Source organism: Malania oleifera, chromosome 2 (genome assembly GCF_029873635.1).
Source record: "Malania oleifera isolate guangnan ecotype guangnan chromosome 2, ASM2987363v1, whole genome shotgun sequence".
Classification (NCBI taxonomy): domain Eukaryota; kingdom Viridiplantae; phylum Streptophyta; class Magnoliopsida; order Santalales; family Ximeniaceae; genus Malania; species Malania oleifera.
Window position 1 is genome coordinate 53,287,618 of NC_080418.1, and position 72,089 is coordinate 53,359,706.

Genomic DNA, 72,089 nt, shown 5'->3' on the forward strand with positions numbered 1-72,089 from the left:
TATGCATATATATATGATACATATATATATATATATATATATATATATATATATATATATTCCCCTTTGATATATGCAAAAGGTGTTGGGGGAAGTTGCTTGAAGAGAAGAGAACTCTACTTTTAAGAAAATCAAGCAACATTTTTCTAGGCAGTTAATTAAGCGCATACTAAATTATAACCAAAAAAATCATAACCATGATGATTCCAAAAACAAATTTAAGATTCACATGCAAGATCATATGGCAAATCAAGTAACGGTGGCAACAGGAACATATTTCAAATTTACGATTAAAGCATTCCATTTAAGCACAAGCCACACTTGATCTAAAGGTAGATATAATCCATACATATTTTGTGAGCAAGACAAGATAGATATTTGTTTTTAGATGCTCCCCCTAACTGTATGCAGATTATGAAACAATTACTTCACATGTATATATACATTTTGCACACACAAGTAATGTTTCAATTTATTTGGGCAAATATCTACAGAGAATTCAGCAGCATGCCGGCTGTAAACAAGACATTTCCCAAATTTTACTTGCACAAAAACGTTCTCAAACAAACAGTATTAAAGAAGTAAGGCACACGAGAACATATCATCTACCAGCAGGCAATTCTCAACAACTGCATCCGCCATGCAGTAGGCATTCTATACTACTCATGCATTTTAATACCCTACACAATTAACCATAAGAACATGCACGTCAAGAAACTGTAGATGTATATATATATATATATCATAAATAACCAAGGTAGTATGTCAATAATATCATGAGTACAAGAGAAAGCAAAAGAGTTGTTTTATTTAATACAGACCAGATGATATAAAATAACAACAAAAAGAATCAAGGCCATGCTATCTGAACTGTGGACAACTCTAGAGTCTAGATCTCCCCTCCATCATCTCCTTCATCCTCTCCTCCGTTACCACCATCGGCAGCATCAAAATCAAAGTCCATCGTCATCCGATCTCTCTCATCCTGCATCTCCTGAATGCGGTCACTCAGCTCACTGAAGCCAGCTGTCATGGTCTGCTCCAAATCTGTAAGGCGGCTATCAGTAGAGATGGAGTGCTGCTGGAACTCCTGCCTAAGTGCAGCAGATGACGATGCCAAGTCCTGCAAGTTTGACTGGACTGATCCTTGAAACTGTATGAACATGTCAAACAAGCTGGAGATAGCAGCCACAAGATCCACATTCGATGGCTATGGAGGCTGTGGTGGCTCCTGTGGGGCCTCAACATGTGCTGCAGCTGCTCCAGAGGGCACCCAAATGTTCCCTACGAGCTCATACCCCATCAGTCTAAGGGTCACTCCAGAGAAGGTGTCCGCCGGTCGTCTCCTCTTCAGTGAAGCCACATTCGTCCTCGTCACTCCAATAATCCTGAACAACTTGTTCAGGATTCCTCCATATGGCATGATCACTCGGTGGCCTATCGTCTTGGCCATCATCTAACGGATAATCAAACTTGGCAGGTCCAACTTCTTCCGAGCAAAGAGCACCACATGATGAAGTAATCTAAAAAGGAGACGTGCACTCTAGATCCCGCCTTGGGCAGGACATTGTATGTGATCAGATGGTGCACGATCTTAGCCTTTAAGCTGAACTGTCTGTACTGGGGAGGATGGATCTGGCTAGCAGTGCTAGGGTCAGACATGGTCAGGTTGGCGAATGTGGCTACGGTAAATCCCTGATCAAGGATCCAGGAGTTACCCACCTCAGGGCACTCAAAATCGCCACGGCCAATGTCTAGGACGTCAGATATATATTGTACGTTAAAGCGCACATCTGTCCTCAACACACGGGAGAAGTACCCGTTCTCATCATTGCCAAGGTTGGCATAAAACATCCTAACGAATGTCGGGTAATGTCCCCCAGGCTAGTAGGAGATAAAGGATCTCTACCCCTGATACTCAAACATGTCTAAAATATTATGAAAATACTGGCCCATAAATACTAGGTCGAGTATCTTACCTAGTATAGCCTCCTTGGGACGGAACTCCCGTATGTACCGCATCTTGCACCTATCTAGGAGAAAATACTCGTCCTCTGCGTGAGCAAGGTCATGGGTTTCAATGTGAGCCATGGGAATAATGGTGTGAGGCTAGGATAGTAGGAAATGCAAGAAGGGAATGGAAAGTCTCTCAAGAATCTCGCGCAAATGAGCTGAAAATGAAGAGATCCAACATATATATCGCAGCTCGGTCGACCAGGAGTAGATACGATCGACCGACGCTTAAGATTTCCCGGGCACCGACACAGGTCGGTCGACCGAGGCAGAAATGAACTATGATGGCCGGTCAACCGAGAGGGTGTAATGTGCCATGTTTCGGTCGACCAGGGGGAAACCGAGACTGTCGGTCGATCGAGATAATTTGTTCATGAGGGTTCGGTCAACCGTGAGGGGTCAAGGTCAAGCTGTCCCGGTCGACCGGGGCATTTTATAACTACAGTGCTCGGTCGACCGAGCACAATGGATTTTCCCGGTTTTTCTTGATTTTTGATCCAAGGTTCTCCCTAAGGTTCATATTTGATGTGTAACAGTATAGCCATGATTCTTAGGGGTTCTTGGTGAAGAGATATCGCTCAAACGAGGTGCGTACCGAGAACCGACTTATAGACCTATTTTAGGTACCGGGCACTACGGAGTATGCGGCTTTTCTAAACTTGTGCTCTATGGTGATCAGAGAGTATCCTGCAGAGATGATGCGATAAAGGAGCAAGGATATGAACCAATGAACGAATGAAAACTCACCGAGTATGATCGTGGTTTGGTGATAATTCCCTATGGATGAGATACAAGATGAAGCCCTAAGATTCAACTTTGTGCAATGGACAACTGCTGCTTAACTTTATGTTTTTCCTGACGGTAGGGGTTAAGCAATCAAACCTAAATATCGGGCGTACATGTCATGTCCATTTGGAAGAGGATAAAGGTTCTTAGTATAACAAGATAGTGCGTATACTAAGATTTTCATTTTAAGTAACACCACTTCCCAAACCTACAGTCATCACAACCTCCTAAATTTAGGCCTAGGAACTAAGGAAATATATCAAGAATGTATTTTCGATTTGAATTTGTCTTTCCTTAAGTCCTAAGGGGTTTGCTTCGCTGATTATCCATCTCATTTCCTTTTCTAGACCTCTCACACTTCTTAGTAGGCAATTAAACCACGTATGCCACATAGATTTGCAAAATAAGCAAGTGTAGAATATACGTGAATGATTGTGCTTATTTAGTCCATCTTTCTTTAGTAAGACTGGATCATCAGTTTTATGTGAGCAACCCGAACCCTTTTTTAGAAGAGTTTTCTCTTGAGGTCCGAAGGGTTGATTATGATTATTTGTATCATTTTTAATCTCAAGAGCCATTTTCGAATAATCATTTCTTCTTCATCCAAGCATGCAATATTCAATATTTTCTTAACCTTTTTCTTTTCAAGAATCGCATGAAAATTTTTCAGCCCCTTTAATTATTTTGCTATTCTTTTGTTCTCATTCTTTAGGCGTATTTCATGCTTAGAGATTATAACTAGAAACTTGTGGATTTTCAACAAAGTCTTTTCTAGTTCTTCATATGATAGCATGCTTTTAATATTCAAATCAGCACATGATTCATCAAGAGAATTATCACAATAGTTTTCATACGAATCATTGCATGCATGCTCAATAGGGCTATCATGAAGTACAAGGGATGATTCATTCCATAGTATACTGCAACATTCAATAAATGAATCATCACAAGCATCATCATTAAAACTATTATGATATTCAATAGATGGTCCAGCATTTGATATGTCACAACAACACACATATGATTCATCACAAGATTTTTCATGGTAAACATCGCATGAACCATTTATAGCATTATCAGCAGATGATTCAGTATATGACCTAATACAGCATTCATCACAGAAACCATCAAATGGACTAGAGTGAGAATCATAAACCTCGCCGTTGATGTCTAGCTCATGAATTACCTCCTCTTGATCATCTGGAGGAGTTACGATCTCTATTTTCTGGGATTTTTCATATTGCTTTTCTAATTCATCCCAGATTTCCTGTGCAGTCTGATATACCACAAACTCAACAAAGATATCAGAATCTAACTCAAGATATAACATGTTCATGGCATTAGAAAAATCATATTAAAATCAATCTCATTTATTTGTGCACATCTTCCTTTGGTAGTCACAAGCCACATCCTCCAGACCATGGATTTCAAAAATATGGTCATTCTAACTTTCCATATGGTGTAGTCGACACCACAAAATACTAGAGGGCTAGAAAGTGACTGTCCCTCAACGAATGGGGATACACCAATGTGAGCCATTGCGATCTTTTTACAAAAACGTTTAAGTCAAGTGCAACGAGGCTCTGATACCAATTGTTAGAATTTGTGTATTCCCAAGAGGGGGGGTGAATTGGAATTTTAAACTTTTTCTCCTAGGTTAATGTATTCAACAACAGTATATGCACAACCTAGGGCCTGTCTATGCAATTTCCAAATGCGTAGATAAATATAATATGAAAATTAAGTCATACGCATCATTCACCCATAACATACATGTGCGGTAAATGTAAAGTGCGGAAATGTAAGCAAACACACGACATGTTATCGGGGTTCGGCCAACTGTGCCTACGTCCCCGCCTCAAGCTCGCAAGCTTGAGGATTCCACTAGTAGCTCACTTAAGGGTAGAGCGACACCGTTTACAACCAGGTCAAATTAACACAGGGCTGACCTCAACCTTAACCAAGTCAATTAGCGGGGCTGACTTCAACCTACACGCCTTAACAAGACGACGCACCTAACTTTCCTAACCGGGTCTAAGCCAATCCGGGACTATTCCAGGGCTAGTCTCCCTCTTCAGGTCCGTGCCTGGAAATACAACCAAAGTGTATTTCAATGAAATGGTACAGTGATTGTGCTTTTAAGTAAAGCAGATATGTACCCAAATTCGCGCAATAATATACACCACAAATATGAAATAATTTGTAAGCTCAATGTGGTCTAGATGATTCAACTCTCAAAGGTATTTTCTATCGGTGTAAAGAGTACGTCAGAGTGTCAAACAAACAATCTTTGTATCACAAGTTATTCAACAAATAGGTTCACACAAAGATGTCAAGTCTTATGTATTTCAATCATTAAGATATCTCAAGCATGTAAGTATTAAACAATGTATATGCTTGGTTTGCAAAAGACATGTAATCTTTGTATTCAGCAAATAATATATGAGTGAAAGAATATTGCAACAAAGATCACAATCACACAAGCAAATATCTGTTCAAAGTATTTTGCAATATAAAAGTACAATAGATATTTGGAAGTGTTTGAAAAGTTTTTGCAAAGAAAAACAAATACACTCTTCTCAAGATCTTGCAATGAAAGTGCAAGCTTAGAAGATCTAACAAGGTTTTCTTAGGAAATGCTTATTAGCAAAAGCCTCCTAAGAATCCTTAAGTTTGGCTCTCAATAAAATCGTGTCAAACAAGTAGCATAAGGAGAGCAAACCTTTTAAACAAAACACTCAATCAACTTACAAAATATGTAGGCAATAATAAAAGGCAAGTATGAGTGGTTTGAGTAATAAAATGAGTATTATAGGGTTTTGGTTTTTCAAAGAATTTTCCCTAATCAAAGTGGTTAATCTCTGCTTAATTTTCTCAAATGAACTCATATATATAGGCAAGGGAGAAAATATGACCGTTGGGGACCTATTGGGTATTATTAGAAAAGTTTAATGACGTTTAAGGCATTTTAACCCTATTTAGAAAAATATTAACCACGATAAAAATGGGAGCAACCCGAGAGGTCCGGTCGACCAGAAGTGGTTCGGTCAACCAGGACTCAAATGGCTCGGTCGACTAGGGCTATTTTGAACTGAGTGGTCGACCGAGGAAGGCGATTTTCCAAAATTCCGAGGTTCGGTCGATCGGGGCTATTTTGAACTGAAGGGATCGATCGACCAGACCGTTGGGAGTTCTCCCAAGACCCTTCGGTCGACCAGGTAGTTGGAGTACAAAAGTGCTCAGTCGACCGGGAGGTCAAAAAGTTGACTTCCAGGTGGTTCGGTCAATCGGGGTCAAATGAACTACATGGTCTCGGTTGACCAGGCCTTCGTCAAATTGTTGACCCATGGCCAGTTCAGTCGACCGGGCCAAATTGAACTGAATTGGCCGGTCGACCGAAAGTGCACCAAGTGTGCATTACGGTCCCGTATCGACCTAAATAAGTCTTATTCAAGTGCCTAATAAACATATGTGAAATATGTGCGTGTCCTAAGGTCACTTGGGGTCCAATTTGAGATCACCGAAAATGTCCGGTGTCAGTCTATTGGTCGACCTTAGGTCGACCGAAGGTGCACCCTAAGGTCCTATCTCATTCTTGGTTCGATTTGAGCTTACGTAGTAAATCATACATGTGATGTGTGTGAGCTTATTACAAACCAAATGCCCTAATTACTATTACAGACCAATATAGATATATTACAAAGAATATGATTTGGCCTTCAAGCTTTTCTTGTTTTGTGCACATCTTGATCTTATCATTCTTGATTCCTGCACAAAAACTCAAACACTCATTAGATACAATGAGTATTTGTCATAATCAAAACTGGGGGTGACCAATAAGGTCAACATGATTGCTTGGTGATTTGATTTCTTAGGTTTAAATGAGTATTCATAGACTTTTTAGGATGAGTTTCCTTGTTTCCCAAGTTATTCGGAGTGTCCACCAAGTTTTTATAACGTTTTTATTTGAAAAACTAACTTTTCGAATTTTCTCGTTAAAGTTCAAAATTTAAAAATCTCGTAGACTCAGTCGGCTAAACAGGCGACTAAGTAGGTATTTTTATAGGGTCAGTCGGTTGGACAAGAAGCTGAGACCCTTTTGTCTGCCAAAAATAAATTACAGAAAATTGTTAGTCAGCTGACTGAACACAGTTCAAAAAGAGTCAGTCGACTGGGCTTGTCAGTCGGCTGACTGATCTCAATTCAAAATGGTCAGTTGGCTGGGCAATTATTCAACAGGTATGTTTGTCAATCAACTAGGAAAATTTAGTGTATTTTGGTCAGTTGACTGACCAGTCAGTTTTTCAAAATTTATGATTTTTGAAGATTTTAAACCCTTTTTTTATTTGAAAGACTCAAATGTAATTTTTCAAAAATCATTTTCCAGGGTTTTTAAAAATTGGTCTCTAAGTCTATGATGCATCATAATGAGCTTCATAATTCTAAATTATATTTGAACGAAAGTACTTACAAACGACTTTCTAAATATAAACTCTTTAAGCACTAAGTCTTCAAGCTTTTTGTCCATCTCTTGAGGTTCAGCTTGACTTCGATTCCCAATTGCCATTAAGCTTTAAGTTTGACATGCGTTGCTTCTATACTCCGATAAGCTTTCATTTGATTGGATTTAATTGCTAAGCTTCCTTCCATGATAACTTTATTTAATCCTAAAACATTATCACTTAACAACACATGTTAATATATCCTTCATTTGTTATCATCAAAAAAAGATTGAAAAACCTAGTTAGGCCAACAATCTCCCCCTTTTTTTATGATGACAAACGAGGAGCAAAGATGAGAGTTCCTTTGAAAAAGCTCCCCCTTACTACAAGCATTCTTTCAATATTTTAAGTATGTAAAGTCAAATATATATGTCAAGCATATGAAAACATATGAACACACATAATTCAATACAATTCACCATTCACCATTATAGCTTAATATAGCATGTGGATATCTTCAATATGGTGAATATACTTCAACAATAGTCAATATGTAATATTCAATATACAAATATTCAAAATACTCATCATATCTTTGCAAATACTCAACATCATCATATCATATTTGCAAATACTCAACATATCATCTTTGCTTTTCACAATCTCTCCCCCTTTGGACATCATTCAAAACAAGGGGAAAAGTACAAGGTCATAAGAGAAACAACCAAACTAAGTGTTTAACATACAAAATAAGGAATATATTCAAAAAGGTTCCATAGTTTAGATTTGTGAGTACAAAATAAGTCTCTTCTTCATCTTCTTCATCTTCCGAACCATCCTCTTCTTCCATGTTTTCCTCGTATTCAGCATCACACTTTTCCTTAGAGTCCTCATCATCACTCCCATCATTACTTGCAAGAGCTGAACTGATGTCCATGGGATCGGTAGAACGTGAGGAGCTTGCTAAGTGTTTTTCAATCCGACTTAAGCGGTCATCAAGTGAAGAGTAATTTTCTTGGAGGGAAGAAAAGTTGGTTTGAAGGGATTGGAGTCCTGTTTGCATGGTGGTACTAAAGGTGGTAAACTGTTGATAAAAAGGATTAAACCATGCAGGAGGAGTTGTAATAGGAGGTTGATGCACTTGGTCTCCACTTCCCTTTAGTATCCATACATCCTCATATTTTTCATACCCCATTAGTTTTAGGGTAGTGGAATTGAAAATATCATAATGGGTTTTTTCACAAAGAAATCAAAAGGAGAGGATACTTTCATCTTAGCAAAGAGTTGATTTAGCATTCCTCCATAGGGAAAAGTGACTCGTCGTGCTTTCACACGAGATATCATCCATTTGAGCATTAGACTTGGTAAGTCAAGTTTCTTGCCCTTGAGCAAGCACCAAAGTATGAAGCAGTCTAAATAAGAGATATATGCGTGTGAATCGACTTGAGAGAGAATATTATAAGTGATGATTTTCTAAAGAATTTGAGCTTGAAGGTTCATATGTTTGCATAGTGGAGGATTGTCAAATGAAATAGGCTCGGTGTCCAATATCAAGGGAAGAAATTCTTCTGGAGTAAAGCCTTGTTCTAAGATCCATAATGTACCAAAAGGAGGGCATTCGAAATCTCCTTTGGTGATTTTGAAAATTTTGGCTAGCGAATCGGGAGTGAGAGAAAAAGTTTTTCCTATAACCTTGGTAGTAAGCCCGGTTTCTTCCTTAACCAAATTTGCATGGAAAATTTTCACAAGTTTTGGGAAGTGTCCCTTGGCTTGATACAAAACAAAATTTTCCATCCTAGGGCCTCAAACAATGAAAGAATGTGAGGGAAATCGGATGTGAAAAATAAAGTGTCAAGAATTTTACCGAGTATTGGATCCGTAGTGCTTAGGTGATTTCGGTAAAAACTCTTGGTGTGTGGAGCTATGAGCCATTGTTCGATTGAAGAATCCTCAATATTTTGAGAGGAGGTGGAAGGTTTCTTACTTCCAACTGAGTTTGTTCTCGGCATTTTTGAATTTCCTTTGGAAATCGAAGGTGAAAAACCTAAGGATTATGTGTGGAATGGAAGATGGATGATTAGGTTTCAGTAGATTTGGTGGAGGAAGGACTAAGAAATAGAAGAGAATGAGAGCATGAGTGGATTACAAACCCTAGGTCAGTTGATTAACCACTCGAAGGACTAAGGTTTTATAAATGAGTTTTGGAGATTTCCATTAGTTAGTCGACTGACTCCATGGTCAATTGGCTGACTACTTGCTATTTCAGAGGAAATGGTTCAATCATATGGCTGGGCCTTTGGTCAGTCAGCTGGCTGCAACCCTCTTAACACACATTTGTTCAGTCAGATGGCTAGGCCTTTGGTCAATCGGCTAACTCTTGATTTTTTTAAATTTTAATTCTTTACACAATTTCTCTACCATGTAATAGACCAAGTTCTCTTCTAATGGTTATGAATCTTTCTTTTGAGAGAGGTTTAGTAAAGATATCAGCCCATTGATCACTTGTATTGATAAATTCAAGAGTTATATCTTCTTGTTGAACATGATCTCTCAAAAAGTGATGTCTGATATCTATATGTTTTGTTCTAGAGTGTGATATAGGATTTTTAGATATATTTATTGCAATGGTATTATCCCACTTGATTGGTTGTTTGATATTCTAGATTAAAATATTTTAACTATTGTTTCATATATAGATTTTGTGCACAACAGCTCTTGTCTGCAATATACTCAGCTTCAGCAGTTGATAAGGCTACTGAGTTTTGTTTCTTTGAAAACCATGATACTAAGGAATGTCCTAGGAAGTGACATGTTCCGCTTGTGCATTTTCTATCAATCTTGCATCCGGCATAGTTGGCATCCAAATAACTAGCTATTTCAAATTCGGTGACTTTTGAATACCATAGTCCTAGATCGATGGTTCCTAATAAGTATCTTAGAATTCTTTTTACAACTATTCAATAGGATTCTTTAGGAGCTGATTGAAATGAGCACACAAGTATACACAAAGCATTATATCTGGTCTACTAGCTGTTAAGTATAATATACTTCCTATCATACCTCGATGGTATTTTATATCTACTGGTTTTCCATTTTCATCTTTGTCAAGACTTGTTGAGGTACTCATTGGGTTTCCTATTTGTTTACATCCCTCCATATCAAATTTCTTGAGCATATCTTTTATGCATTTTGATTGATTAATGAATGTTCCATTCTTAGCTTGTTTTATTTGTAAACCTATGAAGTAATTCAATTCTCTCATCATACTCATTTCAAACTCATTTTGTATGCATTTTGCAAATTTTTTGCATAATTCTTCATTTGCAGAGCCAAATATTATATCATCAACGTAGATTTGAATTATAAGCATATCTTTGTTTTTAGATTTTATGAATAAGGTACTATCTACCTTTCCTCTTGTGAAACCATTATCAAGTAAGAATTTACTCAACCTTTCATACCAAACTCTAGAAGCTTGTTTTAAACCATACAAAACTTTAGTTAATCTAAATACATGATCGGGATTTATTGTGTCTTCAAAACCCAAAGGTTGTTCTATGTAAACTTCTTCATTTATATATCCATTAAAGAAAGCACTTTTAACATCCATTTGGTATCATTTAAACTCTTTGTTGGATGCGTAAGCTAAGAGCATTCTAATTGCTTCCATTCTAGCTATGGTGGCAAAAGTTTCGTCGTAGTCTCTTCCTTCTTCTTGGTTGTACCCCTTAGCTACTAGTATAGCTTTGTTTCTAACAACTATACTATTTTCATCTTTTTTATTTCTACATATCCATTTAGTTCCTATGATTGAATGATTTTTAGGTTTAGGTACTAATTGCCATACTTTACTTCTCTCAAATTGATTTAATTCCTCTTGCATCGCAATTATCCATGAGTCATCTTTTAAAGCTTCTTCAATATTTTTAGGTTCCTCTTGAGATAAAAATCCGCAGTGATTACATAAATTTTTCGAGGATGACCTCGTGGTTATTCCTCTTGATGGTTCTCCAATTATTTGATCTTTTGGGTGATTTCTAACGTATCTCCATTCTTTTGGTAATTCACTAGTTCTTTTAGTGTCATTTTCTAGAGTTACCTAGTGGTTATTCCTCTTGATGGTTCTCCAATTATTTGATCTTTTGGGTGATTTCTAACGTATCTCCTTTCTTTTGGTAATTCACTAGTTCTTTTAGTGTCATTTTCTAGAGTTAATTCTTTTTCTTCTTCTTTTGCTTGAACTATATCTAAGTCTTCTGATTTTTGAGTGGGTTGTCCTTCTTCTGCTTTTGATGTTTTGTTGAAAAGATTTTCTTCATCGAAATTTGCATGTATTGATTTAACAATAGTAAGAGTCCTTTTATTGTATATCCTAAAAGCTTTACTTTTCAATGAATACCCTAAAAATATTCCTTCATCAGCTTTTGCATCGAATTTTTCTAACTCATCTTTATCGTTTAATACGAAGCATTTACATCTGAACACATGAAAGTATGAAATATTTGGCCTTCTACCTTTCCAAAGTTCATATGGTGTCTTATTTAACTTTGATCTTATAGATACTCTATTGATTACAGCATGCGGTATTTACCGCTTCAGCCCAAAAATATTTTAGTAGATTATGTTCGTTTATCATAGTTCTAGCCATTTCTTGTAGTATTTGGTTCTTTCTTTCTACAACTCCATTTTGTTGTGGAGTTCTAGGTGCTGAAAAAATTATGATTAACACCATGTTCATTACAAAATTTTTCAACATCCTTATTGTTGAATTCTCTACCTTGATCACTCCTTATGTTTGACACATTATATCCTTTTTCATTTTGGAGTTTCTTACATAAATTTATTAGTAAGTTACAAGCTTCATCTTTTGAGGCTAAAAATAATACCCAAGTGAACCTAGAATAGTCATCTACTATTACAAAGGCATATTGCTTACCTCCTAAGCTTTGGGTTCTAGCAGGACCAAACAAGTCTAGATGAATTAGTTATAAGGGTCTACTAGAAGAGATATGTTTCTTCTTTTTAAAACTTGTTTTAATTTGTTTTCCTAATTGACACGCATCACAAATTTTATCCTTCATAAATTTTGAATTCAGTAATCCCTTGACGAAATTCTTTTTAGATAATTTTGATAGCCAGTCCATGCTTGTATGACCTAGTCTTCTATGCCAAAGCTAACTAGCTTCATTTATGGCAGTCAAACATGTTACACTTTGATCAATTAGATTGTTAAGGTTTATGCAATATACATTATGAACCCTATAAGCTGTAAATGGGATTTCTTATTTATTAGGATTTTGAACTAAACATTTATCTTGCTTAAATATTATATCAAAACCTTTGTCACTAAGTTGACTTATACTTAAAATATTATGTTTTAGTCCATCTACTAACAACACATCATCAATAGTGAGTGAGGGCTCTTTGCCTATTTTACTGATTCCAATAATTTTACCTTTAACATTATCACCGAAGGTTGCATATCCCCCATCTTTTTGTGCTAATGTAGTGAACTTGGATCTATCTCCAGACATATGTCTTGAACATCCACTATGCAAGTACCATTTTTTCCTTTGATGGTGTTATCCTAAAGCATACCTACAATGAAGGATTCATGGTGTTACTTTTGGAATCCAAACTTTCTTAATTTTCTTTAAATCATATCTAGTTCTATTGTTTACTTTCCATTCATTTTTAACTCTGACATGCTTCTTTTTGAGAGGACAATTAAACATAATATGTCCTTTGTTTTTACACAAGTAGCATGTGGTATGTTCGTGTATGTTAGTTAAGGATGTACTAGCATAGTGTCTTGCCTCTTTTATAAAATACCCCATGAACAATTTCTTTTTTCTTTTTATTTGTGATTCCATTAAAACCAATTCCTTCTTTATTACCATTCATTCTTTGTTGTCCAACCATCTTCTCAAAATTTTCTTTACCTTTAGTGAAGTTGTAAATAATCTTCTCTTTATCTTCAATTGTCTTTTTAAGATCAATTACTTCTAAATCTTTCTTGCTTTGATTATTTACTTGTGACTTGACTAATTCTTGTGACATATCATTTATTTTCTCCATTGGATTATCAATATGTGATTCTTTTTCTTTTTCAATGGATTAAGAAGGTTCTAGTTGGCTTTTAAGATTTTCATTTTGTTCCTTCAAGGCTATATTCCTTTTAGTAACTTTTATAAATCTATTGTGAAGAGCAAATAACTCAACTTGAAGTACTTTGTATGATGGCATGCTATCACTAGAGTCACTACATGAACTATCACTAGATTCATTAGATGAATACTAGGAGTTTACCTTATCTTCATGCGCCATGAAGCATATGTTGGCCACTTCTTGATCACTTGATTCGTTTTCTAATTCACTCGAGCTTGTGTCATCCCATGTGGCTTTCATCGCAGTTTTCTTCTTCTTCTTTTCCTTCTTGAGCTAAGGACAATCCGGCTTGATGTGTCCTACCTTTCTGCAGTGATAACAAGTCGGTGGATCATTCCCGTTTTTGTTCTCCTTCTTACTTGTTTCACCTTTTTCAGTTTTTGATCCTCTGAATTTTCTAGAGAACTTCTTGTTTCTTTTATAGAACGTTCCAAATCTTTTAGTAATAAAGGCCAAATCATCTTGATCTAAGTCACTTAATTCACTATCTTCATCATTTGAGCTTTCTTTTGATGCTTTAAGAGCTATGAATTTCTTATTCTTATTTTCAGGATTTCTTTCTTTTATAGTCATTTCATAAGTGAGTAGTGATCCTATGAGTTTGTCTAGAGATGTGGTTTTAAGGTTTCTTCCTTCAGTAATGGTCGTAGCCTTTGGTTCCCATATGGATGGAAGACCCCTAAGTATTTTTTGGATCATCTCATAGGTGGAATAAGTTTTTCCTAAAGCATTTAGGGAGTTTATTATGTGGGTGAATCTAGTATACATATTAGTGATGGATTCATCGGGATTCATCTTGAAGGCCTCATATTCACTAGTTAGCATATCTATTTGATTATCTCTTACATCTTTGGTTCCTTCATAGGTTACTTTAAGTTTGTCCCATATTTCCTCAGCTATCTTGCAAGTCACGACTCTATTAAATTCAGTGATATCTAGTGTATAATATAGGGCATTAATTGCACTTGCATTTACTTGAAGCATTTTATGATCAAGTTCAGTTATGTCTTTTTCTTCTTTTGGGACTTGTTTTCCATCTACCAACTTGGTAGGAATTAAGTCACCATCCGTGACAACCTTCCAAGCCTTCCAATCCATAGTTTGAAGGTCGATTCTCATACGTTGTTTCCAAAAGGTATAATTCAGTCCACAAAAGATAGGTGGTCGTGTTGAGGATTGACCTTCTTCGAAGGGTGCTTCTCCTATATTTGCCATGTAGATCTTTGTGTAACTACTATTTAGGATTTGTTACAACCTAACAATGAAAGCCTAATGATCACCAGACACTAACTCCACGCCAAGGCTTTCTAGATCTCGTTTGACATGATGCTGAGCTACAACTGCAGTTACTGTTGCATGCTCTGACTTCCGACTTAACACATCTTCTACCACATTAGCCTTCCCCGAGTGATAACTGATCGTGCAATCATAGTCCTGAATAAACTCTAACCACCACCTTTGTCTCATATTCAGCTCCTTCTGCGTGAAAAAGTACCTGAGGCTTTTGTGGTCAGTGAAAATCTCACACTGAACACTATACAAGTAGTGTCGCCAGATCTTCAAGGCATAAACTACAACAGCTAACTCTAGGTCATGCGTATGGTAATTCTTCTTATACTCCTTAAGTTTCTGAGAAGCATGAACTACTACCATACCCTATTGCATAAGCACACATCCCAAACCCTTCAGGGACGCGTCACTATAGATCACAAAACCGTCATTCCCCGAAAGAATGATCAATACTGGAGTAGTAACCAGTCGGTGCTTCAACTCGAGAAAGCACTGCTCACAATCACTAGTCCAGTCAAACTTCACCCCCTTCCTGGTCAATCGTGTCAGAGATCTAGATAGTTAGAGAAACCCTCTACGAACCGACGATAGTAACCTGCCAATCCCAGAAAACTCTAAACCTCCTACACACTCTTCGATCTCACCTAATCGACTACAGCTTCAACCTTTCTAGGATCAACTGAGTACCACCCTTAAACACCACATGGCCTAAGAACGCGACTTGATTCAACTAGAACTCACACTTCTTCAGCTTGACATACAACTTCCTTTCCCGCAGAATTTGTAGCACCAACCTCAGATGATTTTCATGCTCTTTCGAACTCCTCGAGTACACCAGAATGTCATCGATGAACACCACTACGAACTGATCCAGGTACTCATGGAAAACCCTATTCATTAGATCTATGAACACTGTTGGCGCATTGATCAAACCAAATGGCATAACCAAGAACTCATAGTGGCCGTATCTGGTTCGGAAAGCAGTCTTCGCTACATCCTTAGATCTAACCCTCACCTGATGATACCCTGATTGTAGGTTGATCTTCGAAAAGACCTGCGTTCCCTGCAGCTAGTTAAAGAGATCATATATACGAGGCAATGGATAACGGTTCTTTACCGTCACCTTGTTAATCTCACAATAATCAATGCACATACGCATTGACCCGTCCTTCTTCTTCACAAAAAAAATTGTAGCTCCTCAGGGCGAAAAACTCTGTTGAATAAAACCCTGGTCCAGTAGTTTTTGCAACTGCTCCTTTAACTCTCAAAGTTCTGTTGGAGCCATCCGGTATGGAGCTTTAGAGATCGGCTCCTTGTCAGACAGCAACTCTATCGAAAACTCCACCTCACGATCCACAGGTAAACTAGGTAAATCATCAGGAAACACATCCAAAAACTCGTTGATCACTTAAATATCCTCGAGCCTCAACTCCTCCCACGACTGTTCCTTCACGCAATCTAAGTACCCCTGATATCCGTCCAAGAGTAGCCTCCTTGCCTGTAATGCTGATAGAATCTGTGGCGTCGAATGCACACACGATCCTGCAAAGTTGTACTCCTGCTCCCTAGGAGGTCTGAACACTACTACCTTCTTACGACAATCAATCACTGCAAAACTGGAGAATAGCCAATCCATCCCCAATATGACATCAAAACCATACATGTCATATACCACAAGATCCGCTGATAGCAGTCTCTCCTGAATTACAACTAGGAAGTTCCCTAACATCTTACTACAAATCATTACACTCCCAGTTGGCATAGCCACAGACAATCTCTCATCTATAGCTCGGATTTCAACCCCTCATAACTTCACAAAACTAGCAGATATAAACGAATGGGTTGCCCCGAATCAAATAAAACAATAGCTAAATTCAAAAGCAAAGACATGGTACCTATCACCACGTTCCTAGCATGTTCCGCATCTGCTGGAGTCAATGAATATACCCTCGTCAGAGCCATGGTTGCCTGGTAGTTCCCCCGAGGCACCTGATTACTTCCACGGTTCTGGCTCTGTGCAGGCGTATCTCTCCTTGGTGCCTGACAGCTTCGTGACATATGGCTCGACTTGCCAAAGTTGTAGCAGTTACCCCAGAACGGCTGACACTCCCCATCATGCCTTTTACGGCACTTGGCACACGAGGCAGAGGATAGATCCCCCTGATAACTCTGCTGCTCGATATTTTGTCGATAACCCAAACTGTAGTTCTTCTTCTTCTTCCACTGTCCCTGCCGAGGACCAGAAGATACTGACCTCTTCCCCTGATCCTGCACCACCTTATCTCCTCGAAGGTCAATCTCAACTATGGTGGCTTTATCCACCAAGACAGAGAATTCACGGATCTGCAACATCCCCATAAGACGGCGGATCTCTTTTCTCAAACCGCTCTCGAACCTCCGAGTCTTCTCATGCTTATTCAGAACCAAGTACGGTACAAATCGAGATAACTCGATGAATCTGGTGGCATACCTCTACACCGTCAAAGTTCCCTATGTTAGGCCTGAGAACTCATCGGCCTTAGCATCCCGAGTAGAGACCGAAAAGTATCTTTCGAAAAATACCTCCTTAAAGTGGCCCCACGTCATACTAGATGGACCTGCTCTCTGCCTCTCAAGCAGACTCACTGCAATCCACCAACGCCCTGCCTCCCCAGTCAGCTGGAAGGTAGCGTACAAGACCTTCTGCCTCTCAGTGCAGTGGAGGACTTCCAAAATCCTCTCGGTCTTCTCAACCTAGTCCTCCGCCACTATCGGATTAGGTCCTCCCATAAATGTCATAGGGTGCATGCGTGTGAACCTCTTGATGGTACACCCCACATCAGTAGAAGAGTATTCATGTCTCCTAACACTCTGTCCGATCTCTCGGATCACCTGTCTCGCCAAACCACGAGACACAGAAGGAGATTCATCGCTTGCCGTCTCCTCGGATCCACTCTCCAAGTTATTATCCTTGGGCTCCATTCTGAAAACAATAGGAATCAGTTAGAATTCCTACCCCATACACAGCTAACACAATCAAACACCTAATCATGTTAACTACCAATCTCACGAGTCTAGGTTTGTCCCATCACACTGACATGAATCCCTCAATGGTTTGCCGTGATCTTTCTAAAATCGTCATTCCAGGAAGGACACAAAACACCACCAATGAGTCGCCGTCTAGCAACAACACAAACCTCAACCTACACTACCCATTTTCTACATCCTATACCTTGGTATGTGCACATCAATACACCTAACCAAGCCTACAAGACCTAACAACCTAGTTAGCTCTGATACCAAGTTGTCACTCCCTGAACCCGTAGATGGGTCCCAGGTGTGAATATAGTAACCTAACCTGTCTCTGTATCAATTCAAACATACATGATACAATACAATAAGAGGGTTCAACCCGGTACACGATACCCTATACGCATACACATATACATCCATACTCATCAATTACGCAGCGAAAAATGTTTCATCTATCTATATAGCATACCATACCAGAGTCTATACAAAGCTAGGATACACGAACCCATACAATACTAAGGTGTACAATCCCATAATTATTGTACATATTCCGGGTGTCTACAAAAACCATCACTACAACCCGGTTACAAAATCTCGTACCTAATCAGGTACTAACAGCAACTAGTGACACCCTCACTTCTGATTGCTAGGATGCTAATTATGGCTACCTGATGGACCTGAAAACATTGTACGTACATTCGGGGTAAGACACCTTTCAGTAAGGAAGACAGCAGGTTATATTAGTGTGTGGTATACCAGTGTTATTTACGCAAAACATAACATTATACAATACGATACAGTTTGAAAACATTTCCATACAATTCCAGTATTTTCATAAATGCATTCCAGTACATACGATACCCAAAACATACAGTCAGTGTTGTCACACTAATACGCAACTACGCTATGAAACCCGAAGCTTCACAGCGATTACATTGCTAATACGATGTAGCTCACACTAGTATGCAACTACTCCATCAATCCGAAGCCTCACAGCGATTACATTGCCAATACGCAACTACTCCATGAAACCTGAAACTTCACAGTGATTACATTGCCAATACAGTGTAGCTCACACCCCTTGGTGACCAGCCGGGATACATAGTGATATTTCACACCCTCAGATATAAAGTTGGACACTCTCGCCCACGATTTTCACACCTGTACATGGCGCAGCGTATGGTAATTAGCTGCCACATAGCTATTTCATCGTACGGTAATTAGCCGCCACTAGCTGTTTTACAAATATCTGGAACAATTACATACAACCATACATACCACACTTATTTGGTTTATGACAAATCATATCATTTTCCAATTCATGTATATAGTTTATACAAATATGGATAACAGTCATCTCAATAATACAATTTAAACAAAACTAACGGTTTCCCAAACAAAGCAAAGATGATACCCAAAATCCCCCAAATTTTCTCAAAAACTGTAACCCAAAAATCCCATATTTTTACCTGATAGATTTCCCCAAATAATATACCAAAACATACATACGATCGTAGCCTACAAGCTTGCCGATCCCGATTTCAAAAAGTAATTGATATAAACTGAATCTCTTTACCTTAACCCGAATTCCAACTACAAACTCTACGGTCCCCAAAACTACGAACTAAGACTCCAAAACCTACAAACCACAATACAATACACGCTTACAATTCATACTACTACACATATTCTGAATCAGAAACAAAAATCGAGCCTCACCTCGATTTTAGCCCGAAACCCAAAATCGCTCAAAATGAAATTCTGATCCGTTAGAAACATAGAGAATCCTTCCCTAATCCTCACAGTAATGTCCAATTTTTGAATCAGGCGACGAACGGCGAAGCAATCAAGAGAGAGAGAGAGAGAGAGCTTTGAGTTCTAGAGAGAGAGAGAGAGAAAATCAAGCTACTTAACTTGGAAGCAACCTCTTTGGACATTTATAGCCCTTTGACTTGGGTGAATTCGTCGACGAATTGGCGTCCTCGTTGACGAGTATGCCATTACCTTCGCCGACGAGACAATGGCCTCATTAACGAGTCGAGGTTCTAGATTTTTTCCAAAATCCCTCGGGATCTCTTCATCGATGAGACAATGAATTTCGTCACCGAGAACAGAAGAGACTTCGTCGACGAACTCTGGCTTCATCGGCGAAGCTTGTACAAATTACCACTTTACCCTTCTTTCAAATATTAAATCCACATACCACAGTTCGGGTTCTTACAGTATGTATGTATTTGATATGGGGCTACTATGTGGGTGGCCGCCGACTCTTTCTAGAGTCGAATATGCGTTTGGGTATGTAGTTGAGTTGGTAAATAAGAGATTACAAATTTCAAGGATGAAATTTTTGCAAGGAGGGGAGGTTGTAAGAACCCGACCTGAGATGAGTGTATTAAATAAATGAGGAAAAGAGAAGGAAAGTTTAAAGGGAAAAATTTGTAGGGCTCATCGACGAGGCTTCCTTGCTCGTCGATGAGGCTTCCTTGCTCGTCAATGAAGCCTCTTGTTTAGCTCGGTGACAAGATTTCGTAGCTCGTCGACGAGGAGATGCTGAGAGATTTTGAGAAATCCTAAAATCTTAGGCTTGTCGACAAGGCCACCTTGGCATTGATGAACTTCCTTTTGTGTCCCGTCGACGAGCACGTCGTCTCGTCGACAAGTCTGGCCGGGTCAACTTGTTTATAAATATCTTTGGTTTTGCTTAATGGTTAAGAAACCAAAAAACTCTCTCTCTCTTTCTCTCTCTCTAGAACTCGAATCTTCTCTCTCTCTCTCTCTCTAGGATTTTAGGCCGTTAGTTGTAGGAATCTATGATTTGACATTACCACGTGGATCTGGAGGGGAATCTTTACGTTTATAGAGAATCATAAATTCGTTTCGAAGATTTTCGGGTTTTGACCCAAAACAGAGGTAAGGGTCTGATTTCAAATTCCTTTCGGTATATATGTAGTAGTAGGAACTATAGTGAAGTATAGTTCTTGGATGTTTAGGTTTTGGGAACTCGGTTCGTAGTTTTGGAGTCGTAGAGTTCGTATTTTGGTATTCGGGAAAAGGTAAGGGGATTCTGTTTATATCAGTTATTTTTGAAATCAGGATCAGTAAACCTGTAGTTTACGATCGTATATATGTTTTGGCTACTTATTTAGGAAAATCTATAGGGTCAAAATGTGGGATTTTCGGATTACAATTTTTGGGAAAATTGGGAGTTTCGGGTATCATCCCTATTTTGGTTGGAAAATCATATGTTGTATAAAACTATAGTATTGAGATGACCGTACCTGTATTTATATTAAACTGTACTTCTCGAGCTGAAAACAATATGATTTGTGTATGCTCATATAAGTGTGGAATGAACTGTTATATGTAAAATGTTCTGGGTTTTGTAAAACAGCTAGGGGCAACTAATTATCGTACGCTAATGAGTATAAGAACATGAGTTCTAAAATTGTTCCAGGTTTTGCAAAGTAGCTAGGGGCGGCTAATTACCGTACGTTGTCGCCATATCCTGGCTAATTACCGTGAGCGAGAGTGTCTGGCTCCATATCCGAGGGTGTAAAATATCACCAGTTTGTAATGGCTGGTCACCGATGGGTATGAGCGGACACCGTACTAGAAACGGTATAGCTATGAGGCTTCATTTATTACAGGGTATCGTGTGCTTGAGTGTGACAACACTGACCATATATTTGGTATCGTATGTACTGAAACGGAATTGTCAAAATACTGGAACTGTATCGTGTTATGTTTTATGTTGAAATAACACTTGTACGACACATACTAATATAACCTGCTTTCTTCCTTACTGAGAGGTGTCTCACCCCGAATATACAAATATTTTTCAGGTCCTTCGGGTAACCAAAACTAGAATCCTAGCGTCTGGAAGCGTGGATGTCGGTTAGCTACGTTTAGTACCTATGTAAGTACAGGTTTTGTAACCGGGTTGTCAATGTTGGGTTTTGTAGACACCTGAAGGATGTACTGTATTTTGGGAACATTTATTCCAGTTATGTAAAGACTCTGGTATCGTATGATGTATGTATAGAAAGAACAATTCCGCTGCGTATTTGATGAGTATAGATATGTATATGAATGTGTATAGGGTGTATGTGTACCCCACGGGGTCGGACCCTCATTCAATGCAGTATCATGTATGTTTTAATTGATACAAAGACAGGTTATGTTACTATATTCAAACCTAGGACCCATCCACGGGTTCGGGACGTGACAGGAACTGTAACCTATTACGTATAAGTGATTGAATCCCTAGCTATGCTATCCTATCCCCTAGGGTTTCATCACAATCAGAGAAGTAAAAGTGCATGGAAATTAAAGACATGGTATTTAAAGTGCAAAATTAAAATCAAAGCAGAGTAAAGAACATTTATTGAAAACGACTTCAATTGCAGCTCGAAGGCCTGTCACTAGTAATCGAGAATACAATCGAGAACCAACTATCTGCATGGCAGCACTCAGGACTCGAAGGTTGTCACAAGCCTTCGAAGAATCCAAGCACGAACCAAACAAAAAATTGAATGGAAAGCTGTAAATCTAATATAAGTGGCACCCAACGACTCTCTAGGTCTCACTAACCAAAGAGGGGCCAAAGGGGAACCCTAATCACATTTGAAGCTAAGTTTTATACCCAAAAGGGTTTACAAGAATTTGAATTCAAATCAGGAAAATTTTGCAGAAAATATAGCGAAGAATATTGCTGGGCTCGCGCCTGGCAACCTGGCCGCACCATATTCTTCCCCTAGTCACGCCCTGGTCGAGACTCACGAGATCTCAACTTCAATCAGTCTTTGTTCTGCCGACCTGGTCGCCCCTTAGGGTCACTTGGTCACACCAATGGTCGAACCTCTTAGCATCTCAATTTTAGTCTGAACCTTAGAGTCTTCCTTCTATGACATGGTCACCCCTTGTGCTTGCTGGTCACGCCACATGGTCGAGCAAGGTCTTGTTTGTTTTGATGAACTAAGGCTTTGGGGGCTTGGTTGAGCATATGATTGAACCTTGTGCTTCCCAATTACTCCCTTGGCTTCTTGTATTACTTAACTCCTTGGTTTTAACTTCATTTTCCTGAAACATGAACAAACCATGCATAACTCCAAACTATGATAAAGGGTAAATACAAGATAAATGAGGACAAAACATAAGTAAATGGGGGCCTAAAATAGTGCATTTTAGGGACACATCACAGCCCCCAACTTACACTTTGTTAGTCCTTGAGCAAAGAAAAACTAGGAAACATAAGCTTATACTCTCACACATCCATATTATTTAGAAAATCATTCATGAGAGTTGGCTTTGTGATTTTCCCATATTGTTTTTATTTTAATAAATCTTGTTTGGGAAAAGCTAATCTTTGCTTGTGAATCTTTGCATCCATATTGTAAGATCCAAAAGCTTACATATTGTTCTTTTGATAAAACCTTTTCAAGCTTAAACCCTAATATCCATTGTGCTTGATTTTTGATAAAATATTTTTGTTGGATATCTGCTTAAGGTTTTAAAGTCTCTTTGAAAATACTATCTTGAATTAAGGGTCTCACTCTCACATATATACATACACACATTATTGAGAGTTGACATATAGATTTACAAGGTCTCACTCTAGCATAAATCTTCATAATTTGTGAGTGCATATTTTGGGCTGTAATTGTTGTACACATCTGCTTGTATTAGAAGCATTTATTTGTATACAATATTTGATTATTTGTTGTTTCCCAAAGTATGGTCGGAAGAGGGAGACTTGCCCTATGAAAAGTCCCGGACTAGTTCAGACCTGGTTAGGAGAACTAAGTGCACTATCCTGTTAATGTATTGTATTAGGTGTCGCTCCACCCGTTAAGCGAGCCATAGTGGAATCCTCTTGCTTGTGAGCTTGAGGCGAGGACATAGGCAGTATTGGTCGAACCCCGATAACATATCTGGTACAACTTTTATTTTTTCGCACTTTCAATTTCAACACATGTATGTTTTATGTTTGATTTAATATAGGCAATACATGTATTTGATTGGTTGAATATTTTATTAAGTTTATGATTATATAGAAAGACCCTAGGCTTGTGTAATACTGTTTGTGAAATTTTAATTGACCTAGGAGAAAAGTTTTAAATATACAATTCACCCCCCCCCCCCCCTCTTTTTGGAATACACCAATTCCAACAAATTGTCTCCCCATCCTATCTTCAAGAAAACTAAATCTCCAAAAGTAACTTAAGTTGCAAAAGTAATTCAATAGTCAACATTTTGTTTGAGATATATTCATCTCTAATTTAAAATTTCAAATATAGCAAAAGATTAATAATGCTTAAACTGTAAAATGTTTAATTTATGAGAAATAACCTCAATTAATTATGATTATAGCTTTAATAAGTCATGTGTTAATGTATCAATTAAAAGATTATGAAGCTTTTTGTTAAGCTTCTTTCATTGTTCCTCACGAAGTTTATATCATTGCTTCTTATGAAACTTCTTGCAATGCTTCTTATAAAACTTTCCATACTGCTTATGAAGCTTCTTAGCTTGCTTAAGGTATTTCAATAATGCACATAGTATACGTTCTAACTATCTTAAAAATCACATATAAACACCCACTTCATTTTTATCAATCATTAGAATATAAGTTCAACATGTTTCAAAATTTTCCTTGTTTTTATATTTTTGCCATGTTTTAAAGCCAAAATTTTATTTTTGTCTTCATGATTTTTTGGACACCTTGATCCCACCACCAACTTTCTTTATTAGCCAACTATTTCTTCTAAACTCACCTAAAATCTCTTTTGTTGTCTTTTAAATAGAGCTAGCTAATCCTATTAGAAATAGTGTTTGCAACTACACTATCCTTGATTTTCCAATCAGCCTCCTTGATCATTTTATCTTTCAACATTTTTCTTATAATAAACATCTAACCAAGGATGGAAACTATTCATAGCATGAATGACCTAAAGTGCCTTACACCTTCCTTGTGCGTAATTAGGCTCCTGAACCCACTTCTCTGTTTGAATACTATTAAAGTTTTCTTCATTTCTCCCTCTCTATAAGATGAAATGGTAGCTCTACTCTTATATTATTTTCATTCCTTTATCCCAATTTCTCACAATGTGACCCCAAATGGAAATCGAGGTTGACACTAGTTTTACCAATGAAGAAATAATCTACCTCTTTAACCATATACTCAAGAGCTATAAGCTCAACCTCCATAATGGATATAAGTCTATCTTCCAAAAATAACTATATTGATAAATTTATACATCCAATAGTTTTCTTCATATCTAATTCCAAGTAGCATCAGAAAACACTTCATCAACATTGACACATTTTTTTTTTTTTTTTTGGAATTGTTGATCTTTTGAACAAACCAACCTACATTCAATTAGGCTTTCATGAATCAAACTAATGCAATTTACTTTTTTTAATTGAACTATGTGACCCAAATTAGTTCAATTGGATCCATTTATTATCTTAAACCAATATTTGCACTAGGACAATTCATTGATAAGGAACCAAATTCAAAGTTGAAAATTATATTTGATGCTATTTGAATTGGTTTGGTACTCAAGTGGGTTGGGTTAGGCTTGACGTATTAGTTTGAATGGAGAATAAACAATATCTACAACCAAGAAGACAAATAAGCACCTTGACAGAAAAGGTGTAACTTAAGGCTATTAATTAAGGAAAATGAAGGGATTGCAACTCCTAAATAAAGAAGCATGACTCTTTAAGACCTTATAAATGAATGAAACTTGACTTTGAATACCAAAATGTGTGTCTTAACTATAAAAAGGGATTATTGGGAGAGATAGGAGATGAAAATTGATCATTTTGAATATTGTTGTTACTTTGTCTTTGCTTATTCTATCCTAACTTAAGTTTCAAACACCTAGACTTCTTTTTTCTTTTAATTGCATGAGTTGTGGATGTATAGGTTGGGATTCAATTTTTGGCATCAAAAGTTTGGCGCACTAGGTAGGGCGCACTAGGCAGGAGAAGTTCGTTTCCACGTGACAATCCTTGTAACTGTGTGTGTGTGTGTGTGTGTGTGTGTGTGAGAGAGAGAGAGAGAGAGAGAGAGAGAGAGAGGAAATGGAGGGCAACTTGATCTACGCCAAAGCAAGGAGCACATAACCTCCAAGGCCCAAGGAGACTAGCAAAAATAAATAAATAAAAGGGAAAGGGAGGGATTCAATGGTCGACTTCAATTCTTAAACAAGAACGAAAATCAACATTAGTAGATGACTACCTCTACCTAGGACGTAACTTTGGTGACAAAAAGCAAAAAAAAAAAAAAAAAATCTATTGTAGTCACCCCATAGGTAGGACCAAGATCTCCATGGTAGTTAAGTTCAACCTCTTAATCCCTAGACCATCGGAGGTGCTTCTCTATCTTGGCCAATTTCAACAACCACGTAACCACTAGTTTCTCAGGAGATCCATATAGGATCTGGTCATTCCTAGCTTATAAAAAGTCATGACTGCATTTTTTTTTATTTTTTTTTTTCAATCCTCTAGGTGTACAAAAGAGTATATGGAGAAGCATTGGACTCATTTGTTGGGCAATCTTGCTATTTTGCTTACAATCTCCATTGAAATAGCACACAAATATTCATATGATTTTCTATTCTTCAGATCCTAGGCAAGAGGGATTGATTAAAGCAAGCATGGTAGATGGTTGCTATCATTTCATAAGCCTTTTGAGTATTTCGAATCTATGGGCTTGAATTATTTCTCTAATATAGTATCACAAATTCGACAGGCGTGATAATATAGTTAAATCTGCACGAAAATAAATTATTGATAAATGCACATCAAACAACATGATTATAATCCAAGAAATTCTCTTTTTAGTTAGATTTGTATGCAAGAAAATATATATTTTAAAGAATAACCCAAAAAGCTACAAGACTAGCCTAATAAATCAAATAATCTCACCTAAAGAACATAGATAGAATGCCCAAGATTGAAAGGCTAATTAGACCCACTTTGTAAAATGGGTAAGTACATAAATCTAAATAGACAGCGTTTTAATTTTAACTAAATTTTTTGTATGACAATTAAAAACCAAATGTAATTGGTTTCAATAATAATATTTTGAGCCGAATTGAAGTATTGTGGAACCCAACCGAGTAGCCCGAATCAATTCAAAACAATTCCGTTCGGTTGGTTTTTAGGTTTGGGCCGAAATTTGTACAGCCCAAACTGCTAGGACAATGCTCGGTTAGGGCTTACAATTTGTTCACAGAGCTCTATATAACGTAGTGTGCCCCCTCTGCCTCAGCTACGCCTTCTATCCGAACCCCGCGCTTCCTCTTCCTCTTCCTCTTCCTCATTCAGCCCCTCAACAGTTCAACCCTCACCCGCTCCTTCCCAATGGCTTTTTCATTCTGCTCGAGGATTTCCTCTGTTTTATTTGATTTTTCGTTCGTATGTCTCTCTGTGTATGTGGAATATGATTTGTTAAATGGTGAGATAAAGGTGAATATGATGAAAGCAATGTATATCGTAGATGATGATCAATTTCAAGTGATCAAGATTTTGCTGCGTTCTTTCTGATCCACACTCTGCATTCTATTTTTTTGTCTCTCATTTTATTAACTGGTTTACAAGATCTGGTTGTGTTATCTTTTTAGCATAATCTAGGGTTAGGGTTTCTGAAGAAGAGCCGATTGCCTGTTGCAATGTATGTCTCTATCCTAGTCGTGTTTCTGTTTAGGTATTGCAATCATCCGTGGTGCGGCACGACGCACCCCGGGCTTCTCTGAAGATCCCATTGAAGAAGAGCGCCCCATTGCTCGTGCCATACTTTTGCCGTTCAGTGTTGCAGTTTAGCCCCAATTCCTCCAGGGCTGATCTGTGTCGAGTAAACGGCTACATCTCTCCCTCTCTCTAATGTTATTTCTTTCAACTACCTCTCACTTCTTGTAGTTTTAGCCTTGTTTTATTCTACCGCTGCTGCAAAAAAAGAATAAAAAAAAAATCTAGTCATGGAGGCATAAATTGAATCCAGGCGGTGCAATCGTTGTGCCTTTGCCCTTTCTTGGTTTTGCCTCTAAAAACACCGGCCATAGCTGCTGCTGCTCTTTTTCTCCGTCTCTCGAAAACAATTTTTTGTGTTGTTTTATTAATTTTGCGATCATTCTATTTTCTGTCCGTTTGATCTTGTGATTTTTTGTGTTCGTTGGTAAGAACATTTGGCAGTGAGGATGAACAGACAGCTTTAGAATGCCAGTTCTGCTTCTGAAAATTCTTGATTGATACAGCTGTTTTGTATTCTGAGCCCTCTTATGAGAAATTCTTAAGCATTGTTATCATTTTTTGTTACTTTAAATTGCCAGCTCTTTGCTGTTTTCAGTTTGTGTGCGCGCGTTAATAAAAGCTCTAGTTGTCAATGATGACTAAATCCATGTATTTTGAGGTGTAGTGAAGCCAAGTCCCTGTTTTTACAGGGAGAACCTACCTGGTTAAGCTGCATTCCATATGAAATTAATAAAAATTTGTCTTGAGGCCATTCTCAAATTTGAAACTTTGTAATTTTCTTGCTCTGTTGAATGCTAAGAGTAACTTATAGAATCACAATACCAATGCTTCTAATCATGTGTTAGCTTTGCAGTTAGTATATTTGACATTAAATTGTTTCGATTGTGTTTAGGAGTGAATTTCAAGACATGGATTTGATAATTTTGTATTACCTTATAGTGTGGCATAGCTTGATGTTTTGGTGTCTTGCGTTTTATAGACTATCCTCTGTGCTTGATTGGGTGTATGCAATTGAGTTTTAACTATGCTCTGCACTTGGCTATAGACTGTTGGTGTAGAGCCTGAAAAACTCATAAATTGTGTGCTGTCATCAGCTTCTTCTCATGCATTTACCACGAGATTGGGGTCAAATCACAGCACCATATTTATACATCAACAATTCTATGCTATTGCTTAATATTTAGATCAATAGCGGATGGAAAGTAATGTGTTGATGTGTTATTTTCGATCCCATGTGTACATGAACTTTGAAATGCTGAGTTTAAATTGGGGCTTGTGAAACAAATTAGTTTCTTAAATCAATTTATTGAAGTTATTGTAATTGCAGGTTGAGCAAAGCGAGGGAAGCACAAAAAGAATTACGTATTAAATCATTTTTATTAGAGAATATCTCATTTTTTACAGCATATTTGGGATTAAGAAAACATTAAGGAAAAGAAAGGAAAGTATTTCATGGTTATAAAGGAAAATAAGAAAGATAATAAAAAAATATTTCATATATAAACAAAAATTTATTTTATATATTATTAATATTTTAATTTTTAAAATTTTTACTCATTAAAATGAATTTTTATTTTTTTAATATTTAATTAAATAATAATATTAGAGAAAATGAGTTTTTTCTTTAATTTTTTTACTGAATAAAACTCAGTAGATTATGTCAATTGGCTAGGAGGTAAATTTGGAATTTGTGGTTCCTCCAAAGGAGAAAAATTACCATCTCCCATAGAAATTTCTCCACTTAGATCCGTAATGTAGAACTTGGCCATTTTGCCTTCCAAATAGAAGATTTTGGAAAAGAAAGTGCCTTATGTGTTTTTGGAGGGAGAGAGAGAGAGGGGTTTCTCTAGGATCCTCTAAACTTGTTCAAGGAGTAAAGCCTTTTAAATTTATTAAAATATCTATGGCAGGTTGCGATGATGCTTGAAGCCAAACTCCCTTAGTGACTACACTTGCTACTTCCCTTTGTCACCTCCCTTTGCTATTAACAATAGAGGGTCTTTGCTTGTGCTTCAGCTTGATTTGGAGATCCCTTTCAATCTCAATTTCCCTAACGTACAACTTGAACTCCTTTCTTGCTTGATTTGAACTCTCCTCTTGCTCACTTCTTGCTCGACCTTGACTCCTTTCTTGCTCTACCTCACTTTCTTACTTGATTTGGACTCCCTCACTCTTCTTGCTTGACCTTAACTTCTTGCTTGATCTCGACCCTCTTTTCACTCAAGCACTCTACCTTTCCTCTTGCCGCAAGCCTTTGCCCTCTTCTTATATTGATTTTGGCATGACTCTCTTCGTGCTCAACAAGCTTCTCCTTCCCACAACCCTTAGTCAAGTAGTCCTCTATTCGTCTAATCTTGGGCCCTCCTTTTTGACCTTTCTCTCTGTTTTCTTCAATCTTACAAGCCCTCTCCAAGTCCGCTAGCTTCTTTGTATTGGTTTCTTTTTGCTGCTTATATTTATTGTGATACTAAGAGATGGGAAGTGCACTATGGTGGTCCAAAGGGAGTCTTCCAATGTAGGCTTGGAAGGGGAAGTTTTGATTTGCTTAGAATCATAGGATATTGCAAAGGAAGAATGATCGTCATCTTTTTAGAGTTGGCTGACTTCAAAAGGTCTCTTAAATCTTGTGAAGAATTATGGGCCAAGGAAAATTTTTTATCCAGGTGAGTTATTATTGGTTTCATTGAACAAGGAACAAGGATAGAACCTCACTTTAAAGTTGAACTCAAACAAGTATGGGAACTACCTTGTCTTTATGGAGACCAACATCAATGTGATGCCATATTTTTACCCTCTCAAAGAAAGGCTCCACATCTTCAATCTTTCAGCAAGAGAAGAAGTCAATGGCCTCCATAATGGATTTGAACCCAATTCTCAATAGTTTTGCTCTCGTGTGCCCTTGCCCTCATTGTGACAAGCCTTTGGTATTCTACTAAGTGGTGGCTTGACACCCATCCCACAAGTAGTGGGGAAGATGAGTAAGTGCATATGTTGTGGGAGAGAAGAGCAGTGATATTTGACTCTTGTATTTCCTCAAATTGGGTAAAGGTAGTCCCAAAACCTTTGTCTCGTTTAAGGATGTTGATGTGGGCCTTAACTTTGGCCTTGGAGCTACAAATAAAGTGATTATTTTGGCCTTGCAATCCCACTTGATTGCTCAATGTCTAATCCCAACTCTCTTTCTCCCTTTAAGCTACATGATGGTCCTTTGGAAGCTGCTAAAAAGCTAGTCCACTTTAGGAAGGTTGTCTTCCTATAGGACCTCCCTACACAAGCAACTACATCTTAGAAGAAGACTCTTTTGGAGTAGGAACCTCCTAATTCTCTAAATGACATTGGAAGACTAGCCTTTGTCCTAACCCTTATATTGGTTTTAACACTTAGTGTCAATCCCAACTTTGAGGATTTGGTTGATAAGCCTAATTTTGAAACTTTGATGGAGTTGGACTCAAACAATGCTTAGAAACAAGTATTTGTTGGGGTCCTTCAAAAGCTGAAATCGATAAGCAAAACCATAAGCGTGTCCTTTGAAGGGTTTGAGGATAGAGCCATATAGTTGTTTAAGGATATTGAAAAGAAAGAGAAGATAGAAATGGGAAACAATCACAAAAAAACTTGTGGGAAGCATTAGAAAAATGGATACCAATAAGGAATTTTAAAGTGCTTAGAATGCATAGTGAACTATGGAAAAATAGAAGAATGCTCATAAATGGAAGAGGCATGTAGCAATTGGAGCCTTTGTGTTAAATCATGTTAAGAAAAATAATTTCTTGGAACATGAGGGGTCTCAATGACAAAGCTAAAAGGAGCATAATCAAGTCCTTTCTCTAGGATTGGAGGGGTGATGTGACGTGCTTACAATAAACCAAGGTAGGGAACAATGGAGCAGCTCTTAATCAATGAACTCTGGGGCTGAGATACTTGTGATTGGATATTCCTTGGAGCAGTAGGTAGCTCAAGGGGTGTACTAGTCTTGTGGAAGCCTAATGTTGTTGAATTGTTGTTGGACCATTCCATAAACTCCTTTCTTAGTCTCTTGTTTTTTTAAAAGCACAAATGATAGCTTTCAATAGATTTTCACAGGGGTGTATGGCCCAAGTGAAGGACCCCCTAAGTCTCTTTTTTAGAATGCGCTCTTTGAGATTAGAAATAGATGGGATGTTACTTGGATTATTGGAGGCAATTTCAACATAGTTGTGTATCCACATAAAAGAAGTAGGGGCAGCCTTGAAACCAGTAGTATGAGAGAATTCCTTACTTTATTAATGTGAAATCTCCCTCTCATTGGTGGCAATTTCACCTGGTTCAACTTTAAGGAGTCGCCTTCCTTTTTAAGAATAGATAGGCTCATAATTTCGATTGAATTGGAACTTCATTTTCCTCACGCGATTTAGTCTACTTTCTAAGCCCATCTCAGACCATTCCCTTGTCTCCTTTGACATAAGGGGAGTTAAATAAGGGCCAACCTCCTTTTGCTTTGAGAATGTGTGGTTAAAACATGATGGTTTTGTGGATTTAGTGAAAACTTGGTGCTTTTCTATTTTGGCCATAGGGAAGGCTAGTTTTGTGTTGTCTCAAAGTTGAAAGGAATAAAAGAAAAGCTTAAGATTTGGAACAAAAACATCTTTGGGAATGTACAAACGAAGAAGATTGTTATTTTTAATGGCATTAAAGAGATTAATGAGCAAGAATTAATCCAGGGTATTAATGATGATTAGAGAGCCAAAAAAGTTATGCTTAAGAAGGAACTATATGAGGTGATTAATCTTAAAGATAGAAATCTAGAGCTTTATGGCTCAAAGAGGGGGATTGTAATAGAAAATTCTCTTATCAAACACCAAATGCTCATAGTAGAAGTAACATCCTATCCACCATTGAAATTGGGAAGTGACCTTAACTAAGGAAGAGGATTTTAGAAAAGGTATTTTTGATTTTTATAAAGACCTCTAAATTGAACCCAGGGCTTGGAGACCTACAGTGGATGACATCAATTGTAGATTCCTCAGTTCTTCCACCACTGAGTGGCTTGAGAGACATTTTAAAGAAAAAAGAAGTGCTCTAAACTATAAAAAATTGCAATGGGGACAAAGCGCCCGAGACGGATGGTTTCTCCTTGGATTTTTTTTTTTTAGGCTAACTAGACCCTCCTCAAACATAACTTGTTAAACATCAAGGAGCTCCATAGATGAGGAAAATTTGTCAATTGCATAAATACCACCTTTGTAACTCTTGTTCCAAAGAAAGTTGGGGTTGCTAACATCAAAGATTTTTGCCCCATTAGCTTGGTGGGAAGAATTTATAAAATCATTGGTCAAAAAAGTAATATCGGAAGTCATTGGACAATATCAACATGCTTTTGTGGCTGAAAGATAGATTATGGATGCTACTTTTATTGCTAATGAAGTGGTGAATGCCTATCTAAAGGAAGGAAAAGGGGCATAGTGTGCAAACTAGATATGGAGAAAGCATTTGATCATGTCAGTTGGAACTTCCTTCTTCATCTCTCAGGGAAATGGGCTTTGGTGAGCTTTAGTGTAGTTGGATTACTTAATGCATCAAAACCCCAAGCTTCTCATTGCTTATTAATGGCTACCCTTCTAATTTATTTTGCTCCTCTAGAAGCTTGAAAGAAATAGTATCACTTCTCCCTTTTTATTTCTGTTTATTTTGATCATAATGGTGCTTAGCCTTATGCTGATGAAAGCTACTGAAGGAGGGATCTTTAGATATCTCAAGGTGGGCAAAAATAGAAGGCTTACAAAAGTTTCTCACATTCCTTTTGCAGATGATACTATTATTTTGTGAAGATGATCCCCTCCATATCCTCAACATTTGATGCATTTTGTTAGGGTTTGAGGTCGTCTCAATCCTAAAAGTGAACCTTGGCAAAAGTAAGCTTATTCCTATTTTTGGGGGAGGGGTTTTCCTTGCTAGTCTTTTGAGTTGCAAGATGGGAACCTTTCCCATTAATTACCTTGGTCTCCCACTTAGAGCCAAACTCAAGATAAAGGAATCTAGGGCCTTATTACTGAAAAGTTCAAAGGAGATTGACAAGATGGAAAATAAATTTCTTATCAAAAGGAAGCAGACTCACTCTTATCAAGAGCATTTTGACAAATATTCCAATTTACTTCATGTCTCTCCTTCCTTTACCAACCTTAGTTGCTAGGATATTGGAGGGAATTCAAAAAAAAAAAAAGATTTCTTTAGGGAAGTTTAAGGAAAGAGTTTAAAACCACCTCGTTAGACGTGAAGGGGTCAAACAACCCGTTTGTTCGGGAGGTCTAGGGTTGAAATCCCTTCTCACTTTTAATAAAGCCTTTCTTAGGAAGTGGTTATGGAGGTTCATAAAGTAGAAAGACCACCATTGGTAGAACATTATTGTTTTTAAATATGGGCTAAAGCACATTGATTGAACAATACACAACAAAAAAGGGCCCTATAGAGTGGGTCCAATGTTTACTTTTTTTGGCATGATGTGTGGATCGATAATCGTAATCTTAGAGTTGCATTTCCTTCCTTATACAACTTGGCTTATGACATAAATTCCCTTATCAGTCATCACCTCCAACTTAGTGGTTAGAGAAATTTATTGGACATTCTTTTTATAAGGAATGGGGTAGATTGGGAACTTCACACTTTCTGAATTCTATAGATTTATCTATAATTTCCTCACCTAAACATCCCTACGACCCAAAATGGGCTTTGAACAAAAATGTCATTTTCTTTGTTAAACCTTTTTATAAAAAGCTCTCACCGTTTGGAACAAATTATAATAAATTCCCTCGAATTCACATTTGGAGGACAACAAACCCTTCAAAGGTTGCCTTTTTTGCTTGGGAGTCAGTACATAGAAATATTTTAACCCTCGACAATCTATAAAAAGAGGGCTTATTGTCACAAATCTGTGTTTTCTATGTATAGCTAACGTAGAATTAATAAACCACATTCTTCTCTATTGCCTCTGAATAAGAAACATGTGGACTTTGGCTTTTTCCTTGACTAGGCAGCAGTGGATTACGACAAATTTAGTTGGAGGGGAGATTTGAGCTTGGAAAGGCATCAAAGCCACAAAGGAGAAGTGAAAGGCTTTGAATCTCATCTGTCTTGCCATCTTTTGGTGAACTTAGAAGGAAAGAAATAAAAGAGCCTTCAATGATTCATTCACTGTTAGTCTTAGTGGCTACATAATCATAATTAATGTATTTTGATGATATCAACCTAATTTGTAGTTCGAAGTTAACATATCCTTGTAGATCAAGTTAGTATAGGTACTAGTGACAAAGACATGAAGGTTCTAGATCAAATGCAAAGATCGAGTGGACATTTCAAGTAGAAAAGATCAAAGTGGACAATCACTCGAAAGAACTTAAAGCACATCCAACAAAGTCATAATGTAATAGGGAATGTTTGAGGTAGGAACTACTGTAACTCTTGCAGTATTGTTTCACGCAAGATCATTGAGCGAAAGTTGAGCAAATACATTTCATATTAGGGTACAAAGTAATTAGGATATCACCAAAACATAAGTTATACACTTATGAGTTTTCAAAGAAATAAAAACAAAGAGTTTTACATAAATATCCTATACTTACTACATTTTCATAAGAGACAAGTTTTAAACAATCTCCGTATTATAAACTTTCAACAAACTTGGTTCCGGTTGGTTAAAATCTCAATCATGCACCTTAAAATTAAGTTAATGAAGAAATAGAGTAAAATTTCGACGGTTTGGCCCAAGTGCATCGACGGTTTCAGGCAAAGAATTAATTGAATTTTGGCCTGAAGGAAGCTATTCACATTTTGGGGGAATTCGTCGATGGTTTGAGTCAAGTTTCTACACCCAAAGGCTATAAACAACTAGTTTTCAAAGTAATAAATTATTTTATTAGCCCAACGACCATAAAATTTCAGGTAGCTCGATTTGCCTATAAATACAAGTCCAAAGGCTTATTTAAACAATGATTTTAGTAATCATATATTATTTGCAAGCACACTTTAATTAGTTCATCATCTTTGTGCTCAACTTCTCTCTTGCTCTTCAATTTTAGTGTGATACATTACTTTGAGAGAGTTGTGTGAGAATTTTATTGTATCAAATATCAACTCATTCAAGGAGCATTGTATGTGTAAATAATTTTCTTCCATTTGTTGTAAAAAGGGTTCTTGGTGAACCTAGTTCAAAGGTTCTTGGTGAAGTAAAGTGTAAGGGTTCTTGGTGAACCAAAGTGTAAGGGTTCTTGGTGAACCAAAATGCAAGGGTTCTTGGTGAACCTTGTTGGAAGGCTCTTGGTGAGCAAAAGAGATTTGTTCCCGTGGTGTAAAGGCTTCTCCGCCAATAAAAGAGTTGCGTTAGTGGATTGTGGAAACCTTGGATGTGACTCAAGGCATGGATGTAGGCAAGGGGTCAAACCACGTTAACATCAGTATTGAGCTTTTCTTCCCTTCTATTTAATTTATATCTTGTGCATGATTTATATCCTATATAATGTGATATAATCATTTGTATCTTACAAAGATTTTATATTTTATAAAGAAAAATGAAAATATGCAAGAGTTTATTCACCCCTCTCTAGACTCGACTCTAGGGCCCACAAGTGGTATTAGAGTAAGATGCTTACATTATCGGAGTAAGTTCTAGAGCAAAAAGATCAAATGGCATATATGGTGAACACCTCTTCTTCCCTAAGATAATCCGTGAACATACCACCGGAGTTCAATAACACCAACTACCTCTCATGGAAAAATCAAATGATCATCTTCATTCAATCATACGATCTGGATATGTGAGAGATCATCTCAAGTGGAGACTTCTCCTTCACAAATAAAAATGGCAAGAAGGAGGATATTCCAAAGATGAGAATGGAGCTATCAATTAGCGAAAAGAGGTTAGTAGAACTCAATTTTTAAGCAAAACATTGTCTTAACTATGCTTTGAGTGATGATGAGTTTAATCACATTAGCAGATGTAAAACTGCAAAAGAAATATGGGATATCCTTCAAAACACATATGAAGATACATCTCAAGATAAACAATCAAACATATGCAATCTAGTTAGATAATATGATATATTTAGAATAAATGAAAATGAAGAAATTACATCCATGATCACTTGGTTCACACACCTCATAAACAACTTAAAGGCACTTGGTAGAACATATTCATTAGAAGATGTTATGATATGGATTGAATAAATATAATGCACAACAAAATAAACAACAAGTAAATGCAAACACAACCTAAATAAGAACAACAACAGATTTTACGTGGTTCAGCAAAGCCCACATCCACAGAAGCAATGGCACACAAATTTCACTATGAAATCACAATGTACACAATACAATTCTCAAAATGATCAATTTCTTCTTCAATATATGCCTAGAATAACATATATAGAAGTTCCTCAGAGGTTTCCCTCCATTTCCCCAACCACTTAATGTTCAAAAATTTAAAATTTAGAAAAGCTGCTCGCAGCCCAAGCACTTTTCGCTGACTAGTTCAGGGCTTCATTGACAATCCATAGAAGACCACTCGTCGATGATAACATGCTTTTGTCGATGAGTCCAGAACTCCGATATTTTCCTGCTCTCAGTATTTTTTCGTCAACGATTTCAAAACCTTCATTGACAAGTTCTTTCTGTCCCCTCGTCGATAAGCACAGGGCATTCGTCGACGATCTCCTGATGTGCTGCCCTTTCATGTTTTTCTTTCTTCCTTTATTGCGTAAGAAAAACAAAGTATAAGAGCCACAAACAACAGAAGATTATATTTAAAATGTTCTCCAAACTTTACTTGAGTCATTAATAACCATTAAAGAAGCAAAAAATCTAGAGAAGCCTAAGAAAGAAATAGGTATTGCCTTAGATTCATCTAGTGCTACTCACGAAGACATATTAGAAGAAGATGAAGATAGTGAGGATGATATAGCATTCTTCACAAGAAAACTTGAGAAACTCTTAAGTAAGAGAAGGCAGTTGGGTAAGCAAATAGAAAGAGAAAACTCAAAACAATAATAGCACTATATGTTGTGATTGCAATAACACTAGGCACGACATGATAAATTGCCCTCTAAATCAAAAAGAAGGGAATTTTCAAAATGGGGATCATAATACCATGAATGTTGCTACTTGGGAAGAAATTGATGGATTATCCACCGATGATGAAATTGAGAAAGAAGCACATTCTTGCTTCACAGCTGATGAACAAGAGGAGATAAGTTTGGATGATGATGATGACGATAATGATTATACTTATGAGGAATTAGTAACTAAATGCACTAAATTATTTGATCAATTAGTTTTAGTCAAAAGAAGGAACAAAAATCTTGAAGAAACATTGTCAAAATGTAAACAAAAGGAACCTTGTCTTTGTTCCTCCTTAAAAGAAGAAAATATCTCCCTTAAAATTAAAATTGAGGACCTTGGTTCAAATGCTTAAAAAAACCATGAAATTTTTTAAGTAGAAGTAGGAAATTTGAAAAAGAAAATTGGAAATATTTTAAAAGAAAATATTCTCTTGAAAAAGAAAGATGAAGATCATGGTCAAACTAGTGGCAAATTCTCAAGAGGAAGAGAAAACACCAATAAATTCTTAGGAGTAAAAAGAAATAGCCTTTACAAAAATAGTATAAGTTATGGTTCCTCTTATAAATCACATGGTTTTATGCCTCATCAAGTAAAAATAGGGTTAATAAGGCAAAACCTTCACATGCAACAAAACTTGCTTGTATTGTAAAAGAAGAGGCCACATTTGTTATTCTTGCCCTTTTAGAGGTGATATAGGCCAAAAAAAAAAAAAGGAAGCTAGAATGGGTAGTTAAGAAAACCAACCCCTTGCGACCCAAGGAAGAATGGGTACCTAAACAAATTACCTAATCTTGTTTAACTATTGCTTCCTTAGAACCTAGGATTAGTAAATAGGATTTAGATAGATCTAACCATACCTAGGTAAAAAGGGATTGTGATGGCTATGTGAATTTATATAGTGTAAAATTAGAAACACTTGCCTCAATAGCGATTAAGGTCAGTTTACGCATAATAGCTGCTTAATCACCATACTGGGAACTTTAGAAAATTAAACCAATATAATGAGTTCAAATCTAATATGATCTTGTAACTGAATATATCTTTGTTGATTAGGTTATCTCTTTTAAAAGTATTGCCGACAACTTATGGGATAAAATAGCATGCACACCCTCACAAGCTCTAAACTTAAGCTTGTTCTTTAGGACTAGAAAGGAATGAAATAATATTTGCTTTCATGAGACATTAATCTTCATGAGATATCATTCCTCCAAAATGTACACGGTGAAGGGATTCAACTAGCCTATTTTTGGGTGAGAATAGAAACTTTGTATTTCTAATATGAATTACTTAGGTCTTGAATAAAGTTTCAGAAGCATGCTTTAGAAACTAAATCCATCTCTTATGGACAAGAGATGTTTTCCTTAGTTATATAATTTTTGATGATGTATGCTTAAATTTGGATACATAGTAAGTATATCTAAAGTATAGCATATTTTATCCCTTGCATAAAATTGAGTTTTAGGGGAATTAATCATAACAACATGGGCATTATGCTCCATCCAATCCTAAACTCATCTTTGAACATGGATGTTGAATGCTTGATGAAATTTCAAAGGCATTCTTAAGGCATGAAAATTCAGTCATCACCTATGATCAATATACCCAACTTTAATAGTGAAAACCTTCTCAAATTCTAGTTATGAGCACTAATAAATTCTAACATAGTTTTCTACTTATAAGCATTCTTCCGTGCTCAATTTGAGGCATCTATTAAGGAATTCATGTTTTCATTGTCTCAAGATAGAGTATTCCTCACTCCATGCTTGACTTGGGAGGAAACTCCTTAACGACATTCTCTTTGCCAGAATAGCTTTACTAAATCATAATCGTTTTGGTAAGGAATTGTTTATTTAGCATCATATTCTTGCTCAAATTGTGAGTATACTTTTAGTTCTAAGGCTATCTTCCCATTAGTGGCTAATTGGGAGAATATGTCTCCTATTACCAAGAGTATTGCTCAATAAAGCTTTATATACTCCTAAATGCTTAGTAGTAAGGATATACTTATCATGCTTAATTTATAAGTATGAAAATATTTTGCTTATTCTGAAAAAGTCCACTTATAATTACTTTGGAATCAAGCATTGAATTGAAAAATGGCTCTCAAGCTATACTCAATCGAATGAGCATCCCCTGCGAAGGAATTCATGACTCATCATCTGGATGCTAATCATGAAAACAATATCAAAGTAATTCAGTGAGAGATTATCTTAACATATGAATTATCTACCTCTTATCTAAGATTCACTTTGTCGGGATATTTGCTCAACCAAAGCTTCAAGCGCTCAACAAAATGCTTAGGAAAATTCAATATCATATATTTTGCTATGATAGACATATCCTAGAGTTGCTAACTTGCCATATAAATCATCGTCTTTTGCCATTAAAGGAAAATTTGTCCTTTGCAGTGGCAATAATGGAAGCCTCTAATTGCTAAGTGATGAACTGACTAGATCTTATCCTTAACTCACTTGGATTAGGTTAAGTATCACTTTGAGAATCAAACATGAAAATAAAATGTTTATGTCTTACAATTGAATCAATACCTCAAAGCAATAATGGGTTCTCCAAATGAAAATTCATTCTTACCTAAGAAACCCACACTCAACCATGGGCATCAATATATTGTGTAATGCAATTTGTTGTCAATCATTCATCAACTTATGGTTGATTCAAAACGAAGAAACATTTCTTCTAAGTACTCTTATTCTTGCGTTATTGAAAAATCCTTTGTAAGTGTCTTTATCCATACTTCATTATTAGCTCTCAACCCTTGATAAATCACATGGAGCTTTGTTTTATTAGATATTATCATTTAAACATTCATGAATGAATGTGGATCATGACTAGTCATAGATGGTTTGGTTCAGCACCAAACCATCGACGTTTTTAAGGAAATCTGTCGACGAAATCTTACTCGAAAGGGTTAGTATTTTGGTTTTGTCCCAAACTGTCGACGGTTTCAGTCAGGAGGATGATTTAAAATCGCGAAAACCCCTTCATTTTTTGAAGCCCTAACCCTAGATTTCATTTTTCCTCCTCTCATTCGTCCAAGAACTCTCCCAAATCTTCAATCTCTCCTAGAAATCTTGCATTCAAATGGCTCCCAAGAACAAGAGAGGTGAAGGAAGATCCTCAAGAAGGCAAGATAAGGCACTACAACGAGATTTCACTCCTTCTCTTCAATTTCAAGAGCACGTCCGAAAATCTTCCAAGGAATGGGCAAAGAGATTTGTGTCTACGGAAGCTTACAATCGATTCAAAACCGACATCTCTGAAAGGAACATTGTAAGTATCAAGATTGTGCCCTTACAATTTCTTAAATAAAATTTCCCCATGTTCATTGAAAAATTTAGCGTTATAGGTTGGTAATTTCTAGTGTCCAAGGTTGAGCTCGTTTACCCCGACTTTGTAAGGGAATTTTATGCGAATTTTGTGTCATCCACTTCTTCTCGTTCATCCTATTCTACAGTTAGGGAACTAACTATTTTCTTGAATGAAGTCACTTTTGTTGCAATTTTATCCTGTAGAAGATACAATGTAAGTAGTCTTCCAAACAAGGTTTGGCCCACTTATAGGGAATGGTTTAATTCTGACGAAGCACTTAAATTGGTAACGGGAAATCCACTCATCCCAGAGGTAGCTAAACCAAAGGCTAAAGACCTTACTGTTGAATTCCGTATGCTACATCACATGATCATAAACAATATCTCGCCAAGGAATGTTGGGTGAGACACTATATCCCATAAAGACATTTTTGCATTATTTTGCTTATGGCAAGGTCACGAAATTGACCTCCCTTCCATCATTGTCCAATAGATGGAAAATAATTTGAAAAGGAAAAATGGGTGTTTGTCATTTGATCGCTTGCATACGAGCATCTTCTTGCATTACAAAGTGGTATTCATGGGTACGCCAACTAAAACACCTACAAATAAGGATTCCTATTCCATAGCCACCCTGTGCCAGATGCATTTTATCCAAGATGAGATCTCTTTAATCTAGCTGAAGCAGGATCATCCAGCAAGGGCTCTAGTTGACAAGGTTAAAGAAGCTATGGAAGAAGAGAACATAGAAGCAAGACAGACCGATATCCCTGATGAAGATATGGGTGCACTTGAGGCTAGTGGACCATCTAATGCCTATCTTAGGTAGCGCCTTGATGGGATCGATGCACGCATTGATTCAATGGAACAAAGGATGGATTCACGTTTCAATTCTCTAGAACAAAAAGTTGATGCACGCCTTGGTTCATTGGAGCAAGAGATGACTGCTCGTATTGATAGCATAGAATCTAGTCTAGCTAGGATGTTTGATCTTTTCAGGTGAAATGACTAGGACCTCTCTTTTTGATGATGATAAAAGGGGGAGAAGTTTGTTGCTTGCTGCTTTATATTAAGTGAACTTTCTGATTATTGCATGTGACAATTCCAATAATATGAAATATTGAGTTAAAAAATTTAATTATGCCTTATACACAAATAGTAAAGGGGAGTAAAATTTTCATCTTATTCAACAATATGCATAAATTAAGGGAGCTTGTAATTTTATCTTGTAAGAACACCAATGGTTTGCCATCATAAAAAAAGGAGAGATTATTAGTCTTAGTGGCTACATAATCCAAATTGTCAAATTTTGATTATAACAACCCATTAACGGCTCTAAGTAAACTAATCTTTGCATATCAAGCTATGACAGATATAAATTCAAGTGCAAAGATCAAGTAAATACTCAATGGGTTAGATATCATCAAAAAGAAGATGATTGTTAGCCTTAGTGGTTACATAATCATAATTAATATATTTTGATGATATCAACCTAATTTTTAGTTCCAAGTTAATCTATCTTTGCAGATGAAGTTAGTACATGTACAAGTGAGAAAGACATGAAGGTACTAGATCAAATGCAAAGATCGAGTAGACATTTCAAGTTGGAAAGATCAAAGTGGATAATCACTTGAAAGAACTCAAAGCACATCCAACAAAGTCATAAATGTAATAGGGAGTGTTTGAGGTAGGAACTACTGTAACTCTTGCAGCATTGTTTCACGCAAGATCATTGAGCAAAAGTTGAGCAAATGCATTTCATATTAGGGTGTAAAGTAATTAGGATATCACCAAAAAATAAGTTATGCACTTATGAGTTTTCAAAGAAACAAAAACAAAGAGTTTTACACAAATATCCTATACGTAGTACATTTTCGTAAAGGACAAGTTTTAAACAATCTTTGTATTATAAACTTTCAATAGAATTGGTCCCAGTTGGGTTAAAACCTCAATCATGCACCTTAAAATTAAGTTAAAGAAGAAATAGGGTAAATCGTTGACATTTTGGCCCAGGTGCATCAATGGTCTCAGGCAAAGAGCTAATTGAATTTTGGCTTAAAGGAAACCATCCATGGTTTGAGCAAACCGTCGCCAGTTTAGGGGAATCCGTCGACGGTTTGCATTGGGATTCTACACCCAACGGCTAGTTTTCAAAGCAATAAATTATTTTATTAGTCCAACAGCCATAAAACAGCTAGTAGCTCAATTTGCTTATAAATAAAAGTCCAAAGGCTTGTTTAAACAATGATTTTTGTAATCATTTATTATTTGTAAGCACACTTCTATTAGTTCATCATCTTTGTGCTCAACTTTTCTCTTGCTCTTCAATCTTAGTGTGATACATTACTTTGAGAGAGTTGTGTAAAGATTTTATTGTATCAAATATCAACTCATTCAAGGAGCATTGTATTTGTACATCATTTTCTTCCATTTATTGTAAAAAGGGTTCTTGGTGAACCTAGTTCAAAGGTTCTTGGTGAACCAAAGTGTAAGGGTTCTTGATGAACCTTGTTGGAAGGCTTTTGGTGAGCAAAAGGGATTTGTTCCCATAATGTAAAGGCTTCTCCGCCAGTGAAGGAGTTGTGTTAGTGGATTGTGGAAACCTTGGGTTTGACTCAAGGCGTGGATGTAGGCAAGGGGCCAAACCACGTTAACATCGATGTTGAGCTTTTCTTGCCTTCTCTTTAATTTATATACTATGCATGATTTATATTCTATATATTGTGATATAATCATTTGTATCTTGTAAAGATTTTATATTTTTTAGAGAAAAGCAAAATTACGCAAAAGAGTCTATTCATTCCCCTCTAGACTCGACTCTAGGGCCAACATTTACTTTGCTTCAAACCTACAAAGCCCAATGGATTACCGCTATCTCTAGCTGGCTTAGTGGGAAAATTATTATCATTTTATAATCCTTGATGTTTGCGACACTCTACATGGTGGTTGATATTTTGTACCACAGGTTGGCATCCCCTTGATGACTTGGTAATTTTTTTTTTTCTTTTTTTCTTTTTTGATAAAAATTTATTAAGATCTTGGAGACCCAAATCCCCACATGATGAGGGAAAATGGAGGCAATCCCATGAAGCAAAATGGGGTTTGTTCCCACTATCCGACTCCTTACCTCACCAAAAATCTTTGAGCTGCTTGTTCAATTATTTACACAAAGAAATAGGAATCTTCCAAACACTCATTTCATAGATTAGGAGATTGGTCCCCATCGACTTAATTAAAATAGTTTTACTAGCTTAAGATAAAAGATTTCCTTGCCAACTCTCAGTCTAAGTTTTGTCATCTAGACTTTGAAAGATTGTCATCTTTTTCTTTCCAAAATTGTTATAGATACCCAAATATTTCTTAATGTTACAAACATTATGAATTCCAATCGTTTTTGGCTATTAATCTTCTCATGGTCTATAGAGTATGAGGACTAAATTGACATATTGATTTACCATAACTAATTTTCAATCCCAATGAGTTTTTAATCAAGTTTAGAATGTTTTTGCTTTAATGGAAGTTATTAAATTTAACTTTTAGAAGATAAAACAATCATCTGTAAAGAAACAAATAAAAGATGATTGGAGCCTCCTTTTTTATTTTAATTCCTTTAATTTTGTCCAATTTGACAGCCCTATTAATTGTGCATGAAAAGACTTCTATACAAAGGATAAACAAATAAGGAGAAAGTGGATCCCCTTGTCTAATCCCCTTGGCTGCACTGAACTCCTTAGTGTTCCATTGATCAAAATTGAATAACTAAATGTTGAAATACATTGGTTGATCCATTATATCCAACAATTTAGGAAATACATTTTCTTAAGAATACTCAACAAGCAAGGCCATTTGACAAAGTGATGGGGATCAGCATGCCTTACCCATTTCCTTTGCGAATATGGTGATACGTGGATGACCTCCCAATGTCCACTTCAGTTCATAATTGTTTGTAGGTACGCATGGAGTTATTTGAAGACTACTTGAAGAATTTTGGTGCGTGAAGACCGAAGTCCATATTTTGAAGCAGGTTTGATTCCAAAACCCATGTGGGGCCCACACAATCATGTGAACCCCACACGACTTCATGGGTCCACATGGATTTGACTTCCTTTTGACTAATATTTTATATTTAATTTGTAATATTGCAAGACAATTAAGGTTGCATGTGTATGCTTAGTAAGTTGTGAGAGTAGTTAATTTGTTAGGATTTAGTGATTATCAATTATCTATGTCTCCTATACTTGTATAGGAAGTGTAAGCTAGTAATGCCTTGTCCCCCCGTGCTAGCTAAGCTTGTTAATGTCTTGTCCCCCATGCTATCCCTATATCTTTCATTGTAAGAACTCAAAAATTAGTTAAGTTTGATTATTGAATAGAATTCCATTATTGAGCTTGAAAGCTTGTCCAATCTATTGATTGTGTAGTATGAGGCTACGACGTTCTCTTCGGAGATTAAGTGGTGAGAGACCACTATCTATCCAGCGACTTCATCTCCATCTCCTCCCTCTCACCCACACGGCCACCACTCAGAATACACCCCCACGATCACTTCCCTTAGACACCCACATGACTATTACATCTACATTCCATTGATGCATTTGTCATGGTGTTTCAAAGCCTGCATGAAGGACTTACGGCGTGGTCTAGCTCGTGTTAAACAATGTAAAGCCATCCATCGAATCTCTTGGTAACTTTAGTAATTGTTTGAACCCTTGCTTAATCTTGTGTAAGCCTTTGCTTAAAAATTTGGACTTCCATGTTTGAATAGCACATTTGAACCATTAGATTTCAATATTGATACTTGTTAGCTAAAATCAATTGTATGAATGTTAGCTTGGTAGCTTAGAACTTGCAATCTTGATTTTGAAAGTAACATCTTCTACATAAAACTAGATTCCTTGATCAGTAAACACTTGGGACTTATTTTCTAGACAACATCATACTCCTTTTCAAAATTCCAACAACATGTGAAATATAGCATAATTTGTGGTGTTTATGATAGGTTAATTGAAATATTAATCCAAAGTGTTTTGAGTGTACGTGTTTGTGTGAGGGTTGAACCATAGGAATAGGTCGACCAATCCCGTCCTACCTCATCTTGGTATTAGAGCTTAGGTTGGATTAGGCAAACCCTTAAAGTCCCATTTTCTCTTATAGCAGCAGGAAAAATAGTATTTGTCCAAAATAGTCGACTATTTAGCCCAAACGGTCAACTAATTGGTTCCAGAATTCAGAAAATTTTCATTCTACCCCAAACAATCAACTAACTGCCCCAAATAGTCCACTAATTGGTCCAGAACAGGCTATACAAATTCAAAGTTTGGGATATATGGAACTTAGTTTAGTTAGGTTTAGGAGAAAAACCTCCAAGGAGGAGGATTGTGTTTTGATGGCAACCCAAGCCGAAAATCTTTATTGTGCTCGTAGGAATGATATGGACCATGACACACCCTTAGATGACTTAAAATACCAAGTCCATGTCTTAACTCAAGACTTTACCAATGCACTTGCAAGAATTGAGAGGCTGGAAGCAAGTTTAGCTCCTAACCCACCACAAGAAAATCTGGGACAGCCCCTTGAGGTTGAAAATGATCTTGCTTCCCATCATTCTAAGGAGCCAAACAAACCTCCAAGAGAGAGGACACCACCTCAAGAATGACCTCCCATTCCTCCCCCACCAAGACCAAATGCTCCTAGAAGTTTCCAAAGTCAATCCTTATGTTCCACACTATAATGATGAGGATTATGATGAATAGGATTTTCAACCAAGGAGACCATATCGTAAGTAAAATCATGATTCTGATATAGATGTGATGAAAAGAGTAAAAATTGAAGCCCCTACATATTATGGTCAAATAGATCCAAAATTTTTTTTGGGATTGGTTGCCTGAAATGGATTCATATTTTGATTGGTATAAAATGATGACCCACATCGAGTGAGATTTGCAAATATAAGGTTGGCCAGGCAAACAAAGCTTCATTGGATGAATGTCGAAAGACAAGAAAATTGCCTTGGTCATAGGCCTATAGAACATTAGGATTTGATGAAAGAAAAGTATGTCCCAATTTCTTATGGGGAACGTCTCATGGATCAACTATATAGCCTTAGGCATGGAAGTTTGAGTGTGACTGAATACATGAGCAAATTTGATGAACTTTCCATTAGGTGTGATGTGGAAGAAAGTATTAACCAAAAAATTTTCATTTTAGGATTGGATCGAAACCTGAACTGAAAAAGGAGTTGTTTCGACATCATATTGATTCACTTGAACATGCATTCAATTTGGCACATGACTAGGAGCAAATGAGTAAAGCTCAAATGGGAAGAAAATTTGGAAACACTTCCAATGATACTTAGCCAAGAAAGGCCACATCATATGAGAATACTAAACCCACCAACATAGGTCAAGTAACTTCTAGAGGTAGCAATCCCACCTTCCAACAACCATTGGGCAAAGGAAAGACACCCATGAATGGGTCCTCAAAACAAAATTCTGAGAATGATGTGTGCTACAAGTGTCATAAAAGAGGCACTTTGCTAAGCAATGTCCAACTAGAAATTTGGCAGTTGAAAGAGAGGATGAAGAGGAAGATTCAGGAGAAGAATAACCCTATATCCCCGAGGAAGTAGCAAATGAGGATAAGTTGTCAATTGAGGAAGATGAAAATGCTAATTTGAATGTTATGAGATGCATCATGGTGACCCCTCAAGAACAAAAGGATTGGTGCCACTCTTCTTGTAATGACCTGCAACTTATATTATTATTATTATTATTATTATTATTATTATTATTATTATTATTATTATTATTTTCCTTAATATATATAAAACACATAGCCAATCTGTCTGTAATACTACTAAAGACACGTCAGGCTCAACGGAGCACTAAGGAAACTCTGTACACAAAACCTTCCTAAGCAACGGTAAACATGAAACTGTAAAAAACTATATACAATACAGAAAATCTAAGGAAAAATCCCAAAATATACATCACAAAATACCCAGTGACATCATCAAAAATTCTAAGATCGACCCCAAACAACTGACACCACAGAAACACCTACCCTTCCGAAAAGGGCAATGCAAGAAGTCCTCTTCTACCCACGAGCCTGATCCGCTCGCCTAGCTGGATCACCTGAAAAATGGTAAGTCACTAGGATGAGACAACTCTTAGTAAAAGGGAATATGTTATTACTAGTGTGTGGCGGCTGAGTTACACATTTAATATACAGATATAATATTGATACTGTAAAACAGGTAGGCTGGAATACCGTACATATCACATTTATTTTAGTTTAAAGTACAACTATGTATCTGAGTTTTCTAATCACACATACTTCTAATATTATAATAATACTATTGCTGCATGGTATATCTATATATATATAAGAACATCTATGATAATATCCTGGGATCTGAATGTCATGATTTTAACCCCTCATGATGAGTTTGTGAGGCCCGTAGGCGGGACTTACTCTGGTTGGCCTACCAAGCAAGTCAATCCATATCTCTATCAACCATCTGGCCCACTGCAGTCTCTCCGGGCAAACTCCAAGTTTATCTCGTCTAACTGGCCACCTCAACCCAACTTTTTGGGGAGACTACAATCTCTCCTGGCGTAATTAGATGGAATCCACATACTATCTGAGATATGTGGTTGTACTCTATTTGAAATAGCATCGGTATCGTGATCTGTTGTCTGAATCTAACTGAAAATTTCCTCATGGATCTGATACTGTGTAATACTAATATATATATATATATATATATATATATATATATATATATATATCTTGCTATTTTATCATGATTTCAAAATAACCACAACACTATAAATCTGATCTGAAATACTGTAATATCTAACTGAAATATCTGGGTGAAATTTCTAACTAAATAATCTGTAATGTTTAAGTGTTATGGTTTTAGAAATCATGTCATTTTGAAAAATACTATAAATCATATTTCCTACTAACATACTGTATAACAGGATATCTGTAAAATTGTATAATCACCATACTAAACTGTAATAAACTCATGCCACACAATTGAGTATTTAAAATCTCATACTCTAAAATTTGTATTTCTACTGTAATAATAATAATGATAATATTCTGGAAAAACTGAATAATAAGTTGATATATACATAAACATAACCTTCTGATATACTTTCTTAAATCCCTAGCATAACATATTTCCCTTACCTAATTAATGGGAAAAAAAAAACCCTACTATGTCTGGTCCTACACCTGCAGGGTTCCCTGCTCAACGCCCTGAAAACAATATCTCCCAGAACAAAACTTCAATATTTCTCCATGTTCTACATTTCTTATAACTATGGAAAAGCCAAATATTGAATAAAAAGTCTTACCTTAAGTTTGGGGACAAATTCCCAGGTAGCCCCACCAACGATCCACTCCAGCAGACTTGAAGAGAACTTTCCCAAGAGTATCATGGTGGTCTCGAATCATCAAATAGGCGAGAATTTGGGCCGAAATCTTAGAGAGAAGGGAGGCAAACCGAAAAGGAGTGATAGAGAGAGAAGTTTTCGCGTGATTTTCTACTATAAAACCCGAGTTTAGGCTATTTATATACCGGCCTTCATCAACAAGACACGTCACTTCGTTGACGAGGTCATGAAGGAAATTCATTGATGAACACTTATTCCTCGTCGACGAAATTCAGAGCTAAAAATATAGCCTCTCGGTATCTTCTCATCGACAAGACACGTGTCCCCATCGATGAACCCCTCATGTGCGCTCATCAACGAATGCCATGTATTCATCGACGAGACCCTGTTTTAAATTTCTTCTTTCCTCTTATCCTCCTATTATTAAATTACGATAATTATTCAGGTCTCTACACTTCTATTTTCTATACTTACATTAAGTGTGGGAATAAAAGTTACAAAACGATCATTGATGAAGAGAGTTGCATGAATGTAATTTCAAAATCAACTTCAGAAAAATTGAATTTGAAAGTTGAACCTCATCCTCATCCCTACAAAGTTGCTTGGGTAAATGCAACAACAATGCCTGTAAGCCATAGATGCTTAGTCCCCATCAAAATTATAGACTATGAAGATGAAATTTTTTGTGATGTCCTTCCTATGGATGTTGCCCATATTCTTTTAGGAAGACCTTGGCTTTATGACCTTGATGTTTCACACAATGGTCGTGCCAACACCTATACCTTTAGGTGTAAAAGGAAAAAGATTTTCTTGAGTCCTTTTGAGCCTAAAACTGATAAAAAGGACAAGAAAGACAAGAAAAAAAAAGACTTGAAAGGAAGAGACAAGGTTGGAAACTCATTGCATATTTTAAGCAAAAAGAAATTTGAGCAAGAAAGCAAAGACACACAAATTGTTTATATTGTGGTGACTAAAGAGAATGACTCCTCTATTCCCAAACATGAGACACCACCTGAGGTGTCACTTGAAGACACCCTAATTTTTACCAAGTCATTTCAATTATGAAACAGGGGTCTTGAATCAAATTAATCTAGGTTTTAAAGGCTGGGGTTGTTCATCATTAATTGAACGTTCCAAAGTTTCTAAAATGATAGGGTTGCAATTGATTGACTTAGCTGTGTTCATAAGTGTCCTTAATTGGTTATTTCAAAATCATACCCTAGGAATTTAAGTAAGGTTAAGAAATTCTTAAAACCATTGGTGTTGTCAGAATTGGTTGACTAATTGAAAATTTTCAGACTTTTTAATTTTTATGCGTTTCATACATAGTTAAGGGTTCAGGCATGCATAATAAAGTAAGACAATTTATGAAAGGGACACGTGCCCATGGAGTACAGGGAGATGTTGAAATATAGGATACAGAGAAGTACAATACTGAAATACAGGATACAGAGAAATAATGTACAAATACAAGGAATTACAAAGGAAATACTAAGGAAATAAAAATCAAATCGAAATCTTCAATTACGTCCACTGGAATATTCTGAAGCATCCTTGGGGGTCTTGTTCACCAAATTGGAAAGAAAATGTGAATGAATTAAATGAAAAATCAAGAGGAATTAAAACATGTGTGCGGAAGTTACCTCGGTGAAAAGTCATTTTGGAAACAATCTCCTAGTGAATATTATAAAAGATCAGACGAAATTTGAAATGTTTTCTCCTCAAACTTGTTGCTAGATTCTCCATTGTTTAGAGAATTAGCCCAATTGCAAGAATAAGGGAACGGGTCGCTATTAGAAGGAAAGCCAGTAGTTGATTGTTGCTGGGGAAGAAAGAAAGAAGAAAAAGACTAACTCGACTTTGCCTAAATTGACCTAGGACCAACCCTATAAATAGGGAGTCTCACACAAAGTAGAGGACACACACAATTGAGCATTTTGAGAGAAAGAGATACATTTGAGAGACTGAGAGAAAGAGTGCATACTTAAAGCACGAAGGAGAAAAAATTTCTAGAAGTATATTACAAAAGCTGCAGCAACCATGCAAGGCTCCTGAAAGTTGGAGCCAATCCCTCAAAAGGCACACCCACTAGTGCCCAACTAACCTATCTGAAGAAGGCACTTCGCAGTGCCTCCATTTAGAACCTAGGAGTCATCTCCCATTCAAAACCCAAAAGCCACCCCAGAAGGACACCCTAGACTGATACCTACAGACTCACGTATAGGATGAGAAGACCGGAGAAGAGGAAGACAAGAGGTAAAACCAATAGGCTTTTCCTTCCTGAGTTATATCTTAAAATGTGTTAGACTATGTATGGACTATGAATATAGGAACTCAAACCCAATTTGGGTTCAACCTTGAACCTGAACTTGAACTAAGCCCTCGCCAAACCCCTTGAACTTGACCCTGAACTTGAACCTAGCACTGAACTAATGCCCCAGTCAAGTCCCCTGAACCTAAACCTGAACCACACACCAGTAAACCCAACACTAACTGAACCCCCAACCAAGGCCCATACCTGTTTTTAAACCCCCAAAAGCCCACCATTTTTGAACCAAGAAATCCCAACACACTCAAAAGAACTTGAGGCCTATTTTAAAAGAAACTCAAGACCCATACCTATTTCCAAAAACCCCTAAAGCCCATTAGTCTTAAACTCGAGCCTACCAACTTTTTTTTAACTTGAGCCTATTTATTTTAAATAACCCAGGCCCATGTTTTTTTTAAAGGATCCCAGCCCACTAACTTTATTTAAAACTCCCAAAGCCTATCTGTTTTAAAAGAACCCAAGCTCACGCCTTTTTTAAAACCCAGGCGCACCATTTTTAAATAACCTTGAGCCCATATCATTTTAAAACTTAAGCCCCGAACATTTTTAAGCCCGAACCCATTGACATTTTTAAGCCCGAGCCCTCTAACATTCTTTAATCCCAAAACCCATTTTCTCAAAAAGAGCCCCAGCCCACAAAACTGTTCTAAACCCAAAGCCTATCAACCTTTTAAAACCCAAACCCAACACGTGCTTATCTCATTAGGCTCACTCTGAACCTAACTAAATTGACACAAACGCACAGGTTGACTCACACAAGTCAACCCCGTGTCAACTCAACGAGTTAGGGTTCTGATGAGTCAACTCATTCGTGAACCCTAACCTTTTGGATTTGAAACCCTAAGCCACCCAAGCACGACATAGACAATCAACACTCTGTCCATATGCAACTAGAATGACAAAACATACACACATTCACACACATCACCAATAGTTTTTTAGAAAGAGCAACATTAAAAAGAACAGGATACTTAGCTTTGAAACTGAAGATAGGCCCCTCCTGGGTCTCATTACAAGATTCACCCTCCTTTAAACACCTTCGAGTGTTCTGTGATTCACCACTGCCAAGGCGAACGAAGCTGGGGGCTTCAGTTTCACATAAGACAAAAGGGTTTCTAGATCTGAGAGTTAGGTTTTTGGAATATAGGGGTTCCAAACATCTAAGGGTTAGGTTTTCAAATAAATTAGATAAAACTAAACGAAGGTTTCAGATTTGTTTAGTGAAAGAAAGAGAGAGAAGAGAGAATTCCAAATCTAAACTGAGGTTTTGAAAAGAAAGAGAATAGGGATTTTCAGAAATACGAAGAGTTGAACCGAGGTTTTAGATCGTTTGGGGAAAATGAGAAAGAAAATAGGGGGTTGCAAGAAGATGGCAAGATTGTTCGAGGAGAATTTCAGAAAGAAAGGAGAGAGCTTCTGCGATAAGAGAGAGAGAGAGAGAGAGAGAGAGACCAATTGAAAAAATGGCAAAAAAAGTAAATTTTGGCCTTTTATATGTCTAATCTTGAAGCCACCGGCGCTCGACATGTGGTGCCACAACCTCCACATTTTCCTATTGTTACGCGGCTCTTTCATAGCCGTTCGATCTATGCTTTTACTCAACGGACAAGATCGTGCCATGTTGATGATCCGAGCCATATAGGAATGCCCCACTTAATGGCCTACACGTGGCCTCCTTGCGTCATCCTGACGCCACCCTCTGCATGCTTTAATGACAAGATATATATATATATATATATATATATATATATATATTTACAGGCCATGTGTCCTCACCCGGAGACGACACGTGGCCCTGACCAATTGACCTAGTATGTTCTTTTATGAACTAGTTGACCCATTGAACCGATTTTGAACTGGTATATTTAATTTCCTATTTATTGTTCTTATTTGTGTTATTTAATTAAAAATTTATAAAAAAAATATGGAAAAATCACAAAAAAATCAGGAAAAATTTTGAAAAATATTTTTGGGGTCAAAAAATTGTTTTTACAAATTTTCATCTAGAAAAATAGAAAATGGTTCCCAAAATCTCTAAGAAAAATTTTGAAAATATTGTATAATATTTAGAAAAAATTTGTAAAATTTTTGAAATAAATCTGGGAGTTATTTTCATAAAATATTTTCTTGATTTTTATCCCAATGATTTCAGAAAAAGGGCACGGGCTTTTAAAGCCTCACGTATCTTAGTTCTGAGGGATACTCTACATTAAATATACTATATAAATATTTGTGTTGTCCATTTATGTACATGAATATCAGTGTTTTGTATATTTACAAAGGGAGTAAAACAAATTCTATTAAATTTTATTTGAGATAACTTTTAATTAATTAGGTACCGTTCATAGAACGGGTGTGTAGGGGATGCTAGTAATTTCCTCTCACATAACTGAACTTGTAACACCCCAACCTGGGTCTGCCAGGGAGCACTGCATCTCTCCTCCTCCACCTGGCCTAGACAATAGGGGGTAGGCCTTATCAGACTAATGACTGGCCCCACAAACCAACACGTGTCCTTTTCAGTGTGTTTTGTCCTCACTCACACACTTCCTGAGAAAACTCCCAGGTGGTCACCCATTTCAAGATTGCTCCAAGTTAAGCACGCTTAACTATGAAGTTCTTATGGGAAAATTTCCAAAAAGAAAGGTGCACCTTGTTGATATGGGTAGTAACATCTAATCTTTTTAAGTCTTTCATCCATGGGGCATCACATTCTCCCTCACTTATAGAACGCAACGTCCTCGTTGCGAACCCACATTTCCAAACCCAGGCGATGTGAATCTCATCACACTTCCGACTAGGTGTTGGCTCTGATACCATTTTTAACGCCCCAACCTGGGTCTGCTAGGGAGCACTGCGTCTCTCCTCCTCCACCTGGCCTAGACAACAGGGGGTAGGCCTTATCAAACTAATGACTGGCCCCACAAACCAACACGTGTCCTTTTCAGTGTGTTTTGTCCTCACTCACACACTTCCTGAGAAAACTTTCCAAGTGGTCACCCATCCCAAGATTGCTCCAAGCTAAGCACGCTTAACTATGAAGTTCTTATGGGAAAGTTTCCGAAAAGAAAGGTGCACCTTGTTGATATGGGTAGTAACATCTAATCTTTTTAAGTCTTTCATCCATGGGGCATCACAGAACTCCCGATCCTGACCATGGTGATGCAGACCGATTCTACCCTTAATTGGGCGATAATCATGTGTTCTAACCACACTCCAAAAGATTAGTGGTGACTCCAACCTCAATTTTTACCGAAATGACAAATCATTTTTTATTCGCCCACACTGGGGCACCCTCGCATCTAGGACGTCACGATAGCTTAGTGACTCTGCTAGGGACCTTAGAAAGTTAAGCTAGTAATTAATTGATAATCATCCCAAATTCAAATTTAATAGATCTTCAATTACACCCTCTCATGTTGTCACTATTTTATATTTGTGGATATCTGGTTGATTATTTCTTAGTATATGATATATAATTTGCACACGGGTTTGCATTTCAATATTATATACTTGTTTGATTGACTGTTTGTTATATATTTGTAGCATGTTATATTATTGTATAGTGATTTGCATGACGATTTTGTATTTATGTCTGAATATTGCATGTGGGGATAGTGGGATTAGGCTAAGCTTATGAATTCACATACTTTCGCGTGCCTTATACCCATGCTTCACCCACTAAGATTAGAAAGTAGTGTAATATCGTTCGTCCCTATGTGGCAGGGCTTGTGGGAACCCACAAACCACTCCGCTCAGTTTGAACTTTGTCTAAACCCTTTGGGTGACGATATGACTCATGTTGGGAACCTATTGTCAATAGGGAGTAGAGCCTAACCACACATACTTGACCATAGAATCTCATTCCCTAAGTTAAAACCTTGAAGAACCTCGTCAAATAAATGAACCTACCTTGGGTTGGCACAAAAGCCTCATCCTTCTTCGTGTGACTTTATTTTTGTACATTTATGCTTTGAAAAGTATGATAGTATGACTGGCATATAGCATCCATGTGGGCATGCGTATTAATTGGCCAAAATTTTGAAAAAGATCTGACTCATTCATGGAAAACACAGTAGTCACCCAAGAAAAGGAATCTATGGTGCAATCATACTTCAAGAATCAATAGAGTCAATGGGGTGATAGTTTGAGTGGGTAATCTATGATTGACTTACTAGCCTAGGTTAATATAAATGCCCCATCAAATTCCTTTGAGGAGCTGAAAACCATCTGGAAGAGGTCGTCACCTTAGCTCCGTTTGAAATTTTCACAACTATATGGGCATATTCGTTTTGTACTACATGTGTCAGTGAACCTCCATGTAATTGAAGTATTGGTAGAATTCTGGAATCCTTCACACTGTTGCTTCACCATGGATAGGGTGGACATGACTCCAACCATCGAAGAATATACCTCGTTGTTGCATCTAGCCAAGCTACAAACACTTATGAGTCCCTAAAATGCATGATTTTAGACCCTCATTTACCTTTGTTTATCCTTGTTTCATTATGCAATTACTCAGAGTTATCATTGTCATAGCTATGCAAGGTTTGTTCATCTTTTCAGGAAAAATAGGTTAAAACCAAGGAATTAGGCGTACAAGAACTTAAAGGAGAATTTGGGGACATGAAAAGCTCAAATTAGATGCTCAACCAAACTCCTGAAGCTCTAGATCATCAAAGGAAAAGAAGACTTTGCTCGACCAAGCGGTACGACTAGCAACCCAACAGGTGACCAAGTCCTCACTAGCAGAATCCAAGGTTCAAACTGAGGAAGAATTGCTGCAAGGGTCGACCAAGCCCTCAACCAAGTGACTCTCAAGGGCGACCACGTCGAGATATTGAGGCGGGACTGAGATCATAAATACCAAGAGCCTCAACGATGTGCTCGACCAGAGAGGCCATGAGGTGCAAATATGTCGAGCTCCTGAGATCCTGAAGTTCAAGATCCTGCAAGCCTCAACCATCAACTTGACTAGCAAGACCCCATGGCGCGATTGAGTCAACAATGCTAAAGATTCAAATCCTTGCTTTCCCAGAAGAATCGACCAAGGCGTGCACAAGGAAGAAATGGGAGAGACTTGGTCGATAGTGACGATTTTCTATGCGAGATATGCTGCAGACCTTCCTAAACTACGAAACAAACTTTGTAAACTAGAGCCTATATGTAATCACTATGAACTTGAGCTCGAAGTTCCCTTTTAGCCTCTCTTAGGTTAGTGAGAGACCTGAGACCTCATTGAGAGCCAAGTTAGAGAAGAAGTAAGGAGATTTCAATTCATGTTTCGGTGTGTGCACAGGTGTCTAATAGCTTGTGACAATCGGCAACATTTGTGTAATCACTATGTATATTACATGATTATTCTCTTGTTCCTTCTAGCGTTGGTGACAGACGTACTGAATACAAAGGATCGATCTTTTACTTGCTTTCTCTTTACCGCTTTATTTTATATGCTTTCCTTTACTGCTTTTGATTTATTGCTTTGATGAATGATGAAAGGCTGCAGTAAGGAATAACACTACTATTGTTTCAGTCAGGATAAGTAGTGGGCTACGAATACGTAGAGGTGTTCATGATTGTTAAGACAGGGTATACTCTGATTCCCGACCATGTTTCAGATGGTTGGTGCATCTTGTTACCATGTGCCATAGAATGAACCTCTTCAGCTTTGGCCTAAGACGGCTTAGGTTAGTACTCTTATGTATTCCTAGTTGAGCATAGTCAAAGGTAAGAAGTCCAGCACCTGATTTATAATCTCAGCACTGTTTTGCAGGAGTAGGGCAATATAGTTTTGACTTGATTTCCTGTAGTTGGTTAGATTTCACCCATTGCAAAATATCATGTTTTTATCCTTCTTTTTTACACAAGGCATTAATAAACTGATTAAGAAAAGGTTTACAATTGCATGGTTTAGTCCCTGTGGATGGACACCCAACTCCCCCACTTTCTACTAAACTTGGGAATAGTTAGGTTTTATAAATATTATTTTTTGTAGTTAAGGACCCAAGCCTTGGCGAGCCTACCAAATTTTGGCGTCGTTGCCGGGGACTAGGGTACGATTGTTAGCCAATTTCTCTCTTAGGATATTTTTTCTTTGTATGTAAATATTTTTTCTTTTATATTTTATTTGTTACATATTGAAGTTTGAATCTCTGTGCTTAAAGTGTGTATGTTTGGTATGCATTCCTTGGAAGTTGAGATAGTTCCCATAGATCCCGAGATTGAAAAATCCCATAGGTCCCTTAGGAAACCTATCTCTAATCCAGAGAAAGTCGAGTCGTCCGAACTGAAAGCCATGGCCGAAAATAACCCACTGATTCCCACTAAAAAAATCCCGAAACCCTGAGCTCCATGCCTACCTGTGGTAGGAGAGCAATCCCTTCGGCCTCTTAAGGACTACTTTGTGCTAATGCATACACCTCGCCATCTTGCATCTGGTTCTCAAATATTCAGGCAGCACAATTCGAGATAAAGACTTTGATCATCTCGATGCTGCCGACCTTTAATGGGAACTCCACTAAAAATCCTTATCAGCATCTAGATGAGTTCTTGGAGATCTACTCCACCATCTGTATACCTAATTTTAGTGATAATACCCTTCACCTTAGGTTCTTTCCATTCTCTCTGAAAGATAAGGCCAAATATTGGCTGACATCTTTAGAGCCGGACCTGATGACCAATTAGGTCACCATGTAGCATGAATTCTTAAAAAAGTACTTCCCTATTGAGAAAACTAACCAGCTGCGAAGGGCAATCATAAGTTTCACACAGACGGATGGGGAAATTTTCTTTGAGACATGGGAGCGTTTCAGGGACCTACTTCGTAAATGTCCACATCATTAGGTCCCCAAGTGGCAATTAGTACAAACCTTTTTGGAAGGGTTAGCCGAGAGAGATAGGTCCATGGTTGATGTTGCGTGCGGAGGTACTTTCCTCACAAAGCACGAGAATGAGGCATGGGTTCTCTTCGAGAACCTAGTTGAGAATTCTTAGCAGCACATGGCCACTCTTAAACCCCCAACCCATCCACTTCCACACCTAAGGGCATTTATGAGTTGGCTTCAGGCCATGACTTAGCCCTTACCCTACACACTATTTCCCAAAAGCTTGATCAATTCCTGTCTTTAAGACAACAACCGCAGTCAACGGCCTCTGCAGAGGTGTGTACGATTTGTTTTGACCTTTCACATATATGCTACATTTGCCTATACACGCCTCCCAACCTGAGCTTGTGCAAAAGGAAGTGAAGGTCACCCATAATTGGTATGATAGGCTGTCAAACGACCCCTACGACAATACTTACTATTCCGGGTGGAACCAACGTCCCAACTTTTCTCGGAGGCTACAAGCTCTGGATTTTCTAGCCCAAAGACCTCAAAATTAAACCAGGCTCTACCCTCACACCCATATCAGAACTTTCAAAATTATCCCGCACCCATCCTCCAACAATCATCGTTTCAACAATCATCTCCTCTGCAACCATAATATGATTCTTTCTAGGGGACAGTGCTACAGACCCTATAGGGCTATGTATTTGACTACTTGCTCTTGTGGGATTTGATTTTGTAGTGAAATATCTGTGCCATGGGTCATCATTCCGAAAGGCGAGGAGTCCACCTTCAGGCCCTATATACGGTACATAAAAAGATGCAGGTGGACATCCCACAGCTGATTAAGGAGAAAATGATAAATTTTTATGTTAGGAATGTGAAGCATCCAAAGCTGAAGAGGCCAATCCCGAAGTGGGGACAAGGACAGACTGTGCGGGAGCCGAAAAGGCCCCTAATTCCATACGCGCAGCTTATCACAGCAATACTGCTATAGCTGAAGATCAATGTGGGGGACCCTGAGGTACATATCCCCATTGGTGAGGTTACTACAGAAAGAATATGGCGTCAGAGCCTACAATTGGTGGTTATGGCTCGACTTAAGGTTCATCAGTAAGCTCCATTTGGAGGTCCAGTAGGGTCAGAGTTTTGTGTTCCAGATTTTTTTTATATCCCTGAAGATGAACCAGCCCAACTAATAGTCCCACCTCCTCATCAAGCACCAAAAAAGAAGAGAAGACCGACGGATCCACCATCCACATCTACAGCAGCACCACCGCCCCCAGCATCCTCATCTGTAACCCTAGCAAAGGAGGACCTAGTTTGATTACATCATGATATTGACCTCCTCCGCATTGAGATGACAGAGATATGAGGAGGGATGCACCAGGGTTTACAGGCCATCGTAGATATTCTTTGTCTCAATTATCCACAGGCTGTTGCCACATTTCTGTCGGGGTTTGCCGTGGCATCAATACCACCTTCAACCCCTGCTCCCTCTCCTATGCCTGCTACTTCTCCACTCTGTTTGTCTTCTCCCATTGCCTCACCTATGGAGCATTCACAAGCCCATCCATCTCACCCTCCTTAGAGTACTCAACCAATAAGCCCGATGATTATGATTGAGGTTGAGTATTCAGGTGAAAGGGGTGCAGAGACCCGTATTCCTTAGAACCTGCCACCTATCGCTACCATGAGCGAGGCTCAGTACCCCACACAATTTTTTGAAGAACCCTCCTTGTATGAGCCCATCCTCAAGACATACGCTTCCTTGTCAAATGTCCCTACTATGTCCACTGCCCTGATGCTACCGGTATAAACACCACACTTCTTAGTACCTCTTCAAATACAAACACCGCCCACCTTCAGGTATTATGCCAGACGTCTTCCTAGGAAAACTACCTTATCAAATTTTTCTTATGCTCCCCTGGCAATCCCTATTCCTGCCCAATAGGCCCCCTTTCACGCATCCTCCCCTGCTCTCACTCCACCAACTTCGTATGTTGTGCCTGGAACGATTTCTGAGGAAGAAACAACTATAGGCAATACAGATTCTAATGAGGTTCACCAATCTGAGGAGGGAACCCCCTCAGACGCTTCTGGTGATCTAGGGGGCAGTGATTCGCACAATGACACTAGTAAGTCAACAGATGATGATTGGGATAGGTTTAGGGCTAGCCACCTTGGATTCTTTTTGTACGCTTAACATATATGTTGTGTTGTTGTGACACACTTTTGATCTGTTTTATCCACCATGTTTTTGAATTCCTCTATAATGTAACTTCAGTTAAGAAGTAATGAAATGTACTTTGTGTTTTTGATCTCCCAGTCTTTTGTGCTTCAGTGGTCTTGCATGCATGTTTTTGGAATTATATGTGTTGATGCAGGTACACCTTTTGATCCTCATTGCACCCTGCAGTGTGTTTCTCTTTCTTTGACTCCCCAGTTCTCTCTTTTCAACACTTCAGTGAAGACACTGAAGTTATATGTTGGGGGTAGGGGGTAGGTAACACTGCATAGCACTTTTTAGCACAAAATGACAGAAATTTAAATTTTTCAGTGAAGACTTGGAATATGTAATGATTAACACTAATTTATACCCTTTACATACTTGCATATAACCTATAAGTTACATGTTTAGGCCCAACACAAACATGACCCTGTTATGCTCCCTAACATTATAGTGGGTCATCTATGTTTAGTTTCCCTTTATATGGCTAATCTAGGGACTGTAACTCTATGTAGGTTGACTAGTGGTTCATTTGTATTAATCTGGCTATATAAACTCATGTATCTACATGGTATCTCATAAGGCTAAAAACACACGTTCACATGACTTGTAGCACTTAGGGGTCCTTGAGAGCTGTAGTAACACAAACCTAGAAAATAAAAGAAAAGGAAAATAAATAAAGGAAAGGAAAAATAAAAAAAAAAGGAAGGAAAAAGGTTTGGCCAGGACGAAACCATTGACGGTTTTGTGGGACTCAAAAAAATCGTCGATAGTTTTCCTGCAAGGCAAACTACCAAGAGTGTTTAAGTGCCAAACCGTCGACAGTTTCGTTAAGCACAGAAAAATCGTCAATTGTTTCCTACGGGGGCTGAGAACCTATTAATAGACATTAGGTCATTTTTTTTTAGAAAAATTAGTTCTCTCTCTCTCTCTCTCTCTTTTTCTCTTTCTCTTTCTCTCTCTCTCTCTCTCTTTTTCTCTTTCTCTTTCTCTCTCTCTCTCTCTCTCTCTCTCTCTCTCTCAACTTCAAACTTCTCTCTCTCATCCCTCGTGTGATTTGCTCTCACTTCTACACTCACCCGAAGCCACTCTCACTCTCTGATCATCTTTCTCTTCTCTATTGGGTTGTCGGATCAGTTTCGGTGGCAGTTCCATAAAGCTATAATTTTAATCTCCCGTTCGTTTTAGGCAGAACTTCGAGGAACAGGTAAGGGGAATAAATTATACCAGCTTTTTATTAAATTTGAACTGGTTAAATTCGAGTATATAAGCTTGTGTATATATGTATGATTTAATGAACGGGTTAGGTATTTGAAAATGATGGTTTTGATTATAATTCGTATTTGGGAATGAAAAAAAAACCAATGTGAGTGGGGTATATTAATTATTTATAGTATATAATAGTATGATTAACACTCAAATCGTGTGGCATGAGAATAACTTTTCATAATAAACTGGTTGTGATTACTATGGTGAATGAATTGATATGTGTAGATGAATTGTTTTGTGTCGTTATTCGCATATATCACAATATAACATTGGCAGGCCTGAGGAGTTCGTTATATTGCCTAGGTATAAATCACGATATAATGTTGGCAGACTTGAGGAATTCGTTATATTGTCATTTATATAAATGGGGTAAAACATTGGCAGACCTGAGGAGTTTGTTTTACTGATATACTATGAATAGGTCATTGGGAAGTGTAACAGTGAATTTCGATTGTGATGAAACTTATGCAGTATCCTGTATGGATGTGAAACTTGTGCAGTATCCTGTGTGGATGTGATTGAAATGTGTGATTGATGTCCAATGTGTGTGGCTACATGTATATGAATTTAAATGCATGAATATTTATTGCAAAGTAAAACTCTCTACCCGAGGTCTTACTGAGTAAGATGAGTGCCCTGATAAGTATCAGTTGAAACCTCACCCAAATTAAAAAGGGTAAAGTTACAAATGGTATCAGAGCAAAGAGGTGTTACATATATGGTCGTTTAATCTCCCCAATCTTCAGGAATTTTCACTATAAATATTGGTTATGTATGTGTGAGTATAGTATATAAGTGTATTAGCAGTTGTTGTTGTTGATTAACAAACAAATATATTTTGTGTACACTAAAACTCATCTGCCACACACTATTATAATATATTCCATCCTTACTAAAAAGTGTCTCACCCTAGCGAATCATTAACTTTTAAGATCCTTCAGGTGATCGAGCTTAGCAAGCTCTAGGGTAGGGTTTAGTTTTTGGTAATTGTGAGTAGTTCTAAGATATAAAGTATTTAAAAGTTATGTTTAAATTCTTGGTTATGTAAAATAGAGTGAATCGATACACTTTTTGGGTTATATAGAATAGAACTCTGGTATTTTAGTGGAGAATGTTTAATTATTACCGCTGCATGAATGGGATTTTTGGTATCAGAAATAGGTAAATGGAACACATAACACCTCGGGCCCCATTTGGCAGGTTCAGGGCATTACAAGAGCACTAAGAGAGCACCTGTGGTGACTATGACACCTTGTGAGGTACTATTGAGCCATTTTTCATTCTTTTGAGTTTTGACGTCAACTCAGAGTTTTTGAAACTCAACTTTCCCTTTTTCTAGATATTCTTTGTATACTAGTCTTATTCTTACATTTGCTAGCCTAGAAGTGACATCAAATGGGGAGATAGAAACTTAGGTCTTGTTGTAACGACCTCAAAATTTCATACCATTTTTTTAAATAAAGTATAAATAGACTGATAATCATTTACTCTGATACCCCCTGTAATGACTACTAAAAGTACCTATGCAGCGAAAAACATAATACTGTACAACCATATACACAAAACCATAATTCAGTATTTCTTCAAAATATATGTACATAAATACATATCTTTCCAGTTCCATCTAATAAAATTCTTAGAGTCTACCCAAAAATACTTCTTCCTGAAAACACTTACCCTACAAATAAGGCAGTGCAACCGACCTCCCTATTTTCGAGCCTAATCTACTCGTCTAACTGGATCACCTGAAAAGTATTAAATTACTGGGATGAAACAACTCTTGGTAAGAAGAAATATGCTATTACTAGTGTGTGGCAACTGAGTTTACATAAATAATTTACTGATAAATAACTAAAACTGAGATAGCTTGTAAAATAATACACAGTATAACTCACTCCTAGATGGCTTAAAAAAATATATCTGTAATATCTTAGCTTTTAATTAAATCATACTTCTAGTATTATAATATATCTGTTGTTATCCTGTAAATCTATATATATATATATATATATATATATATATATATATCTATGAAAACTACCCTGGAAAATTGTATATCATGATTTAACCCCTCATGACAAGGTTGTGCACGTAGGCAGGACTTAATTATAGTTGGCCTACCAGGATAAGTCAACTGAAACTCTATCAATTATCAAGCCGACCATACTGCAATCCCTCAAAAGGCTCGGTAACTGATCTCTTCCTTGTCAAACCAGCCACCTCAACCCAGATTTCTGGGGAGCCTGCAATCCTTCTAAGACACGGTTGACGGAAATTCATACACTATCTGAGATATGTGGTTGCACTCTGATCTAAAATAGCAACAGTACCGTGCTCTGCTGACTGAATCTGATAGAACTAATTCATTAGGGTCTAATACTATATAATACTAATATATATATATGTATATATATATATATATATATATAATATTATCATACTATTTCATTATGATTCCAAAATAACCAATATAATTATCATACTATTTCATTATGATTCCAAAATAACCATAACATTTTAAAATTGATATGAAAATGCTATAATATTTGGCTGAATAAACTGAAATATCTGAGTGTTATGGTTTTGAAATTTTAAAAAATCATGATATTATGTATATATTGTAAAATATCTGTCTATAAAATACATTGTAATTCATAATTCAGTAAAATATGATAAAACATATTTCAGTGCAAAAATACTGTAAACCATGATATTCTTAAAACTGTATAAATTCCATACTGAACAATATTTACTTAGGCCACACAATTAATGACTAAAACTCATATACTAAAATTTATATGACTCAAAATTTTAAACTTCGTTTCTCATAATCAATTACTATAATTTACTGGAAAAATTCCTAATTTAATTAGCATAGCATATTTCCCTTACCTAGCTAACTAAACTCGCCTACTGATTCTAACTCACGCCCACGATATTCATAATTCCATAATCCTAAAATTATACACATACATATTTTCCTGTTACTCAATTGAATTTTCAGAATAATTTCCATACTCATATTTCCTGAATTTATAAACTATTTATCATTTACCAAAGTTCCTTAGCACACCCACTAGGTTTGTAACGACCTGCTTAATTTTACCATATATCAACCATATTAATTATCATTAATTAAAAACCATAATAAAGTCAACTTGAACCCGTGGGTAATGGGGACACACCTGTCATACACAGCGGAAACCTAAGTAGTAGTAAACATAAATTACATAAAAATCTCCAAACCATAGAGTACATAATACCAGAGTTGTCTACAATCCACCATAATACTGTATATGTCCATCCTCTAACATCAAAAAATACATCAAGGATCTTTCAACAAAAACCAACTAATCCTAACTCAAAAACTTACCCTCCTAGTGGGGTAGCACAACTGTCTCAACGGCGACGTCGGTCCACCGTTCTTTCTGGGTTCCCTAAAATAGTTTAAGCTGGGGTGAAACACTTTTTAGTAAGGGAAATAAACTAAATGCAACTGTGTGGTAACATGAATATTTAGTACTATAATAGATATACAGTACATGTCATATACTTGAAAACACTATTAATAGCATAACTGAGTAAACATATAATTTCATAATTCTACTAAATCATACTGTTCATAAATCGTCTGATATAACTAGTAATTCTGAAATTTTACCCAAGATGAATAGCTAGTTGATGTCATGTATTACCCCCAATGATGGGTTGTGCAACCCGAAGATGGGATCCGATAATGGCTGGCCGACCACTGTCAAGTCAAAAATGTCTATAAGTACGATGGGTCTGCCACACCCTAGTCCGGACTGCTAGGTGGACATCTACAACTCTATACTGAAAGCCACCTCAACTACCCATCTCCCACCCCCTATACTAGCAGGGGCGGTTAGCACAAGTCTAAACTGAACTGATCTATATAGCCATGGTACCGTGCTCCTGAAACTGAATTGAACTACCATCTGGGTTCTGATAACATATATTACATGATAATATACTATTTGCACATAAATAGATTGATAGCGTTTTCTGATTTCTGTAATAACATAAATAAATACAGCCTTGCACCAAATACATACATAATCCACGGCCTTGCGCCAGCTATCAATCATGGCCTTGCGCCAAACATAACATACATATTAATCTATATAAATGTACTATATACACGTATTCTGAAATCATAATTTCCTGTTTATCATGTTATTCCTGAAAATAATTGAAGCATCCTTTTTCTATAAAACTGTGTTTACATAATACAAAATGCATAAAATAATATTCATGCCACACAATACTGTATAAAATCATGCATTCTATTCTGAAATCATATTTCCTGTCATTTCATACTAAAAATATACATTCCTGAGCAACAGCAGTATTTTCCCAAATATGCATTTTCTCAATAATACTCATATATAATACATGGTAATAAATAATAGTAATTTTTATGGAAAAATTATTGCTTTAGTTTATTCCCTTACCTGATTGCTGAAAAACCCCTAATATAACTAGTCCTACACCCGCAGGGCTCTTAGTTCAACACCCTGAAAAAAATATTTCCCTAAACAAAACTTCAGTATTTCTTCAAGTACTACATTTTATACAACTGGGGTAAAGCCAAATACTAAATACAAAGTCTTACCCTGAATTTGGAATGAAATTCAAATTAGCCCCACCAACGATCCACTCTAGCAGACTTGAAGAGAACTTTAATAGGAGTGTCGTGGAGGCCTCAAATCGTCAAACCAAAAAGAATCCGGCTCGGAATCTTAGAAAGAAGAGGGAAGGGGCGAACAGCCTCTTGGTATCTTCTCATCGACGAGACATGTGTCCCCGTCGACGAGCCCAATAAGCCACTTCATCAATGAACACGAACCTACTAACCCCCTTTTCAATTTCCTTTTTCTCTCTCTCTTTTATTTAATTATTATAATTTCTTCGGGTCTCTACATTCTCCCCTCCTTATAAAATTTCGTCCTCGAAATTTACTATCCATATAATTCACCATCCCTAAAGATAAACGGTCTACTTATTTTATTACTTACCCTCACTTATGGTGGAGGAATACCGTGGTTACATTCTAAGTTCTGGGAGATTACAAATACAAAATAAAAATTCTCCCAAAACCAAAAGACTACTTACTAACTAAACTAATACATACACTGACTAACCTGCAAAAGAAACAATTGTGGGTATTTCTATCTTATCTATTCCTCGAGCTCCTAAGAAGCTTCATCTATTGCGTGATTTCTCCACAGGACTTTTACTAGAGGAATCTTCTTATTACGTAATTCCTGCTCTTTCCTGTCCAGAATTTGTATTGGTACCTCCTTAGAAACTAGTGAATCACTGAGCTCTAATTCACCATAATTGATTACGTGAGAAGGATCTGGGACGTATTTTCTCAACATGGAAACGTGGAATACATCGTGTATCCTGGACAACACAAGTGGTGAATGAGCGATCTTAGTCAAATGGACTAATAAACCTAGGGCTAATTTTACCTTTCCTTCCAAATCTTATAACCCCTTTTAACGGTTCTATTTTCAAAAACATATGATCACCAATATCAAATTCTAATTTCCTACGACGATTATCGGCGTAACTCTTCTGTCGGCTTTGAGCTGCACTAATTCTATTTCTGATGAGCCAAACCTTATGATATGCTTGCTATACTAACTCTGGTCCCAAAACTTGTCGCTCACCTATCTCATCCCAATATAAGGGTGAACGACATCTCCTACCGTAAAGTGCCTCAAATGGTGCCATGCCAATGCTGGCCTGATAACTGTTATTGTACGCAAACTCCACCAGCGGCATAACTGAGTCCAACTACCCCTAAAATCCAGCACGCATGCTTGAAGCATATCTTCCAATATTTGTATCGCCCTCTCAGTTTGCCCATCTAACTAAGGATGGAACACCGTTTTGAAAGATAACTGAGACCCTAGAGCGTCTTGCAAGCTCTTCCAAAAACGCGATGTGAAATGCAGGTCTCGATCTAACACTATAGACACTGGCAATCCATGAGAATAGAATATCTCTTAAATATAAATCTATGTCAGGTGGTTAAGGGAGTAGCTAATCTTAATAGGAAGAAAATGAGCGGTCTTAGTCAAACGGCTTAGTCAAACGGTCTACAATCACCTAAATGGCATTCTGGCCATGCAATGCTGACAGCAGCCCTGAAACAAAATCCATGGATATATGATCTCATTTCCACTCTAGAATAAAAAGTCGCTGCAACTGGCCTGCCGACCTCTGGTGCTTAGCTTTTACGTGCCGGCACATCAAACATTGTGTTACATACTCAGCAATCTCCCTCTTCATACCACTCTACCAATAAGACTCTCGTAGATCCATATACATTTTCGTGCTGCCGGGATGAACTGTATACAAAGATCTGTGAGCCTCCTCTAGAATGGTCTTCCTGATATCAACATCAGCAAAAACACATAACCTAGAACGGAACCATAAAGCTCCATCATCTATAATACAAAATTCCTCTCCCTAACCATTCTACACTCTAACCAATACCTCTGATAATTCTGGATCATCTTTCTAAGCAGCTTTAATCTTTTCCTAGAGAGTAGGCTGCACCACTAAACTAGCAATCCAGACCCGAGGATCACTCTCGACCAACTCTATGCCGACTCTTTCTAAATCCATCAAAATCGAATGCTGAATTTCCATAACAGTCAGTGCTGGTCCCATAAATTTCCTACTCAATATATTAACTACCACGTTTGCTTTTCCTGGGTGGTAACTGATAGTACAGTCAAAATCTTTAATAAGCTCCAACCACCTTCTCTGTCTCATATTTAGTTCCTTCTGAGTGAAAAAGTACTTTAGACTCTTATGGTCGGAGAAGATTCCACATCACTCGCCATATAGGTAATGCCTCCAAATCTTCAATGCATGTACTACTGTAGCCAATTCAAGATCATGGGTAGAGTAGTTCTTTTCATATTCTTTCAACTGCCTAGAAGCATACTCTGCCACTCTACCATGCTGCATCAATACACAGCCAAGTCCCCTTAAGGACGCATCACTATAAATAATATAACTCTCACCCCCTTACGGGATGATCAGCATTGGTGTCGTGACATGTCTTTGCTTCAATTCCTGAAAACTCTGCTCACAACTATCGTCTCATTCAAATATGATGTTCTTCTTATTCAGTTGCGTCAGAGGCCCTGATAATGCTGAGAATCCCTCAACAAAAGGACTGTAATAACCAACCAGCCCCAAAAAATTCCTAATCTCCTAGACATTCCTCGGTCTAGCCCAATTCACTACTTCATCAATTTTACTAGGATCCATGGAAATTCCATCCCTTGAGATAACGTGCCCTAAAAACACAACCTTCTCAAGCTAGAATTCACATCTGTTGAACTTGGCGTAAAAATTCTTTTCCCTAAGTGCTTGTAAAACCTTCCTCAAATGTGTCTCATGCTCCTCATAGATCCTCGAATAGACCAGCACATCATCAATAAAAATAACAACAAACTGGTCTAAATATTGGTGGAAGATCCTATTCATCAAATCCATAAATATTGCAAGAGTATTCGTCAAACCAAAAGGCATAACAAGAAACTCATAATGCCCATACCTGGTCCTGAAGGTCGTCTTCGATACTTCTTCTGCCCTTACCTTTACTTGATGATATCCTGACTTGAGATCAATCTTAGAATACACCCGTGTACCCTGGAGCTAATCAAATAAATCATATATACAGAGTAAAGGATACTTGTTCTTGATTGTCACCTTATTAATTTCCTTATAATCTATACACATCCTCATGGTCCCGTCTTTCTTCTTCACAAATAATACTGGAGCTCCCCACGGAGATACACTAGGTCGTTTAAAATCCTTATCAAGCAAATCTTGCAACTGATCTTTGAGTTCTCCCAACTTTACTAGCGCCATTCCGTAAGGTGCTTTAGAGATCGGCGTTATACTTGGAAGCAAATCAATAGGAAAATCTACCTCATGATCAGGTGGCAAGCCTGGTAATTCATCTGGAAACACATCTATAAATTCTTTTACTACTGGTGTATTAGTGAGCTTCAATTCATTACTTGATATTTCCCTCACAAAGGCCACGAGTCCCTGACAACCACTTAGGAGCAGTCTCCTCGCTTGAATAGCTGAAACCAATTAAGGTAGAGATTGCACTCAGGCCTATAAATCTGAATTCTGGTCTTCTTGAGGGCCTGAATGTCACTTCTCTCGAATGGCAATCTATATTGGCAAAGTTAGTTGCTAGCCAATTCATGTCGAATATGACATCAAACCCATGCACGTCCAGCACTATCAAATCAGTAGATAAAATTCTCGCCTAGATATCAATTAGACAACCTCGAAGCACCCTACTACACCTCACTGCTGACTCGGTCGGTGTACTCACTAATAGTTCAGTGTCTAATAACTGTGTTTCGACCCCACATAATTTAATACACCCCATAGACACAAACGAGTGAGTGGCCCCTGAGTTAAATAATACAATAACTTTAAATGAAAACATGCTAACCATACCAGTCACCACATTGCTGGCTGTCTCAACATCACCCGATGTCAAAACGAAAACCCTAGTTAGAGCCATATTCCTCTGCTAGCCTCCACGTGGCGCCTTATAGCCTCCCCGAGTAGGTCTAGGAGTGGGAGCAGCACCAATCTGAGCCTGACAGTCTCCCATTGTATGCCCTGGCTCCCCACATCAATAGTAAATACCTCGCTCGGCATGACACTCACCTAGGTGCCTTTTCCCACAAGTCGAGCAAGCTAGAAATGGCTGCATACCCTGAAACCCACAATTCCACTACTCCTACCTCCGGTATCTATAATAGCCACCTCTCTTTCACGAACCCTAACTGGACCCCTGCTAGGAACTAGACGGCGTGGATCTCTTCCTCTGTCTCTGCTCCTCAGCCTCCAACCGCTCTCTGGCCTCTACCATAGTTGCCTTGTCTACCAGCTCAGCAAAATCTTGCAATTTTAGTATTGAAACTTGCTTATATAATTCTCTTCTCAAACCTATTTCAAACTGTCGTTCCTTCTTCGTCTCATCTAGAATAATGGATGGAGTGAAGCGAGATAACTTAATGAACCTCACCGCGTACTGCTACCCTGTCTACTGTCCCTACTTCATATTCAAAAACTCCTCAATCTTAACTTCTCTAGACAAGGCTGGAAAATATCCATCGAAAAGTATCTCCTTAAATCGCTCCCATGTCAACTCTATAGGCACTGTCCTCTGTTGCTCTAGGAGTTTCATTGACATCCGCCATCTTTCAGCCTCTCTAGTCAAATTATACGTAGCAAACAGCACCCTCTGCTCCTCAGTACACTACAGTACTGCAAATACTTTTTCAATCTCCTACACTCAGTTTTCAGTAACTGCAGGATCAATTCCTCCTGAGAAAGCCGGATGGTTCATCTTAATAAACTTCTCAATCGAACTGCCGTGGCCTATAGAAGAACCACCTTGCTCTCTAGAGTTCCTGGCAATTTCATCCATGACTTGCTGTGTCATGCTACGCAGTACTGCATCTGAATCACCACCCACAGTGCCTGAGGGCCCAGCACCCTCATTACCACTGGTATGGGCACTACTACCTCCAGGGTCCATCCTGAAAAGACAATAAATTTAACTTAGGATCCTATTACCATAACATATCATCTAACTAGTATGTTATATCCTTAACTAATTCATCACCCCAAATCTTAATTCAAGGTTCAATCCTGCAACCTAGATACCCAACCCGACAATAGTTTACCATGGCTTTTCGTCACCCCCGGAAAAACTCACAAACCATTAGGGAAGTTCTACATCTAGACTACAAAACCAGACCTCAAATTCCCTTATCCTATACTCTGGTATTGTTACTGCTACATTCTAGAGTCTACAGAACCAAGCATCCTAGGCTCTGATACCAAATTGTAACAACTAACTTAATTTTACCATATATCAACTATATTAATTATCATTAATTAAAAACCATAATAAAGTCAACCTGAACTCGTGGGTAATGGGGACACACCTGTCATACATAGTAGAAACCTGAGTAGCAGTAAACATAAATTATATAAAAATCTCCAAACCATAGAGTACATAATACCAAATTTGTCTACAATCCACCATAATACTGTA

At 37.4% G+C, this 72,089-nt stretch overlaps 6 non-coding genes across 6 annotated transcripts; 5 read left to right on the forward strand and 1 right to left on the reverse strand.

Annotated features, from left to right (window-relative positions):
* The first annotated feature begins 27,186 nt into the window (after positions 1 to 27,186).
* LOC131150042 (small nucleolar RNA R32/R81/Z41) lies at positions 27,187 to 27,273 on the forward strand. The gene has a single exon (XR_009135428.1). It is a non-coding gene; the product is annotated as a small nucleolar RNA R32/R81/Z41 (small nucleolar RNA).
* A 174-nt stretch (positions 27,274 to 27,447) lies between these two features.
* LOC131150061 (small nucleolar RNA snoR134) lies at positions 27,448 to 27,589 on the forward strand. Its single transcript, XR_009135446.1, has one exon. It is a non-coding gene; the product is annotated as a small nucleolar RNA snoR134 (small nucleolar RNA).
* A 313-nt stretch (positions 27,590 to 27,902) lies between these two features.
* LOC131150035 (small nucleolar RNA Z223) lies at positions 27,903 to 27,996 on the forward strand. Its single transcript, XR_009135421.1, has one exon. It is a non-coding gene; the product is annotated as a small nucleolar RNA Z223 (small nucleolar RNA).
* A 101-nt stretch (positions 27,997 to 28,097) lies between these two features.
* Positions 28,098 to 28,219, forward strand: LOC131150040 (small nucleolar RNA Z278). The gene has a single exon (XR_009135426.1). It is a non-coding gene; the product is annotated as a small nucleolar RNA Z278 (small nucleolar RNA).
* A 291-nt stretch (positions 28,220 to 28,510) lies between these two features.
* On the forward strand, positions 28,511 to 28,617 carry LOC131150050 (small nucleolar RNA snoR97). The gene has a single exon (XR_009135436.1). It is a non-coding gene; the product is annotated as a small nucleolar RNA snoR97 (small nucleolar RNA).
* Positions 28,618 to 58,355: 29,738 nt separating this feature from the next.
* Positions 58,356 to 58,461, reverse strand: LOC131150079 (small nucleolar RNA R71). The gene has a single exon (XR_009135463.1). It is a non-coding gene; the product is annotated as a small nucleolar RNA R71 (small nucleolar RNA).
* Between the last annotated feature and the right edge of the window lie 13,628 nt (positions 58,462 to 72,089).